The following is a 72089-nucleotide window of genomic DNA, read 5'->3' as shown; positions in this document are numbered from 1 at the left end:
AAACAGTATCATTTTATCTGATATATTTGAGTAGTGGCTTTTATTTTTCTTGTTCAGGTTGTAGATTTTCATTAAGGTAGAATGGTGGGTCCTCAAGTAAGAACAATTGAGAACCACTGTTTCTACCATACAAGGTTTTATGGAATACTACGGTCTTTGTGCAAAGATCATGCAAAGATTGATTAATCAATAAACGTTTGCCAAAATCAGAGTAGTGGCAGTGAGAGCATTGACACTTTATCACTAGACCACCAGTGGTACGGGTGGAATATGAAAAGTCATGACTGATTTGCATAGTGAATTTTGATGGATTGAACAGTCTCTCCACTTCTTTACAAACATATGTTAAAGAATGGAGAAAACAGAAAGCATTTTACCAAAACACCACACAAGCTCTTTTATGTACAGGGTTTCCTCCGGCAACTCCGGTTTCCTCCCACATTCCAAAGACATGCATTTCAGGTGAATTGGCCGGTCCAAATTGTCCCTAGGTGTGGCTGAGCGAGTGAGTTGTCTGTCCCTGTGTGCCCTGCAATTGGCTGGCAACCAGTTCAGGGTGTCCCCTGCCCACTGCCCGATAATTGCTGGGATGGGCTCCAGCACCCCCGCGACCCTACTGAGGATAAGCGGTACAGCTGATGAGATGAGATGAGACATATTAAACCGTCACGTTATTGACGCATAGGTAGAGAAGTGGAGAGACAGTTTTCTGTAGAATGCATTATGCAAACCATGGCTTTCTGGCACTGCAAGTAAAAATAGTGTCATAATGTGATAAGCCCGAATGCCTTGTTGTATGTCAGCTGTACCACTGGTGGTCTAACATTAATTGTTAGGTTCTCACTGCCACTACTAGGGTTTAATTCCTGTTGCATAGAATGTTTGGTTGGACATCTTACCATAGTCCTAGGTTTCACAGTTATATTAAACCATATGCAACAGTACTTCATTGTAATCGTGCATTTCCGATTTTATTTACAGGATTTCAGTCTATAAGGGTCACCGGATTATAAGATGCACTTTCGAATTCCTGGCAATTTTTGGTTTCTTAGTTGCGCCTTATAGTTTGGTACATATGGTATTTTGCCCTATAAATAAGGAGTTTAAACATTGTACATGACTAAAAACAAAACAAAAAACAAAACAAAAATGTTTCCATGTAAATATAATAACTTTTATTTTTTTGTGGGAAATCTAACATTTTATTTACATGTATTTTTAGTTTATTTTTCTGATGAATTGTAAAACGTATTTTCAATAACTTTTGTATTACTTTCTTCAATTTTACTACTAAAACATGTATAAATATATATAAAAATAGTTTTCAAAATTAGGGTCAAATTTTACATTAAAAATATTGAACATCCTTAATAATATCTAAATATTGGTGATTTAAAGTTGTTGTTTTGAATTACTTTGCTATATTTTCTTAATCATTAAGCACCAGATCATAAAGAAGGTTCGTTGGGGTGCTTGAAAGCCTTGAAAATTCATAGATGTTATTGTATTTTCAAGAATTTAAAAATTCTGGAATTTTAAGTGAAGTGCTCGTAAATGCTTGAAATTGTTGCCATGTTTTTCAACAAGTCTGATTAAAAATGATGCCGACACTGCTCTCTGGCGGCTTTGCATCGCCATTGCATTTTCCTCTCTCATTTATAACAGCAGCAGGCATTGGTTTGTACGGAATATCCCATGAAGTGCCATCGCCCTCTACGAGACAGGTGCATGTTACACCTTAACAGGGCACTATGAATTGTGTATTAGTGGAAGGATTATGTATTACTTATGCACATTTATATTGGGCATTCAAAAAAATTAAGATAGGATTTCCCAGTGGTAAATTGATACGGTAAGAACTTCCCGCAAATGAAAATCTAAGCTACATTTCTACCCTATACCTATATGAGGAGAGATTTGTCTCAAATATATTTAAACTTATAGTATATATTCACCATTTACTCAAGATCTAAAAATCATATTTCCTTAAAATCACACAGGCAAAATTAAAATCCACATACGTAGATCGTGCATATATTTCTGGCTCTGCAAAATATTCCATTCATACCGAATTTCTTTTAATGGTACTGCAGAAATTGGAAAACTGGCTTTAAAAGTCCTTAAAAAAGAGCTTGAATTTGGCCATGAAAATGGTGTGCAAACCGTGTATAAACCGCTCCAAATTCTGCTCCCAATAAAGCATTATTTTTTATGGATGTTGATTTTTTTTATTTCAGTGCTAACAAATAAACTAAGGCTGCACATCAGCTTTTCTCTTGTTTGACATTTACACAGTGGCCTAGTTGTGTTTCATTATGAGCTTACTGTACTCGCACGGATTTAACACCCTGTAAAACAGCCAGGGCCCGTGACATTGTACACTTTTACTGTAATGCAGCAGGGGAGAAGCGAAATATGATATGGAAACGGTGACATGATATCCCAATAAAGTCACCGCACTCCATCGTAAGGGAGACTATTACGAGCCAATGACTATTTTGATTTATGACGATTGGCACTTCCAGTTACTTAGGAGAAAATGTAATGACTTTTTATGTAAATGCTTTTGTGTGGTTATGCTTGTATTGAGATCGGAAGAAGTTGACACTGATGCCTTGCCGGTACTATTTAACAAGCTGCTAGTTGAAATACTATAAAGCTTCTATTTCTCAAACTAGAGACTCTAATGAACTTGTCTTCTTGCTTAGTCATGCCTCCCCTTTCTCTTTCTTCTCTCATTAGAGCCTTTTGTGCTGATCTCTGAAAGGAGTACTACATATCGTTGCAGGAAATCTTCAATTCGGGGGATTTTTTTTCCCACGTAATAGGCCTTCATTTAGTTCAAAGGGGTGTCTGCGGTTGACTTAAAGTAGGATTTAGCAATATTTAGTTGCATGACTCCAGTTTTTTAGAATTTGTGTGGCATAGGGTCAACCAACTTGTGGCACCTTTCAGTTGTTATTTCACTCCATGATTCCTTGACAACATTCCACAATTCATTTACATTTTTCAGTTTTGCTTTAGAAATAGCATTTTACTACCACCCCACAAGTTTGCATTGGATTGAGATCTGGGGATTGTGCTGGCCACTCCGCAACATTAATCTTATGACTTTACTCGTGTACTGGTGTGTTTTTGATTAATTGTCACCCATTTCAAGGGCGTGTCCTCTACAGCATAAGGCAACATAACCAGTTGAAGTATCTTGACATACAAAAACTGATCCATGATCCCTGGTATGCGATAAATGATCCCAACACCAGAGTAGAAACATGCCCAGACCATGATAGTTTGGGGGTCGTCTCAAACACGGTCTGTGGCCCCTGTACCCCAAAAGGATTTTACTTTCATCAGTCCACAAAATGTCCTTTTGTTTTTCTTTAGGCTAGTAGATATGTTCTTTGGCAAATTTTAACGTCTTCTGCACATGCCCTTTCTTTTAAAAATGGGGCTTTGCGTGGGATTCTTGAAAATAATTTGCTTCACACAGACATCTTCTAACTATCACAGCACTGCAGACTGGGTTTGATCGTCCTAGAGCTGATCTTTGGCTGAGCCTTATTCAGGACCAGAACGGAAACAGGACCCAATCGCGTTACGTTTCTCACAAGTTTTATTAAAGGAAAGAGGAAGGGCTGCGCCCACGATCCGGTCTTCGCTAGGCGCAGGAAGCAAGTCGCCCTCGTACTCAGATTGTGATCCGAATACGGAAGTGGATCTTCTGTAGCGAGCGATGGCGGTGTCAAGGAGGGGAAAACAGGTTGATAGCTGGGACAGGAGAGCAAAATCGGGGTCAGAAACGGGTCGTTAGTCGGGACGGGAGAGCAGACGTGGTCGGGATCAAAACGGGTCGTAGCCGGGGACAGCCGGGATCCAAAACAGGACAGGTGGGAGTCAGGGTCGAAAAAGGCTTGGCTTGTATACACTGAGGTTTGCAGACGGACTGACCACAGGGGACTGACAGGACAGCGTTCAAATAGTGAGAGGGAGCCAATCAAAACCCGCAGCTGTTGGCGCCAAATGAGCGGGCACAGGTAATCATGACAGCCTTTGCCATTCTAGTTATTCTCCGGTCCATTTTAATAACAGTCTTTCGTTTTCTTCTACGTGTTTCTGTTTTTTTCACCCACTTTAAGGCATTAGAGATCATTTTAGATGAAGAGCCAACCATTTTTGCACCTCTTTATAGGCTGTTCCCTCAACAATCAACTTTTTAATCAAATAACGTTCTTCGGAAGCAGTGTCTTGAATGACCCATTTTCCTCGAATGCATGTTCAACCTGTGCTGGCTTCATCATTCTTAAATAGGCACCACCCGAATCACACCTTATTCACACCTGTTTTTGTTTATTTTCTTTCCCAAAATTGATGAACTCAGAGATTGTTTGCCACACTGCTGTTTTTTTAATACACCTATTTGCCCAATCGCGCAGCCTTCGGAGCTTGCCTATTATAATTCCTGGGTCTTGTTTGTTTTCTGAGAGTCTACTGCACCTACTGGTAACTTGCCTGGCATGTAAGAATACTAAACTATACAAAAAACAGGGACATTATATAATAATGGTATATTGACTATGGTTAAAGGTGAAGGGGTTACGTCAATATTTAAGTCTTTTAAAGCAAAAAATATATTCCTTGATGACAAATGTTCTGTTTTGTTCTTGTTTTTGAGTATTTCACCTCAAGAATATCAGCGTATTGTGTTGGATTGAATCTCTCTTGAGGAGTGGAGTGAAGTGAATGTACTCCACGGCTAGTTAGGAGGGCAAATCAAGCACAACAGCACTTCCGCACCCCTCCCTCCCTAACGTCCCCCTAACCCCCTTTAAGTCTTTCACAAGGCCGGGAGTCCACACGCCGAGAAGCTTTTGTGCCGCTCGAGCCGAGTCGGCCACAAATGCTGCTCCTTTCAGGCAGAGAAGCTGCAGTAATGCCCCTGTAGGGGCCCGTCCTGGCCCAGGGCCCCCTCTACTCTCTTTTTGGAGTCCGAGGAGGGGGTCTCGAGGACGGATGCGGTCAGTCTGCAGGGACACAATGGAGGGTCGGCCAGCTGTCTGAGCTGACACAAAGGGACCAGTCTCCTGTTTAGGGTTAGTTTGTTTTGTACTGGTTGCTACGGCAACAGGATACCTGGACCGGCATTGAGATGTCTTCTTGAGACTTTTTGACTTCAAAAAGATGCATTTTTCACTTTGTTGTTACTGAAAATGCCAATTAATGTTTAATTTTTTCGGGTATTAAAACAATATGGTTTGTTCATTTATACTTAATCCGGAATTACTCTGAAAATGAAACACAATTTAATTATTTCCTTTTTCTAAAAGCAATATCCTTATTACCATAATTTTTTGTGTAAAGCACATACTCTTTAAGATTAACAAGTGTAGCAATGTGTAATACATGTAAAAGGTTGCTACAAATAAAATCTGCGATATCAACAAGTTATAAGATCCTGATTCATGCATAAACACACAAGTGTAATAAGTAAAAATAATTTAATGAGTTGCAACAAAATAATTTTAACCAGTAATTCTTTATATTGAAAATCACTACAATATCTTGTTTCAATGTGTCTCGGATTAAACTTTGTGGTTGGAAGCAACGGCTGGTGAAAGTGCCAAATCTTAACACTGTACCAACGTTGATATAGATGACATTCGAAAAGGCATTTGATTTTATCTCATTACAATTTTTAAGTCATGGTACCAGAGATAAATGCTAATTTCATTTTGCATCTCACATTCTATTCGATTCGATTCTATTCTTTTCGATTCTATTCGATTCTATTCGATTCTATTCGATTCTATTCGATTCTATTCGATTCTATTCGATTCTATTCGATTCTATTTTTAAGCATTGTAGGTGACATTTTGTTGAATAAAATTTTGTTTATCATGTGTTGCCATTATTAGGATTATTTATTGACAACATGAAATCAACAATGAATATATTTAATGTTTTTAAAGTCCGATTCATCATCAGATACACCAAAGCGTCTTCTCCCTTGTGGTTTTTTTTTCCGTTTATCTATATCTTTCATGATGACTTTCTGTTTTTTTCTCCACTCTCTAAAATTCATCTCTGGTACTATTGATAAAAATAGTGTGATTATTAGATCAAAACTAAAACCTTTTTACATGTTATCTATATCACTAATTGTCCAGTGGATGTGATTCAGCACCCTCACCTTCGTGATCCAGGTTTGATTTCTGTTACATCCAGTGTACAGCAGGAACATTTCTTGTATACTAAAGATTAGCGTTATGTATATGAATCAATGCGGTCATCAAATTTTTAGGTCAGATAACGAGCCGATTTTCAAATAAAATAGTTTTTGTAGTTATATCTGTGGTTACAATTTGCAGGGATGTTTTTTTTAGTTAAACAATATAATCTAACGTTGAAAGTAGGATATTTGTTTTTTCTGTTACATAGTGGTACCTCTTCTTACAAATGTCTCCAGAGCCTTTTTCTTCCCACCGCACCTATCTGTTTTTTACGTAATTTTAGCAAAGCTGTTTAAACTACGAAACATATTGGGTAGGAGGAAAGGAGGTTTGTGGAATTTGTCATTATATTTTTAAATACATTAATTTAATATCGAAGCCTTTATTATCTGGAAAGAATGTATCTTTTTTTGCATCTCATGGATATCCATCCAGTATCTGCACCGCTTATCCTCAGTAGCATCACAGGGATGCTGGAGCCCATCCCAGCTATCTTCAGGCAGTGGGCAGGGGACACCCGGAACTGGTTGCCAGACAGTCACAGGGCACACAGAGACGGACAACTTACTTACTCATTCACACCTTTACTGGCCAATTCACCTGAGATGCATGTTTATGGAATGTGGGAGGTAACTGAAGTGCTCAGAGGAAATCAATGCAAGCACAGGGAGAACATAGAAACTGCAATATTTGGACTTGAACCCTGAACCTCTGCGCCATTGGGCTGTGCACTAACCACCCATCCATCGTGCCGGCCTCTCATGGATATCCATCCATCCATTATCTGCACCACTTATCCTCAGTAGGGTTGCAAGGGAGCTTGAGCCCATCCCAGCTATCTTCGGGCAGTGGGCAGGGGACACCCTAAACTGGTTGCTAGCCAGTTGCAGGGCACACAGGGACAGACAATTCACTCGCTCATTCACTCCTAAGGACAATTTGTACCGGCCAATTAACCTGACATGCATGTTTTTGGAATGTGTGAGGTAACCGGAGTGCCTGGAGAAAACCCATGCAAGCACGGGGAGAACATGCAAACTACATACAGGAAGGTTCGATCTTATGACCTCAGAACTGTGCTGCACATGCGCTAACCACTGCGCTGCCGTGCGCCCTCTCATGGATATATCTATTTCAAATTAAAATGACTCTTCAAAAAGTGCAGTGAATAAAAAAGATAATAACAATTATCTCGTTTTTAAAGTAACAGTTTGTAAATTACCTTGTTCCGCTGACAGGTTATCTTTCCAATTTTAAACAATTTAATGTAATTTGTTTTACAGTTTTTTGGACAAATTGGGTAAAACAGGAAAAATCTAGACTAAAAGATAAATTATCTTTAATGTTTAATATTTATACTCCTTTTAAGTACATTTTCCTAGTTCTACGACAAAAACACAAATGTGTATGTACAAATGAAAAAAACAAACTAGATTATAATAATAATAATGATATAATAATAATGATATTATTACACTCAAAATATATAATTCATTAAAATAATATATTTAATGATATTTTTACATATATATTGAACAAAAGAAAATAAAAAATATAAAAGAAAAGATAATTAATAAAAAGAATCTAAGAATCTAAAAATATCCAAGATTAAAGAATAAAGAATAAAGTACTAAATTTTCAAATCATATGAAATCACACATGTATATATATACAGGGAGTGCAGAATTATTAGGCAAGTTGTATTTTTGAGGATTAATTTTATTATTGAACAACAACCATGTTCTTAATGAACCCAAAAGTCTCATTAATATCAAAGCAGAATATTTTGGAAGTTGGAGTGGGGCTTTTTTAGTTTTAGCTATTTTAGGAGGATATCTGTGTGTGCAGGTGACTATTACTGTGCATATTTATTACGCAACTTGACAAAAAACAAATGTATACCCATTTCAATTATTTATTTTCATCAGGGAAACCAATATAACAGCTCAACATTCACAAATATACATTTCTGACATTCAAAAACAAAACAAAAACAAATCAGTGACCAATATAGCCACCTTTCTTTGCAAGGACACTCAAAAGCCTGCCATCCATGGATTCTGTCAGTGCTTTGATCTGTTCACGATCAACATTGCGTGCAGCAGCAACCACAGCCTCCCAGACACTGTTCAGAGAGGTGTACTGTTTTCCCTCCTTGTAAATCTCACATTTGATGAGGGACCACAGGTTCTCTATGGGGTTCAGATCAGGCGAACAAGGAGGCCATGTCATTAGTTTTTCTTCTTTTAGACCCTTTCTTGCCAGATGCGTGTGATGGAGCGTTGTCCTGCATGAAAATCATGTTTTTCTTGAAGGATGCGGACTTCTTCCTGTACCACTGCTTGAAGAAGGTGTCTTCCAGAAACTGGCAGTAGGACTGGGAGTTGAGCTTGAGTCCATCCTCAACCCGAAAAGGCCCCACAAGCTCATCTTTGATGATACCAGCCCATACCAGTACCCCACCTCCACCTTGCTGGCGTCTGAGGCGGACTGGAGCTCTCTGCCCTTTACCGATCCAGCGACGGGCCCATCCATCTGGCCCATCAAGACTCACTCTCATTTCATCAGTCCATAAAACCTTAGAAAAATCCGTCTTGAGATTTTTCTTGGCCCAGTCTTGACGTTTCAGCTTGTGTGTCTTGTTCAGTGGTGGTCGTTTTTCAGCCTTTCTTACCTTGGCCATGTCTCTGAGTATTGCACACCTTGTGCTTTTGGGCACTCCAGTGATGTTGCAGCTCTGAAATATGGCAAAACTGGTGGCAAGTGGCATCTTGGCAGCTGTACGCTTGACTTTTCTCAGTTCACGGGCAGTTATTTTGCGCCTTGGTTTTACTACACGCTTCTTGCGACCCTGTTGACTATTTTGAATGTAACGCTTGATTGTTCGATGATCACGCTTCAGAAGCTTGGCAATTTTAAGAGTGCTGCATCCCTCTGCAAAATATCTCACTATTTTTGACTTTTCAGAGCCTGTCAAGTCCCTCTTATGACCCATTTTGCCAAAGGAAAGGAAGTTGCCTAATAATTTTGCACACCTGATATAGGGTGTTGATGTCATTAGACCACACCCCTTCTCATTACAGAGATGCACATCACCTGATATGCTTAATTGGTAGTAGGCTTTCGAGCCTATACAGCTTGGAGTAAGACAACATGCATAAAGAGGATGATGTGGTCAAAATACTCATTTGCCTAATAATTCTGCACTCCCTGTATATATATATATATATATATATATATATCTATATATATATATCTATATATATATATATATATATATATATATAAATATATATATATATATATATATATATATATATATATATATATATATATATATATATATATATATATATATATATATATATATATAGATAGATAGATATATATAGATATATATAGATATATATACACAAAATAGTTTACTCATGCAGATTTTCTGACAGATTTTACTGCACTCAAAGAAAAACAAATAACACATTATATTTGAACATTCAAAAAAAAAAGTCACTGTTGATTTAACTGAAGTGCAAGTTCAAGCACTTGGGGTATTTTCATTTTTTTGCAACACTGAAATTGCAGTCTACTCTTTCTCTTCTTGGTCTCCCCCCGTCCTTGGATGGATTCTCTTTGATCCTTTTAACTCAAAACCCCCACCCTTCTTGTTTTACCCCCCTTTGCCGCTTTTCCAGGGAATTCTTGTCATAGTCCATAGAAACGTGTCTTTTCCGCAGGGATATTGATGCTTTCTGCCTGGCAGGGGTTATGATATGGTGCATCACAATCAGACAATGCTGGCATTCACGCCTGGAGGGGTTAAAAAAGGGAGGGGGCTGATGTGTCATGTTCATATCCTTATTTTTCCAATGAATACAAATATTTATCCAGCCGGTCCAGTAACATCTGACGCTGGAAAAAAATGGTCAGCTCTTTTATTTGTCCACATGATCGTCTGGTTTCATCTCTTATCTTCATTTTTATTATTTGTTTTATCAATGCATTGTTTTATTTATTTTGAATATGTTTATTTTTATTTTTTTTTTATGTGTTTTTTTAAATAATTGGACTAGTTTTTGTTGCATTCCTAGCATTTTATATATTTGAAGTCCTTATTTTTATTACTCGTTTACTTTTTTTCCTCTAAATGCCATGTAAGTGTCATGATCAGAATGGAAACAGGACCCAATTGCGTTATGTTTCTCATAAGTTTTATTAGAGGAAAAGGAAAGGGCTGAGCCCACGATCCGGTGTTGGCTGGACGTGGGAAGCAAGTCGCTATTTTACTCGGATGGGGCTCCGAACGCAGAAGTGACACTTCCGTAGTGAGCGATGGCAGTGTCGGGGACGGAAAAAATTGGTCGGTAGCCGGGACTGGGAGAGCAAGGCATGGTCGGGGTAGGAAGCGAGTCGTAAGACAGAATAGGAGAGCAGACGTGGCGGGATCAAAACAGGTCATAGCCGGAGACAAACAGGAGCAAAAAGGGGACAGGCGGGAGTCAGGGTCGAAAAAGGCTTGCCTTGTACACGCAGAGGTTCGCAGACGGACTGACCACATGGGACTGACGGGACTGGGTTCAAATAGTGACAGGGAGCTAATCAGAACCCGCGGCGGTTGGCGCCAAATGAGTGGGCACAGCTGATTCACATCAGTCATCATGACAGTAAGAGCCATGTTTGTGTATGCAACAAAATCCTTTTAATTATTTTATCGGATAAAATATTTCATCTTTTAAAACGGAATCGTCACAAATGATTTTGTTTGCTAGTTGGCTCATTATATGCCTGTGAAAATTAACAAATTTTCTTGTACTTATCTCAAAAACCAAACATTTAAAAACTGTATCCCCCCACAACAATCCTTATGGATAAACTTAATCAATTCAATGATTAATTAATCAATGAATCAGATTAACTATTTTACTTTATAACCCTTTAAACAGCATGATTGTTAATAATTTTACTTAATAGTTGCCCCCCCCCCTCTGAAAAATATTAACCATTATTTCAAAATAAAAGCATCAAGCACCACAATCCCTTTAAATAAAAGCCCCAAAATGTTTTGTGTGTTGAAGCATTAAGATTGAATTAACGCACTGTAGGTTACGCTTTTTTTTTTAAACCCCGGGCTGACCTTTATTATGGATTTTTTAAAGGTTTATGACCTATTTTGATGTTGGTGTCCACACAAAAAAGTCAACACGAATATAATCTCTTTTGTATCATGAAAGACCACCAAAATTGTCAGATGTACCCGGCAGAGAAGATGAAATTCTAATCCAAACTGTGATTATTTTTTGTTTAATTGAACGCTTCATATCTTTTATTCAAATAATCACTTTGGGGTGGATCATAAACATCAACAAAATGTCACAGATATCTCCTGTTGAAAAGCTGAAATTGTAATCTTAAATGAGATTAAATAATGATCAATCAATTGCTTCTATTATTTTGATTAATGGATCGCTTTGGGATCATGGATTATCACAAAGAATTCCAGATATTTCCGGTTTTGAAACAAAATTCTTAACAGAATTCATAATTAACTAATGATGACTGAATAAACTGATTATTTTGATCAATTCATCTCTTTGAGATCAAGGACGTCAACAAAAATGTGCAGGTATTTCTTTTTGAAAGGCTAGAGTCCTTACTTGATCAATTTATGACAAATTAAATCGATTCGATCATTTTAATCGATTAATCCCTTCAAATCATAGATGACAACAAAAATTGCCCAATATTTCCCGTTGTCATAATCTTTGATTAATTAAACGCTTAATTTTTAAAAATTAATTACAAACCTTAGTTCATTGACAACAACAAAAATAATATATTTATTGTCAAGAAGCTAAAATATTAATCTAAAGTGCAATTAGTTTATGATTTGTTATTATCTTCAATTTTGTAATCAATTATTTGATTTAAATCATTGAGGACAACATATTTTGCCAGATATTTCCTGTTGAATATCCAAATTTCTCATCTAAATGTGATTAATTCATTATAAATGAATTACTTCAATCATTGTTTTCGTTAATTGATCGCTGTGGGATCATCGGCAACAAACATCTCCATATAATTATTGTAGAGAAACTGAAAGTTCAGTCTTAGGTGTGATAACATGATAATTAATTAATTGCTTCAAATCTTTTGATTAATTAATCGCTTTGGGATTATGTTTGACAACAAAAACTACGAAATGTTTCATGTTATGAAGTTAAAATTCTAATCTAAAGTTTGATTATTTATAGTTGATTAACTGCTTTGATTTTTGTATTTAATTAATCTCTTTGGAAGCAAAAAATGCCGTGAATTTCTTGTTGAGAAGCTGGAATTATTAGTCAAGTCAAGTCATGTTTATTTGTATACCTCTTATTCACAAGAAGTCCCAAAAGGCTGTTCACAGTGCGAATAATTATTGATTAATCATTTGCTTTAATCAATTGTTTTTATTAACTAATTAATCACTATGGGATTCTAAATGCCTCCGCGCAATTACATGTTTTTTTAGTTTAGGAATCAAACGGTTGTAGATTTTAATGAAATCAATTCACATTGTTTCCTGATGAATATGCTTGAGGGTCCTCTGATGAAATAATCTGGATCAGAAGTTGCTGGTGTCTGAAAAGAGAAGGAGATTCCGACGTCTCGCCGCGTGTCCTTATCCGAGACCAGACTGAGTAGACTTTGAAAAATTAGAGCTGGAGAGAAGCAATGCAGTTGAGGACATGTATTCAAACTTTCAAAATAAAGGTAAAATCAGAGTGCACTCCGGACCAACTGATGGAGACGCGTTCTCTCACAAAAAGTCATGCATAATCGTTCCAGACCCTCTCTTATAGTATAAACGTTGTACATGCAGCATTACAGTCACTCAAAATTCAGACCTCACATTACAGAGCAAAAAAAGCAAGAACTCCAGTACAAGATTAGTAGAGTCTTCAAGGTTATGTGATAGGGTCAGGGTTGGGTAGGGTTACTTTAACTTGATTACTTTCAATTACTTTTGGATTACTCCAATACCAAATATGCTAATAAAGACAAAGGAAACTAAATATGAATAAAATTATGACTCACAACATGTGGTAAGCTTTCTCTCCTGGCTTTGATCTCCGGCAAAACTAACATAAAATGCGACAGAAACAAAAATAAAATAAATCCATACAGCCTGCCCACATAATTTTTGCCGTTCCATGTATTCCGTTACTCCCTAAGCCTGCACAAAATGTAGTAATTGTATTCATATTTAGTTTATTTTGTCTTTTATTAGCATATTTGGTATTGGAGTATTTCAAAAGTAACTGAAAGTAATCAAGTTAAAGTAACCCTACCCAACCATGGATAGGGCCATTGCTAAGTACACTTATCAGCAAGTAAATACTTAACTAAAATATGTGGATGAATATGATATGCATTTACCACAACTAAAATGAATAATGTGATTATCAAAGTAATGATGTGATTAAATAATAAACTTAATATATCTAGAAAACTCTTGTGATTGTGGCAAAATTCTCAGTGACCGCAATGGAAAGCATTCTGGCATATACAGCCTCAACGTATGGTGTGCTGGGAGCACGGCACAGGCGGGGAAAAAAACATACTGAGAGTAATCAACACAGCCCAAAAGATCATCAACTGCTCACTTCCCAGTCTAGAAAACATTGCCGGCTTGCGATACTATAGCAGAGCCATTACCATTATAAAAGACAATTTCCACACCTGCCATTACCTAATGCCCACTGGTATGTGCTACAGGTCCCTCAAAACTAGGACAAACAGGCTCAGAGACAGATCCCTGTCCATTAAACCCCTAAACAAACACAGAAAACGTTCAAGACATATCTCACGACAATTTTGGGTTTACAGAGGCTGCCCCACTTACGAATGCTCTGGACGATTGTTCGTAAGATGAATTTATACGTAAGTTGCTTATGTGCTATATGTTGTATGTTTAAGGTTTATATAACTATGTTTAAGGCTTGTATAAGTAACCTGTATTGTTCTGTACTAAAAAATACACATTTCATAAAATAATATGCTCTATAAAGGTAAATAAAGTTAAGCTTAACTTCTGGAAAATGGGCTTCAAGAGTTAGGCTGCATCCTCCTTCATGGTAAATAGTTGCCAAAAAAAAGCAATCCAACCATTTTCTCAACCGCAACAAGCATTTCTTCTTCCGCTTTAATTTCAAATAAAACGGCTCGCCTCTTCTTTGCACTTTACACCGAGCATATTGAATGGATTCACGAGACATTAAACAGTAAAAATGTCAAAGTTCGTAGCGCGCTGGAGATACAGTAAAGAATGTTTAGACACGAACTAGGAAGAGGAAGCCCGATTTCTTCTTCGGGCTGGATGCTGGGTAAGCTCTCACAGTGCCACGCGGCGGAAAGAAGCACTACAGTGCTATCCTCTACTTGGAAAAGTTGCACACAATACAAAATCTAACTTAAATCAATGTCCGGATATTTTTCGACATCCCGATGTAAATGTTTGTATCTACCGTTTTTCGTAAGTTGAATGGTCGTAAGTCGGGGAGCGTCTAAATTCATCTTTTTGTTGTTGCCAAATAAAACTGAAAAATATAAACTGTTGCACGAAATTGTTAAAAATATACAGTATACACATATACTTTGGAAATTATATTGTTTTTTTAATTGCTGCGGCTAAAGTCGATTGGACTTTTATTCATTGCACTATAGTTACAATGCACTATTCTTCAATGCAGTAGTACAATTATAACTTAGGCCGTTTTTTCTAAGCACCATGTCTTTTTTATTTTGCAAGGGAGAAGTAGTATTCATCTTGATAGTCTTTAGTACCATGTTTTATCCTGGACTGTCATGTCTAATCTCATCTCATCTCATTAGCCGTACCGCTTATCCGCATTAGGGTCGCGGGGGGGCTGGAGCCAATCCCAGCCATCTCCGGGCAGTGGGCAGGGGACACCCCGAACTGGTTGCCAGCCAATCGCTGCATAGAATTTTTCACAACATTGATATCAACGACAAAAAAACAATTCTAATTCTAATTGTAATTCTTGAAAAAAAAAAAAGAAAAATACTAATAGCATCATGTCATAAACATGCTTTATGAGGAATAACTGGACTACGATCTTATTAGAACTTTGTTTTATTTTTTTAAAATGTAAAGAATACCAACCCATGGGGTCATTTTTGATGCCACTTGAGCATCTATGAGGGTTAATTGATTCTTGAAAGTGAAAAAAAAACCTTTTAGATTATAAGGGGAGAACCCCATTTCACATTACAGTGCAGATTCGGGTTGTTGGCTCATAAACTTCCTTCATCGTGGTCACCATAACGCTCGCTAATTTGACGGCTATAGACATCTACAATCAATGTTTACTTTTCCTGGATATTAAAATATTCAAGATCACAAAATCCGTCCGAATGCAAATACAATTGAACAGTGACATAGTGCACCCCCTCCCCATCTGAAAAAAAAGAGTTAATTTAATCTCTTCTTGCATTTACATTGCATTTAATCGGATTTAATTGACCTTGTTTTTATTTTAGAAGAGAAAAAAGTTCACCAACACGCGCCATAGTGGCTCGAAAAGGACGCGTGACGGTGGCGTACGTCCCCCTTACAAAAGACACAATTGTCATTGAGGAGGGGGGGCAAGATCATTGTTTTCAATGTGGAGGGGGCCACATTTACGGAAAAGGTCAAGTCCCCTTTCATTTCAAGTGTGCTGCTTTTCTATTCAACTCCACGCAACAACTTGCTGCAGCTCCTTGTTCTTGGGGAAGGCGCCCTCAAAACCTTTAAAGCAGGGGTCTCATACTCATTTGACTCGGGGCTGTCGAAGCTAGGTTCTAGATGAGGCTAAGCCATATTTTTGGGCTTTACACAAAAACGAAAAAAGCTTGGATTAAAATATTCCACTGTTCCTAAATATATTTTTTTATATTATGCCACACATCATACGATTTAAAAACAAGACAAACATTGATAAATGATATTAAAATAAAACAATCAGTAATAAATGAATCCATATTTTGTGTAGGCTGGACTAACATTAAAGGGACATTGTATATTATTTGACCACTAAATGTCCCTGTATTCTGTTGTGCATCTGAAAACCAAGGCTTAGAAGCACAGTGAAGACGACAAACCATGGAACGCGAAGTGACCAAAAAAGAAAAGGGGGGGAAAGAAAGTGGAAAAAAGGATAAAACAATTGAAAAATGGAGAAAGAAGAACGGGAAAAAATATAGAATAAGAACAAAAGGAAAAATAAATAAAAAACGAAAACTGAGAAAAAAAGGATGTGAATCACCTGTGCCCGCTCCTTTGGCGCCAACTGCCTCTGACTCACCCACTCCTATCTGTCCCCTTTTGTCAGTCCATCTGCTAACCTCAGTTAACACGAGGCAAGCCTTTTTTGACCCTGACTCCCACCTGTCCTGTTTTTTGCTCCCGTCTGTCCCCCGGCTTCGACCCGTTTTTGATCCCGACCACATCTACTCTCCTTTCCTGGCTTACAACTTGCTTCTACCCTGGCCACGTTTTTGCTCTCCTGTCCCCGACACCGCCATCGCTCGCCACGGACGATCCACTTCCGCTTTCAGAGTGACCTGCTTCCGGCGTCCAGCAATCACCGGATCGTGGGCGCAACCCTTTCTCTTTCTTCCAATAAAACTTGTGAGAAACGCAACGCAAGTGTGTCCTGTCTCGTTCTGGTCTTGACAGAAAACAAAATGAAAGTTAAAAAGGGAAACAAAGAGAAAATAATGGGGGAAAGTGACCAAAAACACCATTATTTTTTAAATTATTTGTTTTAATTTTTTTGAAAAGGTTTTGGGGGGTTACGAGTAGCAATAAGTTGGCCGACGATGATGTAAGGTGCCCCGAGTTGAGCCTCATGTAATGTCATATGTATCCAAATGTATCGACCTACAAGTATTAAAAAAATGCTCATTTAAATCACAGTTCTTGTATCTTTGCCTGTTTTCAAAATAAAATATTGTTTTAAATTAAACTGGGAGGTCCTAAATTTTACACATTGACCCTTTAAACTTTTGAATTAGGGCGGGGGGCCTCAAACTATCATCCGGCTGGCCGCAAATGACACCCGGGCTGCACGTTTTAGACCCCTGCGTTTGAGTAACCCCCCTATCAAGTAGTCACTCCTTCCTGTCAGAAAACATCCTCCGGCATCATAATGACAAAAGAAAGTAAAGCGCTTGTATGATTAGCGCAGTCGGTTGATTATTTGTTAGAGAGAATAAGGAGAGTTAATTGCACGGCAGGTATAACGAGGGGGTCTAAATCCTTGCCCCCTCCCCCCTTTAAACTCCCTTTATACCCTCCTCCCCGCCTGCTATTGACTCCTGGCGGTTTTAATGAGTCTCAGGTAGGAGCCGCTTCCGCTGAAATGGGCCGAACCCTCACTGTGCACAGGAAACAATTGATTTGGGGCATCAAATTAATGACCAGGAATTGGACAGAGCCCTGGACACTTTTTTTTCTTCCATGAACTTCTGCTAATTTTATTTTTATTATTTAAAATAATATGAACATGAATGGCTGTCATAATAAAATTGTAACGATATTAGAGGGCCTTTACTTTTTGCGCAAGTAAAACAGGTTATATGGGTAAGAATGTGCAAAAAGATGTTTTAAAAAAGGTTAAAAATTATAAATTATTAACAGTTTTAGTGTCATTGATATGACACTGAGCTAAACCACAGACTACGTGTAATTGAAGCTTTCATTCGCCTCTCCGGATGACGAAAACTGCAAAAGTACATTAAAAAGAATTGAGAGAATGTGCCAATAAGGTTACAAAAATAAAGTATATACATTTGACATCAGTCCAAACAAAGTAGAGTTGTCTGTATAACATATAATAACTTTTAGAAACGTATGGTATTGCTGTTTGAATTCTTCAACATGATGGATGAAGATAGACTGGACATGCAACTTTCCTGTCAGCCATTGTATGAGAATATCAATGACAACCACATCCGGAACCGGAAGTGGTGCAGAAAACCCAGAAGTAGTATTCAACTTAAAGCTCAGATAGATACAAAATATGTATGTAGAACACTTCTTACTGATTACATACATTTTTAGCCTTGCATTACGTTTTAATCACAGTAGCTTCTTTGTGTCATGATAGCTGATTCAGGGCACCCGTGACTGCCCAATTGGCGCCAACAGCCTTGAGCACTGATTGGTTCAAAGACTCTTTTCAAACCCCCGGCTTCCAAGAGGAAGCCGTCAGACCGTTTGCGAACGTATGCTCCCAGCTAGGCAAGCTTATACCTTCCGACATTTTCCTGCCCTGTTTTCTCCTGCCTGATACTTGTTGCCGACCTGTTTCTGGACCCGTTTCTGCTCTGCTCTTCCTTCCCGACCATCGACCTGTTTTGCCCTGTTTCCTGCTTGATACCTATTGCCGACCTCTTTTCTGGACTCGATACCAACCTTGCTCTCCTGTCCTGGCTAGTGACCAGTATCCCTGCTGCCTATGATTATCTTCGCTTGACACGGAAGTGCCACTTCCACGTTCCAGCCACCTGCCACCCGCGTCCGTCGATCATCGGATAGTGGAAGCAAGCACTGCTCTCTCTCTTTATCAATAAAACTGAGTAAACAAACGCCACTGTGTCCTGTCTCCGTTTCTAGCTTGTGACAGTTTGTTAAAGGAAACACAGTTGCATTGAGGGTATCACAGTGATAAATACTAAATATCTGCAGTTTGCTTGTATACAAATTCTAATTAATATTTTCAGTTTTGATTAGAAAAAAAAACACAAATGTACAAACAATCCACCATCTACTGGTGAAGACAATTTGTTTGAAGATGCGTTTTATTGTTTGTCAAAAAACAACGTTTGTCCATAAAAATTACTAAAACACTTGTTTGGAAACATTTTAAAGGTGGAATGTGTCGTTAAAGGTGTCCTTAAAAAGTTAAATGTTTTCTCTGTTATGTTTAAAAAACTTCTACTGAGTTCAAAGAGCCCTTTTGCGTTTTTTCCTACTGCGCCTGTCTGCTTTTATCTTACACTTAGCAGAGCAGAGGAGGAAGACTTAAGGTTCGAAAACAGTTAGAGTGCTGGAGAGTGACGCCACGCTTGTTATTTTGTTTGTATTATTTAGTTTAGCATAAAAACGGTAAGGTGACACATGGCCTGCTTCTGGAAGAGTCCAAATGCCAACCCAAACCCCCAAAAAGATGAAAAAAGAAGACTTTATTAGATATTTCTAAGAAATGCACATACATGCAGGAGCATCATGAGATGACTGAGGCTGCAATTATGTCTGAGCCAGGAGATGGCAGCAGAGAGTCACTAAGTTCCAAATTCTGTACCACTAATTTATGTAATAATTTCTGTTTAGCACCACACAGAGATATACATACTATACATAGTTCATTGTTTGTCAAGGTGGAAATTACCTAAATATGAATTAATTAGCTCAGTCCTCATCAAAAATTAGCTCAATTAACTCTTTTCACAAATAAACTCATTTGATTCATGTTAAGGTTTTATCCAATTCTTATTCAATGCTAAATAAATAAATTCTAATAATAATTGACTCAATTATCTATCATCAGAAATTAACTCAAATCTATAGAAACATGTATAACATTAATTCATTGCCAAGATTAGCTATTTTAATTATGATTATAAATGATTAACAGATTTATAACATTAATTGTCTCTATATCAATTATTGTCAGAAATTAATCAAATACATTTTCACCAGAGATGAACTAAATTTATTTATATCAAATTGTAACTAAATAATTTTTGTTGGAAAATGTATGATTGCCACGAACCAGAACAGGAAACAGGAAGCAAAACCCACTCGCGTAACGTTACTCACAGTTTATTGGGGAGAAGAGGAATGAGCACACACTCGATCCGGGGATCGTTGGTCGCTGGAAGTAGATTGATCGGAACGGGGAAGTGGTCAAAATCAAACAGATCAGGGTGAGAACAAAACTGTAGCAAAACACAGGCAAAACGGAGATTCACAGGGCTTGGAGCAGAAGAGCAGAGCAGAAAACACTGGCAAAAACCGGGATTCACGGGTTTGGCATAACAAGACCAAAAACACGGGCAAAAACGGGGATTCACAGGGCTTGACGTATCACAACAGAGTTTAGCAGGAGTTTTACAGACGCTTCGACCCCAGTCAACTCACAAGACAGCGTTTAAGTAGTCAGGAAGCAATCTGTCAACGCAATTCAGCTGGTGTCCATGGGCGGGGCCAATTGGGCACCGTGGCAACCGTGACACAACCTGGCGCCACACAGCGGGGACCATTTGGGCGCCATGGCAACCGTGACAATGATCAGAAGTTGACTTAATTTATTCTTATGAGAAATTAGATCTTAATGTATTTTAAAAACCTAATTCTTACTACAAAATAAATAACGTCAAAATTGATTTATTTATCAGAAATTAAATAAAAAAACATTTAAAAATGTTAACTCATAAAACAATTTTAGAAATTAATTTAACACATTCTTAATTGGAAATTGAGTGAATCAAAAATCACGGTAAATTAACTATTTTTTCCAGAAAATATCTAATTCGATTCAAATTCTTTTTTATTGATGAATCATTAATATAAATTAAATAAATACATTTTAAATCAGATATTGACTACATTAAATCGATGTAAACTAGAGACGTCATCGCATTAACTTATGATATGCTGTAGTGTTGTAAAACCTCCAATGACAGGGGATGAGTTAACTATGATCAGAAATTAATTCTTAGTAGAGTCTCCTGGAAGTTATCTCATAAAAATGTATCCTGGACTGGACCCTACATTTGCCTTACCTTGTAGACCAGGTTTCTCCAACGTGGTGCCCGCGGGGACCATGTAGCCCCTCAAGACTCCCCCCTGAAAAAATAAAATCATATATAAATAGAACAAATGTTCTACATATTGTGATTAAGATGACCTGGGCGATTAGGTGCACTCACAAAAATATGATTTGCCCTGCTATTAATTATTGTGTTTTTCTTTTAGTAAAGTGTAACCAAGTTATATTGAACCAAATGTTATTTGATCGTACTACTTAAATGCAAAGTGAATAAGGCTCTTTTTAAATAAATAGACTGTATGTGATGTATCAATTAGGCTCTATGCGTTTGGCTATTAGGGGTGGGGGCGGGCAGGGTTCGGCCATGATTAAGATGCAGTGACCCTTCGCCGAGGGAAGTCCATATGCTTTGGCCGTCAAAGTGACACTTGCTGTCTGCTCAATACCCCCACCCCCCTTTATGAAAGAGAAAACCATCTCCCTTCCATCACATTAGCAATCTTTTTGTTTTAATGTGATTGACGCGTCCCAACGGTTGATTATGCATCGGACAGTGAGCAATATGGAGATGACAGCTCCATTGTATAGTGTATATATATATATATATATATATATATATATATATATATATATATATATATATATATATATATATATATATATATATATATATATATATATATATATATATATATATATATATATATATATATATATATATATATATATATACAAAAATATATATGTATTATATATTATATATTATATCGTAAGCCCCACCCAAAGCAAGATTATTAAATATGTTTTTATCTCTGCAGGGTAATGGATGGCCAGCATTTGTGTCCCACGGCGGGGCCACCTCCAAGCAGGTGACGGGCGTTTGGTGCGTGGTAAGGGGGCAGCCAGCGGGGTCCTGCCGCCACTATAATAATAGTTAATCGAGCGCATTAACGCCGTCACGCACGTCTTCATTAGAGGCCGCCGTTTCATTTGCCTGTCAATTTGGAGGCGACGTAAAAAATATATAGAAAAAAGCCACCGTGCATTGACCGTAATGTTCTTTTTTCCTTGCAGGAGGTAACCAAATGACCCCTTAAATGGATGCATACATGTAAAGTGATGTTTTTCTTTATTATGGGCTGACGTGTGAAATCGTGTGCATAAAAAAGTGATTCATATTTCATAATGTTTGTGGCTTAATTGCCTATATGATCACTGTATCTTTTATTTTTATTTTTAGTAGTGATGGCTTCTTTTTTCTCTTTACTTTTCATTTCGTTCTTTACTGTACTTGTGGTCATTCCATTTTTATTTTTTTATTTTTTTGCATCGTGCCACATTTTTGACATTTTGGCCAGACTTTGTTGTCTAATAGCTTACTTTATCTCATTTATTTAGACCCCTGCAAACATTAAAGTATGTTTGCGCCTATATGTTTTTCATATGTTTTTTTTTTACTTTATTTTTTATTTTGCATAGTGCCCTTTTGTGCAATATGCCTCACTAAAACACACGTCTGTTCTCTAGCTTATTTCCTGTTGACAATATCTGTGTATTGTTTCTTATTGCAACATCCATTGCAGCCTGGTTATCCTGGTCGGGGATTACCTCAAGTGCAGTCCCTTCTCAAGGTTTCTTCATTTTCCTCATGTTAAGGTTTTGGAGTTTTTCCCTTGCCCTCATGTAGGTTTTAGATCAGGGGATGTTGTAATAATAGTTTGTAGTTTGCAATAATCTGTGGTCTGTGCAGCCCTTTAAGACTTCTTGTGATCTAGGGATATACAAATAAACATGACTTGATAAACATGACTAAAGCGTCATTTTTTTGTGCATTTAATTCATGCCACTGTATGTTTTTTTCTGCACTTTCTATTGCAAAGCGAGTTTTGGCCCGTCTTTTTTTGTATCTCATTTGCAAAATGCCGTTTTTATTTTATTCTTTTTGCTATTTTTTTGTGGTCAAGTTTTTTCGCCGAGTTTTTTTGGTGACTTTTATACATGCCATTATTTTCTGTTTATTTTGTTCCTTATATTATCTAACACGTTTTTTTCCTTTTTCTCTTTCAATTTATGTCTTATTTTGCATAGTGACATTTTCCCATCCAATTTTTGTGCGCTATTAGGGAATTTTTCTGCTTCACTTTTTGCCGTTTTTGATGCGTTATGCTCTTTTTTGCGCTTTTAATCGCCAAAAGAGGTTGGTTTTTTTCATCTCACTGTGCACGATGCTGTTTTTTTATCTTTTTTGTTTTTTATGTTTTGTATGTTTTTTTTTTTTTGCTGTGTTTTTTTTCCTTTTTTTGTTTAATACATGCAACTTTTTGCTGTTTTGGAGGACTTAGATTAAATGTTTTACGACTTGCTTCAGCCCGTTTTTATCCTTTCAATGCACACGTGTTTTTGCCTCACCTATTTGCCATTTTTGTCATTTTTTTGTCCAATTATTTGCATTTGTCCGCCTTATATTGTTTAACAAGTTTCTTTCGGTTTTTTTTTCATCGTGTGTCTTATTTTGCATGATGCATTTTTTAAATCCCGTTTTGATCCTCGCCACTACATGGCCCTTTTTTGCGCTTTATATCACCAGTTTTCTTGTTTTCCAGTTTTTTTTAATCGAGTTTATCGCGTCTTACTTTACTTAGTGCGTTGTCATCTCTTTTTCTGTGCATGTTTATACATGTCTTCTGCCCCACTTATTTTTTTTTACCATTTTTGGTGCGTTCTATACATGCCATTACATTGGGTGTTTTGTGATTTACATTGCATGTTTTTTTATGTAATTTATATATTTTGCATCAGGTTATTTTTAATCCTGTTTAATGCGTTATACTTATATTTTTGCTGTTCCTTCATCTTATTCCACATACATGTCTTTTGTGATGTTTTTGAGCCATACATCTGAAAAAAATCCATTTTTTTCCTTCGACTTATTTTTCAACATGCCATTTTTCTCATTTTTGATGGGATGTTATTTTTTTGCATTTGTCTGCCTCCTTTTTCTATACACATGCTTTTTTTTTTTGCTGTTTTATGTGACTTGCTTTGCATATTTTATGTTAATCGTATATTTCGCATCATGTCATTTTTATGATTTGGGGGACATTATTTTACACGTGTTTTTTCATTTTTGTGTTTTTCTAGTCTCACTAATCATTAATTTTTTGAAGTTATTTACCGTGTTATACTGCATATTTTTCATGTTTTTTTTTGCATTTTATTTTACACCATGCTGATTGTATCTTTTTTTCTTCGTCAACATGTCATATTTTGCAGTTTTTTTTGCACCTATACATTCGATGGACTTTTTTTTACGGTTGGGGTCTCATTTTTGATCATTACATTTTATCTCCATACTTGTTGTTGTTGTCGTTTATGTATTCTGAATATGCATCACAAGCAGTGCAAGGCTTCTTGATCATTGTCAAAAAAATGGGAAATAAAAACATATAATAATGGAAGCTATATAAACCACAAAGCGAAGTTTTTTTATAAATATATACATGTTTTTTGCCTTTATTTTGCTTTAATTTATAAACAATCCTCCCTTTTTTGCATCTTGAATTTCCCAAGAAATGTTGGATTTGATATGTCTGCATATTGTAGCGGTGTATGGTCTGTGCAGTCTTTTAAGACTTTTGTAAATGAGGGCTATACAAATAAACAGGACTTGACTTATCCGTTTTGTAATTTACTATGCATCATTACGTTTTCATTTTATTTGTGTATTTTATTTTTTACGCCTTCATGCATTTTGCCGTTTCTTATCTCTTGCATTTGCATTAAGTCGTTTTTATCCGGGTTTCTTGTGCCTTCTTGCAACTTATTGCTGTTTTCAAGCAAAGGAGGCAGTACAAGAAGTCACACACGTGAAAAGGAACACACAGCAAACTTTCGTTTACATTTTGAAAATGGTCCCGACTTCATGCGGTCAGCTAAAAGCGCATGCGTGGTTATGCGTGACGGGGTGTCGGGTTGCGGGATTCCGCTTTCATACGCGCCTGCCATCCACTTCATCATCTTGTAAAAGTGCCCGTAAATCTTTATAGCGGTTGCCGATAACATCACGAGAGTGGAATCTCGCCAATCACGTCATTACTGTGCGACTGCATCCTTACGATTCAAACAGAAATATACTTAATTCAATATATTAATTTTCTTAAAACAAATTCAGTTTAAATGAGAATATTTCTTATTTCTTATTTAGGCATATTACACAAAAACAACATCAATTATTGCACATTAACAGCTGTATAGTGCAATTGTACATTCATAAAGATGTGCCTACCCCTATATTCGATGTTTTTCAACGAACATTACATTCAAAATCAAAACAATTGAACACAACTTTACCCTACAAAATTAGGAAAATAAAATTCTTAAACTTGCGATAGTATCATTAGTGACTCATATCACATATAAAATGCAAAGAAACTTGATATATTAACATTATTTAGTGTGTTTGTAAATCATATGAATCGTCATTCATTTATCATGATTTATTCTCAATTTTTTTCAATTATTTTAAGTCACTTTGGGTTTCTAAGTTCTTGAAGTTACATATATATATATATATATATATATATATATATATATATATATATATATATATATATATATATATATATATATATATATATATATATATATATATATATATATATATATATATATATATATATATATAATAATAATATATATATATATATATTTATAATTATCGAAAAATATGGCATTTTTATTCAGAATTAGTGTATTTTATTCGTTTATTTGTTTGTATTTCTATTCTTGTAATACATTTCATGGTTTATTAAACATATCTAGCTTTTTTGTCTAAAATAATCTGAAATGTGTATATGAAAAAAATAATTAGTCATATTTGTTTGTATTTTTGTTGATATAATATGTTTAATCATCTTTCTTCGTCTTGTAATCTACATTTACTTAAAATATGTATCTCCATTAGATTTATTTAGAATATTGTACATTTCTCTGACAAAATTTGTTTTTATAAATAATTAGTGCTTCTTATTGATCTTTATTTTGTATTTTTATTTATGTGTAGAGTGGTTATTATTTAGATCTTGCTTTTTTCTTGTCTGGTTGTATCTAAGTTTGTGTCTGATTTACTCAGAATACCGTAAATTTACCTAAAATATGCATTTGCATTTATATTTATTTACGTACAAAACATTTTAAGCGGATATTTAACATTCTTGTGAACTTCGAAGTTCCAAAGACGCAACGTTTCAAAATAAAATTTGCCTTTTTCATTCAATTCATTGCACCTGTCGACGCTTTTCTTTTTGAAATGCTTTATAATTATTAACCTGTTCGAAGTGATGATGGGCGTGACCTTAGGGGAGGGGCCTTTTTTTCTCTTTTCTCACTCTTTTTTTAACTCCTTGCCCTGCTAATCCCCATTAAAAAGGCTTTTGTTCAATAACACTGGACAGTTTCCGGAAGTGGGATTAGCGTCTATTATTTTGCAAAAAAAAAAAAAAAAAAAGACCGGCATTTCCTTATGTACACCTGCACACCACTTTAGAATTTATAATAAGATATTTAATAAACAGACTGTACAAAAGTATATATTTTTAGGGTAAAACCTCACGGAATGTATCATATTTGACGCTTCATATTTTGTCATAAATCTATTACGACCCTCGAGGGACATGTAATACACAATAAAAAAATGAAAAGGCCCCTTGATAGCGAAAAAAGGTCCCCCACCCCTGCTGTTTATATTATAAGCGTATAGACAGATGCTTGACGGGAAATATTTAACAAAAAGATTTCGAATTGGTCGTATTGTGACTATATTCTATAAAGTGGGGTAGGAAAACGGGGTTCCGCGGGCCACATGTGGCCCGCCAAGCTTTTTCATTCGGCCGCCAAACAGAAATGATCAAAGTCCCATGACAATACGTAAAAAAAGGACTACTGATTAAACATGTTTTTCGGAGTTACTTTTTTTTCCATTGTCCCTTTTTGTGTTTAGAACAAAAATACTACGACAGCAATACGACAAACTTACTAAATAACCAAATATCACATGTATTGCTTTAAAAACGAGGAGCTAATATATTATTTTGATTTCATTCTGAAAAGAAAAAGGAATACTATAAAATACTACAAAATAATTATTTTGTAATTGTATAACAAGAAAATACCATTAGAGAAATATTACACAATAAATACTACAAACATACAATTAGAGTAAGATTTTTAAAAATACAACAGAGATACTACAGAAATACTACAGAAATAAGTAATATAATAATTTAAATAAACTACTAAATAAATATTACAGCATAAATATTACGACAGAAATACTATAAAAATACTCCTACAGAAATACTGCAGAAAAACAGTTTCATTAATGTTACAAAAATACTATAGATATACTTCCAAGATTCCGCTATGGAAATTACACAAAATACTACTATGGATATAGTTCAAAAATACTTCTACAGGGATTCTACAAAAGTACCACTGCAGTAAAAGGATAGTCCAAAAATACTACAAAAACAGTAATAGTACTACCAAAGTACTACACTTGTGCTAAGAAAATTCTAGCATATAATTGCTACAAAAATACTACAGAAATACCACCCCAAAAAATTATATGGAAATACTACAAAAATACTACAGATATACAACAAAAATCGGACTGCAGAAGTACTACAAAATTACTAAAAAAATTACTATAGTAATACTAAAAAACTATATATCAAATTAAGTGCTTAACTCATGGACGTGATCTATGATGTTGCTTTAACCTCAAAACCAATTTGTTGATGTGGCCTGCAAGTATATAGTAAATATAGTATAAAGTATTACTTTATAGTATATAGTATATTGACGATATTTTCTTTTTCGGGTGAGGTTATGTCACAGCGCAACGACACCTTCGACTTACGACGCTGAAAAAAAACATGTTTCTTCTGTGCGTTTCGAATTAAGAGAAGTTTTCAAAGGAGAAAAAAAAGAAGGGGGGTAAAGATTGCCGTATCGAATTGACACGGCGTGTTCCCAACTCCCCAAGTTGACAAGTGGAACTAAAAGGATTTTTTTTGTACGCTTAAATAATAGAGCACAAAAGAGGTTTCTTTTCTCCTTTTCTGCCTTTTCGTATGAAGTCGAATCTTCAAAAGAGACTTTTCAATTGAGATCCAACTATTATCGAGTATGTGAAAGAGAAAATAAAGTATCTGTGTTGTTTGCTCGCTGCACAAAAGCCAAGACTGTGTTTTGCACAAAAAAACTCCTTCATGCGTTTTAAAAAGAAGAAAAAAAGTTCACTTTGAACACTGAAGCTAAAATATGAGCGTATAGGTGCACAATGGTGAGTGAGAGGGAGAGAAAAAAACGGATTTCTTCTTTTCTAGCCCCACATAAAAGACTTGTATTAGCGTTTCCGACCCCATGGGGAAAAAGAATATTACATTCTTTGCAAGAGACGCCTTTAAGTCGCCCCCTCCCCTTTTTTTCTTGAAAAAAGGCCTTATCATTGCAGTTTGACTCGGCCATTGCCATAGAAATCTTAACGCACCGTCAAAACAACACAAAAAGGAGGAAAAGAGTGCTTCTTTTGTGCCTTCGTGCACTTTGAAACGGTTTGTGTTGCCGCTAACGACGAGTTAACGCTTAACACGCACGCATGCGCACAAAACAAAAATTGAAACAAAACATTCAATTATTTAGAAAAATGAAATAATTATTAATGCATTATTATTGTTTTCATTCATAAGCATCGCACTATTATTATAAAATATATAACAGTCATCACCACCCTTAAAAAGTGCCCAAAACTGTGAAAATATGTCTTGCTACTTATATATTTGATTTTTTTAGGTGTTGCTAAATGTTTTTGCACACAACTGTGAAAATAAATACCTGCTTTACACTGCATTATTGTTACAATGCAGTAGTTTTCATTGCACTATTATTATAACTTAAGACTGCCTCTAAACACTACATTGTAAATAAGTCTTGCCTATATACCCTGACAGTGACCCTGAAGTGCCATGTCTAATCTTGTTGCATATGTTATTTTAACATTGATATCAGTGGCAATCAAGACAATGCGATCCATTTGTATTCAATAATACATTTTCTAAACGTGGGATTTATACAATTCGGGGGGGAGGTGGGGCACACAATAAAACACAGGCAAGACGCACTTTTTTGTGGAAATAAATACATTTATCAAAAATTACATTAGAAAAAATAAGACACTAAAAGAGTCATTTTGCAACAACAAAAAACACAATATAAGCATTCATTTAAAAAACAGTCAAAATATGTTATTTAAATAGGACATTCTTTTTGTAAAAAGAAATCAGTGCGAGATACAAAAAACAAGTCAGCAAAACGACAGAAAAAGTACAAGAAAATGTGAATTATTTTCCCTTTTCTCAAAATGCTTTTAGCAGAAAAGTAACACAAAACAGTTACATTTGGCAAGGCAGATCGGTACAAGTTTCTTCTTTTTTTTAATTGCTCCAAACTGAGAAGGGGGAATGGTTGAAACACCACAAAAACATGTTCAGACGATTAGAGTATTAAAAGAAGAACCTCAACAAGTACAAAACAAACTTGGACCGGTTTTGCAAAATGTACATTTTTCAGAAACTTTGGTTTTTGGGTTAAAAAAGAGGTCCAAAAAGAAATTAGGGAATACCAATTATATCAACAATTAAAGGAAAAATCAGTGCACCAAAAAACATGAAAAGTGGAGGGTGGGCAAATTATTTCTATGTTTTTAAAACAATTTGAATAAATTAAATTCGAAATATAATTTAAAAAAAAAATACTCGTTACGATGTCCAGTGGATGTAAACCGACTGAGAAAGTATTTTCTCTTAAAGGGAGAGTGTGTATTATTTAAACACTAAATGATACAATGTAATTGTATGCAAACCAAAACTAATGCTAAAAAGCACAAGGAATTATACAAACTAAAGCCTCAAAATGACCAGAATGCACTACGTTATGTCTCATTTTTTAAATGCTCATTTGTATGGTTGTTAATGCATGTTTGCCCATTTAAATCAATGGTGCTCAACTGCTGGAGTACAAATCAAGAAAAAAATCCACTTCTTAAATGTATTGAATACAATGAATGTGCAGTTTGAAGCAGAAATAGCCTAATGTATTCTCTTTTTTTCTTAACAAAAAAAGACCAGCAAAACCAACACCTTTATTCCTCAATTTCTTGCAAATTGAATGAAATCCAAAACATTTGTCTTCAAGATAACAAAAATCATATCTATTTCAATTTAAACTAATCCAAACTACTTCACAGACCCCGATTTGTAAGTTTTGTGTTTGTTTGTATGTGATTTATAGGCCCTGAAACGGCTGAACCAATTTTTGTGAACATGTACTCAGTTGTACTTGAGGCCACTACGGGTGTCATCAGCCAGGTTTTGTGTCAAGGCAACCCCAATAAAAACCAACAAAATCAATAAACATCTGCTTTTGTGGGTTCTCTAACACCCTATTGTGGCCAAATTAGATACTGTAGCTCCCAGCCACCGACCACTCCAAGCAGCCAAATCCAATCTTCTTTCGGCCCAGCAATGCCGGGCAATATGTCTGATATATTTTCAGTGTTATCCGTGTTTGGCCATACCTTAGATGTTAAAAAACGTTAACTGTCTTTTTTTCTGTGTGTTAAAGATTTGTTACAAGTCACACTTGCAGGAAATTGTCTACTATTAAAGAATTTAAGTTATATTTTTATCTTCTTAGCACAATTTTGCCATGGCACTAAAAGCAGGTCCGTGACCAACAAGTTGAGAAACCATGATTTAAATCAAGATCTTCTTTTGCAATGAATGCTTTCTCACCACTAGGATGAGCTAAATATCATACCAGACTTCTACTACCCCTTTTAAGCTGAGAGCTATACTTTTTGTTACTACACAGGGCTCTTATTGGTATGCATTTTTGTAATAACAACTTATCATGTTATTGCTAAGTTGTTACTATGTAACTTTCAAGTAATTATTGGAAGTATGGTTAAATAGACTCAGTCAACCCTTTAAATATCTCACAATGACCAAGCACTGGTGAGGTATTTTCAGAACAGGTTCGAGGGCTCCTCAGCTGTCCTCAGGGGGCACCTAATCCTAACTTTAACCCATACCTTAAGCCTACCACATACGCTAACCCTAACCCCGTTTGAGACACCCCTGTATTACACACTGTCCCTTTAAAGAAAAATATTTCAAGCGTTACAAAATGATAGTTCACTGTGACCAAAGAACTCGTTTGCACACCCCCACCCTACCACAAGGCCCACAAATGATTTGAACACGACTTGCTCCATAAAACGAACCTTGTTTTATAGAAATAGCTTAAAAGTTGTCCCTCAAATCTCTGTTCCTGTACGGGGGCTCGTCGTCCTCGGTGGCAGAGTCCGGAGTGGAGGCCCCACTCTGGCCCCTGCTGGCCCCTGAGCTGTGGCACACGTACCATTCGCTCAGGTTGGCCCCTTGCGAGGGGGGCGGTGGATTGGAGGGGCCTCCGTGTAGATGTTGGGGCTGAGGATCGCGGCCTGCATCCGAAGAAGGCGACACGAGAGACGGCGTGGAAGAGTCGTATCCGGAGCTGGGGGGTGGAGGAGATTTGCAATGCACCTTCATGTGTTTTCGGAGGGAGCTGGGATGCGTGTAGGACTTGTCGCAACCGCGCACTTTGCAGTTGTACGGTTTGTCGGATGTGTGAACATGAGAATGCTTTTTGCGGTCGCTGCTGTTGGCGAAGCGACGCTCGCAGCCGGAAAACTCGCACTTGAACGGCTTCTCACCTGCACAGACAAAGTTCATGACGGTTTCTTTTCTGCATGATTCAAACAACAAAAACAGGAAAATGCCATTTTAATTCAGGGGAGTGACGTGACGACTATAGGGCCCCTTACCTGCCTAGGCATGCCAAGTTATTGTGCTCATTTTTTGTCTAAACAACATTGCATTTTTATGATGAGCCACTAGTGTCAAATCATTTTTTATGAATAAATAACACCAGAAAAATATTATAAACGTTTTAAAAGTCGAAATAAGTACTGTAAACGATTATCTTTAATACTTTGCAACAAAAAAACGTATTATAGCATTTAAGTAAGAGGTTACATGTGTGTACCACCAAATAGAGATCCCACTTCATTGTTTTGACTTAAATGTAATATTTCTGAAGACATAAAGTGAAGCAAATGATTCAAAATGTTATAATTTACGAGTTGCAAAGGAAAATACACAAATAATATTTAATAATTGCTTAAAAAATGTAATAAAAATGTGCCTAACCCATTTTGCACTGATATTTTGGGAGACGGACAACTATTTTTATCCTGATTAATACTTTTATGATTCTGAGTCTTTATTAAGTTTTTATTTTATTTTAATCTTATTTTCTTTAATTGCAAGTTTATCCATGGCTAACAACAATCTGGTGTACAAGGATCACATTGTACCCATGCACATGTTAACCACTACTAAGTCCAATACTAGGATTTGTTTTCCAAAATCAATATGAATCATATATTCTTAATGCAAATGATTACATTTATATATATGCATATACATGTTAGCCACCATGAGTACAATAGGGGGAACAAACAATTCAACACATTACAGATTCGATTGTCAAATTTGAGTAAACAAAACACTCAGTCAATGTCTTTTAAAATAAATAAATACATAATTTGTCAAAATGTAAACTACATTTTGGGAAAATATGCAATTTATGTTTAATGTGTATCCCAGCACTGCGACTCGCCGGCAACATTTTCAGGGTTTTCCCGCACTCTGCCCAAAGATAGCTGGAATGGGCTCCAGGACCCTCAGGGACCCTACTGAGAATAAGCGGTGCAGATAATTGATGGATGGATATCTCCTGGCAGTGATGATCACACTTTGCAATAAATAGATGAATAAAAAAAGGATGCATCTAAAAATATTCTAATTCAGCATGTGTGTGTTTGGTAACATACTTTAAAGCCATTTTTGTTTACGTTTGGTAAGGCCAACTACTGTACAGTACATTCTTGAACAGATTCACACATCAAATATGAATAAATTATGCAAGAAAATCAACTCGTGCTTCTCCACTAAGGCTTTGTGAGCACATGTAATTGGGCCTGTCTAATTACACTTGCTCTTTTTTTGAATATCAATTTGACCTTCAGCTGTTGGGTTGAGAGGAGCCAATCAAGGATATTAGTGTAGTACAAGAAAGCGTGCAGGAGCAGGCAAGACCCCAGGGGCCCACTGCCGCACCCCCCACCCCCCCCTTCAATAATAACCACACTTTTGAATCTTAAACATGATACACTAAAAATGAAGGAACAGGCCGGGCCCCTCGGGAGTCAAAATTATTTAATGGATTTGTACTTGGGTCATGTGAGCGGATGCTATGAATAATGCAGAAGGTTGACTTGACGTTTTCAAGCAGTAACAAAAGCATGTTTCCAGCCTTGAGTTGATTTTGCTCAAGGGACCACAATGATTGCAATATGGGGTCCAGGTGTGGCCCCTAAGCCACAGGTTGAAAACCATACACCAGGAACAAAGTTATGTTTTGGGTTAAGAATTATTTAAGGACACCTACTATTATTTTTCAGCAATGAAAAGCCATTATTGTGTACAATTTCAAACGTGTGTATGAAATAATACATAACTTAATACATACTCATATATATGTAGGAGCATTGTTTTTGTTGTTTTAAAACCAACACTTACCAGGATAGGGAAAAAATGACGTATAAATATAAGCAAATTAAATGAAATGATAAAATATACGATATTTGATTCATATTTATTTTTGAGAATTTATGTTTTTACTATACAGCTATTTACCTCATATTGAATTTGTAAAAATGGTAATGTTATTAAAACCAAATTTACCAAAGTTGGAAATAAAATAAGAAATATATGATCTATCTACACTCATTTCATTCAGGAAAATTTATATTTTCATAGAAATGAATCAAACTTAATAGATGAAACAATAACAAAACTGGTAATAATTGTAATATCATAAGTAAATTTTGGGGCATTGTTGTTTTTATAAAACTATTTTTTAAATATAGGTCGATATCCAAGCATAGATTTGAAAGATTTGGGAAAAAAGGAAAATATATATTCATCAAAGAGAATGATAGTTTTGTTAACATGAAAATGTATTGACATTTTCATATCAAGAGAAAATATTTTGTTTTTATATTTAGTAAGGTAAAAAAATATATATTTTCATTACTTTTAATATATAAGCTATAGTTGTAAATTAAATAATGTGTGTTGTTTTTATTTCCTTCTTTTATGAGCATATTTTTAAGCAGGCAACCTTTGTGGCCACCTATGCAAGAAGCCCTTCGCAACTTATTTGATTATATTTGTTTTCCTATTATTAGGCTTTCAATTTGGGATTATTCCTTTCAAAATCAGTTCTAGAAAATACATTAGTTGTATTTTTCATAATACATCTGGATAAAATATCACATTGTAGTTAAAAGTCAAATATTTAGGCCCATTCAGGACCCACGCACCACAAGGTGCAAATCTCTGTGTTTTTTGTATATGTTACCCACATATATTATACCACATTAAATAACTAGCAGTGGTGGGACCATTTTTCCTTCATCAATTGCCCACATGAAAACTGAAGTTTTAATATTTATTATTTATATATATATATATATATATTAATCCAGCAATAAATTAAGTTTGAGTTTTTTCATGTTAAAAAATGCATTTAATGTTGACACTTTGAGTAATTGAGATGTGAATGACATGTACTCGATTTTGAATTATTAATTGCCCTCAAGCCATACGTTGAACACCCTTGAATATATTCGGTGAGGGGAAGAGGGTGGCTAATACCAATATTTTTAAAAAATCTGTGACTGTTTATGCTCTTGTTAAGTAAAGAAAATGTTCCATCTCCCTTCTGAAAAAAATATTTTTAAAAAAATCAGTTAATAAATGAGTGTGTTGTGGGGGCCCCTGGCGCAACAGGTTGCCCACGGGGGACATACCCTTTAGAGCAGTGCTCTCAAACTTGCAGCAGCTACGGGATGATAGTTCGAGGCCCCTGCCTTAAAGTGATACCTTAGAGCAAGTGAAGCCGATTTTTACTAATTAATTGTTGTATTGTCATGTTAATCGTTTTTATTGTATTTTTTTGCAGAAAATTTACTGAATTGCTTACTTATTTGCTGAATTGTATTAATTTATTACTGACTTATCTTGAATTACTTTATTTTTATAACCTGATTCGTGTAAGGGAAAGAACATATATAGTAATCCCTCGCTATAACGAGGTTTACCTTTCACAGGTTTTGCTACTTCATTGATTTTCATGATGCGTTGTTTCTGCATTCTGATTGGTTAAACAGTCCCAACAATAGTAGACATTGGTGAAAAAAAATACATATTTACACTATATATGTTTTAAACAAATACTCGAACCCGTAAAATGCTTTTGTTCTTTGATTTCAATGTATTGTAGAGTAGTTGTAGTTATTAAAAGTATAAATGTTTCTACGTCACTGGTTCGTTTTTGGAGTTTAAACAGGAGATTGCCATATAGTAGAATAGTGGAACATTTTTTGTTGGAAATGTGCTTTTGGAAAACCAAATGTAGCCCCACATCACCAAGACCCGAGTTCTAGCGGTCCCCCCAAAAAATAAGTTTGAGACCCCTGCTTTGGAGTTTTGAGTGGCACTGCAATATAGCAACAAGTGGGCTTGACAGCGGCTATAATAAGTATTGTGTAGGTGGGGGATGGGGTGGGGGTCTTTCGTAAGACGTTCCATTACTTGTGTGTTGTATTTTCCTCAAGTTGGGCGTTTTTTAGTTTTCTCCTTGCCTGCATGCAGGCATCCGATCAAGTGATTTTGTGGCCTGTGAAGTCCTTTGAGACTTTTTGTGATGAAGGGCTTTACAAAAAATATGACTTGACTTGACGTGTGACATGATATTACTTCGTTGTAAACACGCTAGATATACTGCATGGCACGAGTGCACAACAATAACGGAGGAAAGAAAACACGCAGCCAAAAAAAAACTCACCCGTGTGCGTCCTTTTGTGGATTTTGAGGTTTTCAGAGCGCGCGAAGACCTTTCCGCACCCAGGGAAAGGGCAGGGGAAGGGTTTTTCTCCTGTGTGAACGCGGATGTGGTTGACCAGCTTGTACTTGGCCTTGAAGGGTTTCCCCTCGCGTGGACACTCGTCCCAAAAACACACATGGTTGGCTTGCTCGGGCCCGCCAACGTGCTCCACGGTGACGTGCGTAACCAGTTCGTGCATAGTGCCGTACGTGCGCGCACAACGCTTCTCTCCTGGTTCGATCCACTTGCAGATGAGCTCCTGCTTGATGGGTTGACGCATGTAGCGGAAAAATCCGCTGCCGGTTCCGTGAGACGGATGGTGCTGCTGATGAGGGTGGAGATTAGGATGTGCACCGTGGAGATTTAGATAAAAAGCATCGGTGCGGTGCTCCGAGCGCATGTACACATCCGCAGCGAGTCCTAAGCGGAGCTGCGCGCTACCGGGAGTTTCCGAGTGGATCCCGGAGAAGAGCGCATGGTTGGCAGTGTCAGTGTAGTGAGCGGGGTAGCTACCTGTTGTGGAGGGGAAAATTCCGTGGTGAGAGGCGGTGCTCCAATGCTTCCCGTCCGACGAGTCCCTACCTGCAGCCAGAGCTTGGTGCGTCATCCCCGAGTACCCAAATGCTGGCGTCGGACCGGAGACCATTTGACTGTGGCCTGCCATGTGAGGATTGTGCGTCAACTGCTGGTGCTGGTGATAATGATGGGCTGGGCTGATTTTGAGGGCCGCCGAGTGCCCCATGTGTTCTGGCCCGAATGGACTCGGCCCCAGGCGGGGTTCCGCAGTCATCTCCCCGGGGTGCGTGTGAGCCATTGAGTGTGGATGGCTTCCGAACCCCGGGAAGCCTGTTACGCTCGGAGGGGCAGGATGGCGGCGCTGCTGCTGCTGCTTTTGCTGCTGTTGATGATGATGATAATGATGATGATGGTGGTGGTCGAGTTGGTAGCGACCCCCCCTCAAGTCAACTAATCTCAGCGCCGTGTTGCGTTTGGAAAAAGGAGCGTCCATTGCAGGGTTTCGCAACGCCTCGACGCTCATTACGCGCCGTTTTTTTGACAGCGGGCAAAACAATAATAATGACAAATGTGTTTTAATCGCAATGCAAACACACAAAAAAGGAGGAAAAAACTTTGTAAAAGTTGCGTGAGGCGGTGGGGCTACATTCGCCGGGCAGCAGGGCGCATTTGATGGAGAATAGTGCATCGCAGTGGGCGCTCGAGCCCAACAATCGGGCAGCGTTGTAATTGGTCAGAAGCGGCTGATTGACGTCACTGGTGACACTTTTCCAAGCAGAAAGAGAAATGGCAAGAGAGGGGCGCGCATGCGCAGAAAGAAGGCGAGAAAGGGTTGTGAGCGTGCATGTGCGCGTGTGTGCGCGTGTGTGCGTGTGTGCACGGGCTCACGCGTGTGTGTGCGCGTGTTGCGTGCCTACGTGTGTGTTGTGCAAAGTGTTAGTGTATCATTAAAAAGGGGGCTGGGGGTTAATCCGGATACATCGCGGATTCTCCTTTTGTGCTGCGACACAAAAAACTCGGAGGTCCCACAACTTTATTTTCACGGGATTAAAAAAATAATAAGGTCCAATTTCTGTCTTCATGAATAAAAGAATAATACTTTACAACAGCGAAATTGCCATTAAAAGGCATGACTGCCAACAGTTTTACGTATACGTGTTAGACAGGGTTCTCATGCCTTTTAGTAAATTTAGAGCTCCTTTTTGTTACAAATTAGCGCAGATGGCACCCAGTTTGATATGCATTTCCAACATAAAAACGTGGCATGTTTTTACTACGTTTTTACAATGTCATTACCAAGTTAATATTTGGAAATAGGGTTAAGTAGACTCAATCAATCACACACATTCAAAACAATACTAGAAAATCACAATGACTCTGCACTGTGAACTTTATTTCTGAACAGGTCTGCGGGCACCTAAGCAGTCCTTAGGGAGCAGGCAGGTGCTGTATGACACCACGTTGGAGATCCCTATTATAACATGATAACTATAATACTGAAGTTTCTTCTCTTGCGCAATAATTTGAAAATAATGCCAATAATGCAAATAAAGTGTCAATTGTTTCTCATTGGCTCTGTTGCCACGCATAGTGACTAGGATGAACATGTTTTTTGTTCAGGAACAGTAACATGTATACATTTTGGGTTGTAGAGAGTGTTCTCAGCAGGGTTAGACTATACCTCTTTACATCCTTTGATAAAAAAAACTACAATTAACAACATCTTTACCTAGGACTAATATTTTAGTCGACAGATGCTTTATTTTCAAACAGAACTATGTCTCTGTGCGCGAATAAACTGCCTCATCGATCAGATTGGATTTCCATTTTGGGAAAGGTTTGCCACTCCCAATTTTAAACAAGCACATGTTGTTTGTTTGTCTTTAACATTTTGATAAGTATTGTGTTTAGCACGTAAAATCAGACTGTGCAATAAAATCCAGTTTTTTTTAATTTCATAAGGCTGGTATGTATACGGAAAGGTTGAGAACAGACTAACTCTTTGAGAGTGTATAATACGCTCCAACGATCATATTAGATATCTGTTTTGGTAGAAATTTACCACTACCGGTTTTAAACAGGTTACGTGTAGTTTGTTCTTATTATTCTGAAGACAAATTACGTTTATGTGTGTAAAATGAAGTGCATGATAAAATCTACCGCGTTTTAAAGTCATTTTTTTGGCATGTATGAAACGTCAGGTAAAAATGCATGAAATCCACGCATTTTTCATTGCATTTTCCCAGTCATCGCCCTTGAAATATGCTCCAAAACACGTCAGAGCCACGACCTGTTGTGCACGACCCGAACCGCGGTTTTTCGGAGGCTCGGAGCCGAAGCGACGACAGTCAGCAGATGGTTGCCAGAGGAGGTAGCGCCTGCACGAGCAAGGCTGCTCCCGCATGCACAGGCGCATGAGTGTGGGGGATGGGGGGTTGTGGGAGCAATGTTCCAAAACAAAAACCAAGTCACCCAATGAAAAATGCTGAGCTTGTTCATAGCTTTTTACGTTATACTAAACAGGCTATTTTTGAGCAAGTTACACTGTTTTGAAAGGTAAAAAGTTATCTTTCAAAGCAACGAGTCCCATCAACCTGCATGGACGTAAGCAGCAATTGTGCTATATAAAGTCAAAATATGGAATAAAATGCACGGGTGGCCGACCCTATTATAGAATACACACTGCAAATAGAGTCCACGTTCCCGTTTTGAATTTCACACTTACGCGCGCGCCAAAACAGCTTGATAAACAATTTTGGGAGCCATCCCCTCTATAAATATTGACTCACTTTTTAAGTGCAGGCTCCGAACTGTCAGCCAACACATTTGACGTTTTCATTTACTAAAACAGGAAGAGATCAAATATTACTATATTCGCGCGGAAGTTGATCTTTTTTGTTTTGTTTTTGCATTTCAAAATAAATAGTTGGATCCTACTTATCTATGTATAACATGAAATTGACTTAGTTTCTATGGAGAGCATACAACTTAAAAGTGAAAAGTGAGCGTGTGCAGATTCTGTTTTTTAATGGCTGGCATCCCCCACCCCTCAAAAAAATGGCCTGCATGTGGATTTTTGAACTCCGGGCAGCCGCAGGATCCTGCCACAAATCCCACTTGATAAATTCGACAACCCACAAGGTTTTAAAACACACTCATGCACGCAGGGACACACAAAATTTATAGGGCAACTGGGTTGGCCTATTGCTAGGAGTCCAGGTGGAAGGCGGGATGCTTGAAAATGCACTTTTGGGTCTGCTTTCCTTCAAGTTTGACTTGGGGGAGAATGGTCTTAGGGAAGTAGTAATTTGGAATATTTTCCCATGATATAATGGAAGATACAAATGACTAAAATGTTTGGTATGATTGATTATTTCAAAGAAAAGGGGCATGTGAAACGTTTTATCAAGTCAGGTTTATTTACATAGCCCTTAATCACAAAAAGTCTCAAAGGGCTGCACACACCACCATTACAACACCCCTCGACGTTGTTCATAAACAAGCCCGAACAACATAAAAATATCAAACACAAACGAAATAATATAAATGGTGCCCCAAAAAATAAATTCAGTTGGCATATTTTTTTTAATATATTTTTCTGAGGGGGTACACAACAATTGTTACAAGATCGAAAAATCAGGAAAGTGTCAAGGAAAAATACGGCACACACACATTTTGGGAATATGTGGGGAGGAACTTTCTTTTTTGTTAGAGGGTGGGGTGCAGGGTCACTAATTTATCATAAAAAAAGTGATATGCTTTGGGAAACAGATGAGGGAGGGGGCTAGGCGAGGTGAAGACATAAAAACAGTTTGGTTGGGGCACTCCATAAAACGGAGTTTTTGGTTACAAACAAAGTTGGGGAAAACAGATGTGGAGTTAATTTTGAAAATCGGGGGAGTATTTGTGTCTTAGGGAAGTAATGGTATTGAAATAAACTCTAAGATTGGGAAAATAAGATGGGAATTATGCATTTTGGGGAGATGTGTGTGTGCAGAAATCTGCAGATTTGTAGAATAAGTTCAACTTTAGGTTTGATAAAAGTCAAGTCATGTTTATATGTAGCAGTTAGTCAGAAATAGTTTCGAAGCGCTGCATAAAGCACCATAAAACCATCCCCTGATCTAAAACGTTCATGGTGGCAAGGGCAAACCAAACACCTGGGGATGAATGCAATGAAGTCAAGAGGCTGCACATGCTGTTCGTCTTTAGTTAAGACTCAAAAATGCGTTTTTGTAGTAATAACATACATACAAATTAATTGTGCAAAATGTACCTTCCTAACCCTGCCAAAAAGCTTGCAGTCGAGCCTTAAAATAAATAAAGAAATAAAAATCCTCTGAGGATTGATGATGTAAAGAGGCCAATCGTCTTGCAACGTGGATTGTTATTTGGTGGGTGGAAGGTTTGGGGCTTACAGACGCCGACCAATCAGGGTCCGTGCAGGGAGCTCACGTGACAACCCCTTTGCCTCCCTCCCTTACCATTCATCAGGGTTGGATCTTGTTGTCTTTGCAATTCATTTATCTGCAGGAATGATTTCGACGATCAGTCTGCAGCTCAGCGCCCGAGCGAGGAGGTGAGAGTCGCGCTGCAGGGACGTGGAGGGTAGCTTAGGGTAGCGAGAAACAAAACACGAGAGACAATAGCGCGTGTTTCCCCCCCTTTTCATACGGGGTGTATGCGCGTAAAATGCGCGCGAGAGGGGCACCCTAGAAAGTAAACAAGACTTTCGGAAAAAGTGTAAGTGGGTGGGTGGTTGTGGGGGGCGTGGGTTTTTCGAATATCTGCACTCGTTTTTTTCCCTCGTGTCCTCAGTCGCGCGCAACAGACCGAGTGGGCGAAGATGCTTCTGGACGCCGGACCGCAGTACCCCGCCATCGGAGTGCATACTTTCGGCTCCACGCGGCACCACTCACCGGGTGATGTGGCGGAACGTGAAGTGGCTCTGGGTTTGAATCCCTTCGCAGACAGCATGGGTGCCTTTAAGATCAACCATGGCTCCCACGAACAGACGGCCTTCTCCGCGCAAGCACCCGCCGGTTACGCAGCGGCTGCTGCGCTGGGTCACCACCATCATCACCACCACCACCACCCGGGCCATGTCGGTTCCTACTCCACGGCGGCCTTCAACTCCACGCGGGACTTTTTGTTTAGGAACCGGGGGTTTGGAGAAGCGGCGGGCGCGCAACATAGTCTATTTGCATCAGCGGGTGGATTCGCAGCGGGGCCTCACGGACATTCAGAAGCAGCGGGCCATCTTCTGTTCCCGGGGTTGCACGAGCAAGCCACCGGCCATGCTTCCTCCAACGCCGGCCAGATGCGCTTGGGTTTCGGCGGTGATGTGTACGGCCGAGCGGCTGCAGAGCAGTACAGCCATGTAACGAGCCCCCGTTCCGATTACGCGTCCACGCAATTGCACGGCTACGGCCCCATGAACATGAACATGGCCGCGCACCACGGCGCCGGCGCTTTCTTCCGATACATGCGCCAACCTATCAAGCAAGAACTCATCTGCAAGTGGATCGAACCCGAGCAGCTTGCCAGCCCCAAAAAGTCGTGCAACAAGACGTTTAGCACCATGCACGAGTTGGTTACGCACCTGACCGTGGAGCACGTGGGGGGGCCCGAACAAACCAACCACATCTGCTTTTGGGAGGAGTGCTCGCGAGAGGGCAAGCCCTTCAAGGCCAAGTATAAGCTGGTGAACCACATCCGAGTGCACACGGGAGAGAAGCCCTTCCCGTGCCCTTTTCCCGGGTGCGGAAAAGTCTTTGCGCGCTCGGAAAATCTCAAAATTCACAAACGCACACACACGGGTAAGTCATCAAATTGGAGGGGAATGCAAAACAACATGCAGAATTAAAGTGGTACAAATTGCACAGGCGCACACTAATAAGCGTGTGTGTGTGTTTTTTTTTGTGATGCAATCCAGGTGAGAAGCCGTTCAAATGCGAGTTCGACGGATGCGACCGGCGCTTCGCCAACAGCAGCGACCGCAAGAAACACATGCACGTTCACACGTCCGACAAGCCCTATTTGTGCAAAATGTGCGACAAGTCCTACACGCACCCTAGCTCGCTGCGAAAACACATGAAGGTACTAAAAAGTGCATGAAATTACATTCAAAATTCCCTGTGCATTTTTCCTCACCCTGTTTATTTTTGTTTGCACGCCAGGTCCACGAATCGAGCAATCCGGGCTCGCAGCCCTCTCCGGCAGCCAGCTCTGGCTACGAATCCTCCACACCACCCACTATCGTGTCCCCTTCGGCGGAGAACCAGAGCAATGGAAGTTCTATATCTCCGAACGTCCCTGGGGGGATCCAACAGCACCACAGCGGTACGAACAACACGACGGCAGCGGCGGGCAGCCACAGCAGCGCGCTTACGTCCAATTTCAATGAATGGTATGTGTAAATAAAATAAAATACATGTAAAAAAATCTGAGGGGGGTTAATTAATAAATGGGGACGGGAAAACGCTTTTTTGGACTGCAAAGACTTTTATTTTGGAGCGTGGACTGAAAGAATGCATGGACCAAAAAAAGAAGGAGCCAACTTTTTATTTTTACTGGACTGCTCCAAAATTCGCATACATAGGGGGATGTTTTTTGTATATAACACAACCTAGATGAAAAAAAACTGTCATATTTTATTTTGTAAATATCAATGAAGGAAAAGGGGAGGTTGTGAAGAAAAAAATGTGCTCCCTTGCTTATATGGACAATAGACGCCACTGAAAAAAAATGTCGTGTATAATGTGAATGATCCCAAGTATTACGAGGTCGAGCTTCTTAGTATTCAATGTGCTTTTTATTTTATTATTATTCGTTTTTGCCATCCTGTATAGCCCACGGGCAGAATTCTCGTCCCCAAAACGGTCCAGTTGGAGTAGCACACTTTTTAATCCTTGTTGTTATTTAAATGTCATGTCGACGAAATCGTCTCTAATAGTGGAAACAGAAAAAAAGAAGCCTGAACAATTCCGTGTTAACATGTTTATTATGTATACGTGATAAATATACACTCAAAGGTTACCTGTGTTGTCTGAAAGGAAGTATTATTATTATTGTATAACTAGCTCAATTTTCCATATTTATCCGCATGTTTTTTAGAAGTGGTATTTATGGAGAAATGCGCTCGTATGTCGAAAATTTTAGTTTGGACACGAAGAGACAATTGTTTGAATACATTTTTTTCGTACTATATTAAACGATTAAAAAATGCTACCCGAAAAATGAAAAATGCGTTGAGCTTGATTGAAGGAAGACACAGAACAAAACAAAATATTGATAATAAACCACGGATAGTCAATTATTTATCTATTTTTAGGGAGATCGCTGGATTGATTTTCTTGCGTTTGTGTCAATAAAAAGTGTCCTCACACACACACGCACACACTCACAGTAAGACACTCACTCCCCATTTTTTCCTGTTTATCCAAATTAAAATCCCGCACTCTTGCCCCGCAGTAATGTGCAAATTAAATCGATTAATCACGCCAGTTGTTCCTCTTGTGTATTCCCCCCCAGTACCCCCACCCCAAAAAAAAAAATAAGTTGGCCTTACTTAATTGTTGGGGAATCTCATTTTGCTAATTTATTTCCGGATCGTGCGTGGATTTATGGAGAAGGAGGTGGGGGTGCAGTAATGCATGGATAGTGACCCCCACCCATTCTATTCACCCCCCACTTTTTTTTTAAAGTCATTGTACGTCTGCAGCTTGCCTGAGCGGCCCATTAAGCAGCTACAGATCAAGTCGTGATCGACGTTTGCAGAAAAAAAGAAAAGTGTGTGCGCTCGCAGCCTATCAGAAATGTATTGAAATGTATTCATATTTTCCTTTTTCATGGGTTATTACGTCCGACAAAATGACTTTTTCGACTCTATTGAACGAGGCAGAGGTTCATTGCTCTATTTTCTTTACACACACATTTATAAAAAGAAAAGAGAGAAAGGAAAACAAGCCAGAGCTCATTATACGAGAAAAATACACAAGATAAACCGCTTTATTTCTGTTTTTAATTTTGCCATATTTGGGTAATGGAGTGGAACAAGTTCCCGGTGTGGAAACCACAACAATCAGCGTCGTCTTCGAATAACACAATAGAATAAGAAAAAAAAATACGTTTAAATAACAAATGTATTTGAACATATTAAAAAAAATAATATATAAATATGTGCGTGTATTGTTGCAATAACAATAAATCATATGGAATCATATTTCATTTTAAACATACTGTTGGTTATTCAGGAAAAACGAGAAACGGTTAAATTGTTTTGGGAAAAAATAAGACGCATAATAAGATAAACAATAAGATATTTAAATTAACTTTTTTTAAAATTTATTTTTAGCCTAACATATTAAAGAAATGCATTTTTCAATCAGAGCATATCTATATTTTGCAGTGTATATTCTATTTTCGAAATACATTATCGAATACTTTAAATATATAGACATGTTTAACAATCTAAACGATATGACCTCTCACAAGGCTCATTTTGAACCCTTTACCTTGGTTATAATACATTGCATTCATATAATACTTTATTTTTTATGCAGTTCCTTTATTCATTATTTTAATTATGTAAATATATTTACAGATTTAGAAATCACGAGAAGAAAAAAATACACAAAATGTAAACAATATAATTACCGCCAAGGCAAATGTGAACCCTCGATTTCGTGTCGATAATGATCGCAGCCCCCTAAAACATAATCTATATACGTATTTTTCCTTTTTCACCATTACGTTAATTATGTAAATATATTCACCCATTCAAAAGTCACACGAAGAAATAATACACAAATTTGAAACGGTATGACTTCCCCCATGCAAGACACATTCAAACTCTCAACTTCTTGGCTGTGGTTTATCGCAGCCCACATTTCTATATTTTCCCAAATAATTTCTAATATTTCCAGACATTTATAATTTGGATAATTATATAAATATAGTTAGACATTTAAACGTCAAAAGGTACATATTATGCACATAATCTTATCTTGTTGTTTTAATGTATCACAAACCATAAATCAAATTTTCTCTATTTTTAGCCTCGTAATACCTAATTTATGTAGACATAAACTGTTGCTTTAATTAAATAAATATAATAACATATTTTTAAGAAAAAAATGTCACAGAATCCTAACGTCACAATCCCGACCCATTTGTTTTTTGAACTACACACTTTGTGGCTATAATTATTGTGGCTTAGTATTTAATGTATTTCTTCATGTCGCTTTGAATTGACATAGAAAATATTTATGATTTTGACTATATAAATATATTTACATATTTTGAAGTAACAAGAAGAAGCAAAACATAAGAAAATTCCACCAAGGCACATTCTTGTCCCTCATCTTGTCACCATAATTATCGAAGCCTAAAAATTGATTTATCTCAATATGCTTTGTCATCATTCACACACGCATATATATATATATATATATATATATATATATATATATATATATATATATATATATATATATATATATATATATATATATATATATATATATATATATATATATATATATATATATATATATATATATATATATATATATATATATATATATATATATATATACATATACATTTACATGTTAGTAAACTTGCCCGATGAGACAAGGTCCAAGTCAACAGTGCGTTAAAATTAACGAGCTGCCATCATCCTTTCGTGCGTGACGAGTGTCAAGCCAGCTCAGATATGTTTTCTATGGCCCGTGCGTGGAAAAAAAATGTCCACGAAGAAACCTTTGAAACTTTTGGTTTTTTTTTTCCTCTGCTTTTTTTTAAATCATGAAAATGTAGTGCATTTTATGTAGTGTATTATTTCATTTTCTTAGGTTCGTAATTTGTTTCAAGGTCTACAACGCGTGGGTGCAGAAAAAATCGAAATAGTGCCAGTCGGAAAAAAAATGAATGAAACATTCTGATAAGGAAGAAAAAAACAGACTGGAACAAACAAACTGCCACTTTGTTGGTTACAGAAACATATGAAACATTTGTCAGATTTTCAGAATAATTCAACTTGATTAACGAAAGATAAAGAATATATGTCAAATACGTCATAGTTTTAGCATTCAAATTGTATAAAAACAAACAAACAAACAAACAAACAAACAAACATAAACATAATTGAAATAAAATACTATGTACTCTGTTTTAATCATTTAAGATTGGTGATTAAGAGATTGGTGAATCTTTAACAGAACAGAATAGAATAGAATGGATTAGAATAGAATAGAATAGAATAGAATAGAATAGAACAGAACAGAATCGAATCGAATCGAATCGAATAGAATAGAATAGAATATAACAGAATAGAATAGAATAGAATAGAATAGAATGAAATAGAATAGAATATAATGGAATAGAATAGAACAGAATAGAATAGAATAGAATCGTTTTTATTGTCATGTATGTGAAAACTATTATTTTCTGAGCATTTTATGCTACGAGATTAGAGATGTTATTCTAGGGTAAACATGTAATCCATACTCTAAAGAGAAAATAAGATAAAAGACCGTCAGAATATATAGGCAAAATATATTGACATCCGGGCAGCACGGCAGCGCAGTGGTTAGCGCTTGTGCGGCACAGTTCATGTCATGGGAACCTGTCATGGGTTCAAATCCAGCTCCAGACTTCCTGTGCGGAGTTTGTATGTTCTCCCCGTGCTTGCGTGGGTTTCCCCCGGGCACTCCGGTTTCCTCCCACGTACCAAAAACATGCATTTCAGGTGAATTGGCCGGTCCAAATTGTCCCTAGGTTTGAATGAGCGAACAAGTTGTCTGTCCCTGTGTGCCCTGCGATTGGCTGGCAACCAGTTCAGGGTGTCCCCTGCCCACTGCCCGGAGATGGCTGGGATGGGCTCCAGCCCCCCCGCGACCCTAATGAGGAAAAGCGGTACGGCTGATGAGATGAGATGAGATATTGACATCCTAGTGCAAAGAGACTGGCCCAAGTTATAATGATAGCCCAATGAAGAAAATAGTGAATAGTAACAATAGTCCAATGAAAGGTAGGTCAATTACATTAGCAGCAACAAAATTATCCCAAAGGTAAATATTTTTGTGGCAATTTTGTGCGCTCCTTTAGGGTTATGATAGCCCTGTAGAAGAAGATGTCTCTGAGCCTGTTTGCCCTTATCATAAGGGACTTGCAATGCCTAACAAAGGGGAACAGGTCAAAGAGGTGGTGGCCTGGGTGGAAAGATTATTTTATAGTATTGATGGCTCTGCTGCGGTATTGCAAGCTGACATTGTTCTCCAGACTGGGCAGAGAGCAGTTGGTGATCCTCTGGGCAGTGTTGATTACTCTCTGAATTTCTTTCCTGCCCTCTGGCGTGCTCTGCTTCGTGACACCGTATGCTAGATATTCGTAAAAACGTAATTTGTGAAAGTGCACCTCATTTGGTGGATGGAATGAGACGTTGTAAGAGTATAATTTGGGTCAGTGTTTCTCAACTGATGGGTCGGGACCAAAAAGAGGGTTGGGGACCTGTTAATTTTTGAGTTGCTGGTCTTTGCCCTGGCAAAATAATACTAAAAAGAAGAAGCCCGGAGCGTCAATTACACAGTAGACAGCGATAATTCCCTGCTTGATCTTTTCTTCCTGTTCAGTCAATCGGTATTGTCCCAACTGCGTTTAAGAGGGACAACATTTCATTTTATTGTGATTTTGTTTGTTTTATTTCCTTTTTCTGCCCATAATACTGGGTCCTAAGAAAGTTAGTGATAAGGGAAAGGAAACGTGGAAAACAGCGGCAACGATTCAGTCGAGGAAGGAAGTTATTGCGAAATACAAAAACATTGTAATAGTGTCTGCTATTGAAGCACGGCTGGTCTTTGCCCTGGCAAAATAATACTAAGAAGAAGACGCCCGGCGCGTCAATTACACAGTAGATAGTGATGATGCCCTGCTTGATCTTTTCTTCCTGTTCAGTCAATCGGTATTGTCCCAACTGCATTTGAAAGGGACCACATCTCATTTTATCGTGATTTTGTTTGTTTTATTTCCTTTTTCCGCCCATAATACTGGGGCCTAAGAAAGTTAGTGATAAGGGAAAGGAAACGTGGAAAACAGCGGCAACGACTGAGTCAAGGAAGGAAGTTATGGCGAAATACAAAAACATTGTAATAGTGTCTACCATTGAAGCACGGCTGGTCTTTGCCCTGGCAAAATAATACTAAGGAGAAGAAGCCCGGAGCGTCAATTACACAGTAGATAGCGATGATGCCCTGCTTGATCTTTTCTTCCTGTTCAGTCAATCTGTATTGTCCCAACTGCATTTGAAAGGGACCACATCTCATTTTATCGTGATTTTGTTTGTTTTATTTCCTTTTTCCGCCCATAATACTGGGGCCTAAGAAAGTTAGTGATAAGGGAAAGGAAACGTGGAAAACAGCGGCAACGACTGAGTCAAGGAAGGAAGTTATTGCGAAATACAAAAACATTGTAATAGTGTCTACCATTGAAGCACGGCTGGTCTTTGCCCTGGCAAAATAATACTAAGGAGAAGAAGCCCGGAGCGTCAATTACACAGTAGATAGCGATGATGCCTTGCTTGATCTTTTCTTCCCGTTCAGTCAATCGGTATCATCTCAACTGCGTTTGAGAGGGACCACATCTCATTTTATTGTGATTTTGTTTGTTTTATTTCATTTTTCTGCCCATAATACTGGGTCCTAAGAAAGTTAATGATAAGGGAAAAGAAACGTGGAAAACAATGGCAACGATTGAGTCTAGAAAGGAAGGAAGTTATTGCGAAATACAAAAACATTGTAATAATGTCTGCCATTGAAGCACGGCTTGAAGGTATAGTATGGTTTAAAAATGTTCTTCTTTTAGCTTTTTCAACCAGCATATTGAGCTTCATGATTTACACGATTACGTTTTTATTGGGGCTTTTGTAATATTTTGCATGTGAAGTGAACTTTTAGTACTTTTAGTATGTGGTTATTTTAAAGCAGTTTTAGGGGTCCGCTTATATGCAATGTAGGACTATATGCGTATATATACAGTACTTAAAGTCGTTTTGGTGTTGCTGGTCATTGTGTTTTTGTAACAACGTAAATGTATTCTACTATTTCTGCTTAAAACTGCACAGTCCTTTGGATACATTTGAAAAGCGGAATGTTTTTCTTGATTTGGGTCGCAGCTTGTCATTAGGGTGGAGTGGTAGGTCCTCAAACCAGACCAGTTGAGAACCAATGATTTTGATTTCGCTATTTTGGATTATAGAGTCGGATTAAAACAATGGAAATGTAAAAGATAGAATATATAGATACATTGCATAACGCACACATCTGATTGGCCCCTTCTTCAGTGTGTGTTCGTTATGGTGACGCATGGATGTTGACATGTTACTCCTGTGCTGTCTGACACACTATTAGGTGGCTGTGGGAGATTTGTGGGGACCCCAAGTGATGTGGCCCGCACCCTTCAAGGCCATCACCCCCCCATTTTTTTTTCTACGACTCCACGACCCCCCCACTTCCCACCTCCCCACCTATTTTTTTTCATCTCCTTCTCCAAATGTGTGGCTAAATGAGGCCAGTCCAATTAGCTCCCTGCTGCAAGCTGGGGTGCAGAGGGTCCCGTAAGCTTGAGCTGGGGGTCTTGCAACCGAGGGGATAGGAAAGTGACTGGCTCTAGGGCCTTCCCATTAAATACAATTGAAAGAGGGAGGGGGAAAAAACTTTTTTGAGAACACAACAATAAAAATTGTTGATTTGCTTTGATTCCCCGGCATATTTTGGGGGCATTTTGAGAACAAACAGGGTTCCAATGTAGACATTTTTTAAGGGGGAAAGGGTGGTTGATAGGACCTCCTTGCTCTAAGCTTATCAACAAAATCCTTCAAAAAACATTTCAAACCCAAGGCTCAGATGGTTATAGCTTAATTATCAGATTGAAGAAGATTTAAACGATCAATTAATATAATTCATATTTGTAATCGCCCTGTTCCAAAAAACAAATAACAACTATTTACCGGTTTCTTTTTGAACAAATTGTATTGTGTCTTATTTATATGTATTCATAGTTTTCATTCCCACTCTTGATGTTATAATTGGGCAAATTTTCAAATTGAAGAGTATTAAAATGGCCAAATAATCCAAATAATCTTTTGGTTTTATGATCTGGCAAATTTTCAGATTGGCAATTACTAAAATGATTTATTAATTGACTTAATCAGATTAATTTAACATTATTCATGTTTATCTATAGTTTTTTTTCATCACTCAATTTCACAATTTACTAAATTATTACGTTGAGGATTTTTTCAAAGATCAATCAATTGAAATTAATCTGAATAATTGCTCAGTCCCAAAAGAACAGGTAATTCTTTAAACTTTTTTGCAAAATTTCACATAAAAGTACTGTAAATTATTTATATATCTCTTTGTTCCTATCTTTGATTGTATGATCTAGCATATTTTCAGATTTTGGTTAAATGAAATGATCAACTGATCAAATTCATCGCCCAGTCTAAAAAAGACTGCAGTAAATACGATAAAAACATTCTCAGAGGAAAAAAACCCAACACATTTTATACATATTTTGACGTGTGTATCATTTTTTTATTCTTACCTTCAATTTTAGGCTTTCAGATTGATTATTAAAATGACCACCATTCCCAAAAACAGTAAGTACTACAAAAATTGTAAAAATGAATTAAAAATGAATTCTTTATATGCATCGTAAAACCATTCCTGATTTAAAAACAACAATGAATAAAAATGGAAAAATAATAATAATAATAATAATAACAGATGTTGAATCCAATGCAAGAGAAAAATTGGATTAAACGAGTTATTTGACCGATTTAAACTTTTTCTTAGCTTAGTGGTTTTTTTTTGTCAATACATTTTTTTGACCATTAAATTCTTTTTTTTTTCAGATTTTAGTGTTCTCATTTAGTATTAGAATTCTAGTGTTTCATATTATGTTTTTAGAATTATACTCTTTCATATAATTCTGTGATAGAAACGAAACAAAATCTGCAAAAAACAAGGAAAATAAAGAATAAATAATTATTACTTTGAGGATTTAATGCAGAAATATACTGTGTCTTGTGATAGTATCAATGCAGAACTGATTAATCGGGTAAAATTTCGATGAATCAGATTTCAGTCAAAGGCATCAACAAAATATAAAGAAAACAACCACCGTCAAGGGTCTATGATCCGACTATATAAAATGGCTGACAGGCCATTAACTAAACATCAGCATACACGGCGACTACTAAAAAGAACAAAAAAAGAAAAAAGAAATTCCTCGATTCCTCCCAGACGCAACCATGTGACGCTCGGCCACAAAGGACGAAAAACAAACACTCACAAAAAAAGGAAAACATTTCAATCTTCCAACCAACGTCCAATTTTCCCCCCATCAAAGCTGGCCACTAGAACTCGTTGCTCGATTTGTGTGTGTGTGTGTGTGCGTGAACGATTCTTCTTGTGCAATAGATTCAAATTGCTTCACTCTGCTGACGGGACAAAAAATGAAAAGAAAGACAGAAAAAATGATTTGAATTGAATTGTCTTTATTGCCATTGATATCAACTTCGTGAAACATTGTAGTCAACGATATTGGACATGGCACTTCAGGGTAGACATGCTAATAAAGACTTCAAAGAGAAAAAAATATTTCATACTAAAAGGCAGAAAACATATTTTCAAGTTAGTATTTAGAGACTGGAATTTGTTGTTATAATAGTTCAATGTTTCTGAATGAGAAATGATAATACATGGTAACAATATTGCAATGAAAATAAGTATAATAACAAAAATTCAAATAAGTCACAAGGTCTATATTTTCACAGTTTGGTGCAAGAAAGAGTTTCCTTTTCATGTGCAGTGGCCACAATACTAAGTTGGCTACAAATGTTAACTCTCAGTATCAACATTTTTGATGTCGTAGTTTGAGGGATGTTTGTCGAACCAGTGAGGGGGTGAGGTGGGGGCCAGGGGAGTAACTTGAGTGCCAAATGGCAAAGAAAATTGGGTGGTCAGCTAGCTAGCAGCATGAAAACTTGGCACACCGACTTTCGCCAGGTGGATGGGAGATACGAACGCCCACCGGTGCCAGCATGGGACGGTAACACTCACAAACAGGAAGCTGGAATGGAGGGATTATATAGTTTTACATTACATTACATTATACTGTTTATGTATGTACATATAGGAAGCGAGGAACGCTGTATGAAATGATATGATATGATAAAATATGATATGATATGACATTATGTTATATTATATTATATTATATTATGTTATATTACAAATGGTGAATGGTAAATGGTCTGCATTTATATAGCGCTTTTCAAGTCAATGAAGACCTCCCAAAGCGCTTGACAATGTGCTTCACACTTACCCATTCACACACACACACACACACTCACACACTAATAGGGAGTCAGCCATGCAAGGCACCCACCTGCTTATTGGGGGCATTAGGGATTCAGTGTCTTGCCCAAGGACACTTCAACATATAACACGGAGGAGCCAGGAATTGAACGTGCAACCCCTTAAACCCAAGACGCGCACCCTATCTCCTGAGCTAATAGATTAGAATGGAATATAATCGAATGGTATAGAATAGAATGTGAGATACGAAATGAAATTAGCATTCATCTCTGGTACCATGACTAAAAAAGTGTAATGAGATAAAATCAAATGCCTTTTCAAATGTCATCTATATCACTGGTGGTACCGTGTTAAGATTCGGCACTTTTTAAACAAAACCAAACTTATTTTGTTTTTCAGATATATCGATTTTTGAAATAAACGTTCATTGCACCACCACCTGAGATATTCATGATAGATCAAGAAAATTCATTTTGTAATAAAATAGGACAAAATATTTTTTTGGTTGTACGATTAATTGACATGTATTTTGGTATTTTAAATTACCGTAGTTTTCAGCCCTGCATGAAATTGAAATCAACACAAACTTGTTTTTGTTTATCCAATTAATCGACTTATACGTGTATATATATATATATATATATATATATATATATATATATATATATATATATATATATATATATATATATATATATATATATATATATATATATATATATATATATATATACATACACGTTTTGCAACCCTACGTGCAATCTTCAGCTAAATAATTCCTATCGATTTATAGGAGGTCATTTTTACCTTTTTTTGTGTTAACCTGGAACAAATTCGTTTTTTGTTTATCTGATTGATCGACATATATTGGTTTGTAAAATTATTATTTGTCCCAGCTCAACATGAGATTTTCTACGAAATCCATCATGTCATTTCAAAGCAGGACAATCATATGAGTTTGAAATGGGACCCAAGCTACCTTTTGGACTCGAACACGCCTCAAATGGATTTATTTGATGCAACTTTTTTAAAGCATGACATTCTAACAGATTAAAAAAAAAAATCAAACTATGACAAACTATTTTTTTTCCGGTTCGACCGATTAATCGAAGGATATATCGGTAGCTCAAATAATTGTTTTTTCAAGCTCTACGTGAGAGCTTAAGCAAAATGGATTGAATCATTCGAAAGCAGGACATTCTTACAGTTTTTTTTCTAATGAACTAAAACAAACTTGTTTTTTGTTTATCCGATTAATCGAGATGTATATCGGTTGTTAAACTTATCGGTTGTTGCAGGCCCTCATCGGATTTTCACAAACTATTCTAACAGTTATTTTGTATCAAAACACACTATTTTGTTTATCCGATTAATCGACAGTTATAACGGATGTCAAAAAAACTATTTGTTGCTATCACTTCACAGCAGGACATTCTTATTTTTTCTAGCAAACTGAAATAAAGCAGTTGTTTTGTTCATCCGATTAATCGACAGATATACCGGTTGTTGAAATAATCGTTCGTCGCAGCCCTACATGAGATTTTCTACAGAATCTATTCTATCATTTCAAAGGAGGACATGCTTATCAGTTCGAAACGAGACCTGAGGTTTTTTTCTGACTCGCACGGCGTCTTAAACGAATGTCGGCGCTAGCGATAACAACGCCAGATGTGTCTTATCGTTCCTTGACACAAATACGATTCTTGGACTAAAAAATCGTTTGGCCGACGTGCTAGCTTGCGAGATTGTTGCGGGCGCGGCGCGGCGCCAAGTATTGGGGTCGGTGGGGGACGACACGGGATGGAGGCAGATAAAACCGGACTCCCTTCATCTCTTCGGCCGCCGACAGACGTAAGTCAATTTTGCTCTCGGTGGGAGGGGAGGGTAGGGAGGGGGGTGGGGTTTGTACGGACCAAGTTTAGAGCAAAATCCAATCAACTGCCAGGCGGGATGGACGCCCAGCCGACTACTTTTCGGGAAAGGCGTATTGCTTCTAATAAGTCTAATTTGAAATTTTTAGGTATTCCTAAATGTCAATCATTACGTCGGGTTCGGGCTCTGTCGCTGACTTTAAAAAAAAAATCTACCCGTCATTTGTTTTCCTTATTTTTTTTTGTCGAGGATCCGCGCAGCACAGCATGCACGCTCCTCGGCGGTCAGGGGGCTAGAAGGGTGAGGGTGGCTCGGCCCAAATAACCCTTCCTTCCTCCTCCCGAGTGCTCACACATAAAGTAGGAAAAGTTGGGTTTGCTTTGGGCTCGGCCCTTTAAATCAAGTATATTGTTTATAGTTATGGTTTGAGCTTTTATACCGGCAGGGAAGGTCGGGACAGATTTTTCAGGCCCGTTTTCACATCTAGTTCCTCTCTACAATCTTGTTATATCGTTGTAAAAGGTTCCACGCACAGGGGGACTTGCGAAATTTCGTCTCAAAGTTGACAAATTTGGCTTGTTTGCCGTAGAGCTTTGACATCATTGAAGGAACAGAACACTTTCAAAATGGATAATATCATTAACACAACACAGGAGGCCAGTTTTGAAACAGACAGAAATCGCAGTGAATAAAGTTTCTCTGACCCCAATTTTATGGCCGATTATGACAAAAGAATGTCCCTGACAGATATGTCTAGACAGAGGTTGACAACCCAAAATGCTGAATGGGCCATATTTGATTAAAAACATATGCAAAATCCCTTGGCTATCATGATTAGTGGGGACCACAGCTAGCATCGGTTATCCTCGTAGTGAGCCAGGTCTCCATAGTGGTTTAAATCAACTGTCCCGAATCTGGCGGTTTCCCACAAATTGTAGTTCCATGACATCCGTTTCATGGGTATTGGATCTGGCATTGGTGAAATGCAGGGTCTGTTGGGTTGGCTTGTAAGAGTTGTTATTTAGTCTAGCCGCAGAATGCCAAAAGGTTGCTATTGCCTTCTCTCTCCACGCCACCTTAGTCTCTTCCCGGACCAGATAACCATTCACGAAGCACCCGCTGACGATCACCATTTCTTTTTAATGTAAAGAGCCGCTAAAGCTACTAGTTAATGTGTGCATTTTGTCTGGAACCATTGAGTTGTGCATCCACCCTACTGTTTAACTGACAACATACCCCAGCCTATCACAGACGTGCACACAGACAGTCACGCCCACCCAACACACACCCCCCCAATTTGCCCCTGTTATAGCATTTGGCTGTGTGCGGTCGGCTGGAGAACACATAGCACGATACGTTGATATAAATGACAATAAAGACCATTCAATTAGATTCAAAGTCCGTGAAGTAGTGAACCAGCGATAACCAAGGCATCTCTGTAAAGATGTTATACCAAAATCATGTACTATTTCCTCACATTTTTCACATTGAATAATTTTGGATTATCTTTATGTTAATAATGGGGAGGGGGGTTCCAGGGAATTGGTGGGCGATGACTCTTGGACTAGCGTAGCAACCTTGCGTGAAATCGCTCCCTCTGCCAGGTGCGAGTTCCCAAATCATTCTCCCTTCGAAACACCCATCTACCGACCTGACAGGCAAGAACCCGATTCCCCCCAGCCCCCTTTGTTAAATATTTTTTTCTATTGGCTCCATTCCATCATTCCTCATTATCCGGCACCATTATCCCCAGGAATATTCCACTGGAGGACTGCCAGGACCCTGGAAGCACTTCAGGTTTCTCGAACCGGATCTGGAGTCACATGGTACTTGTTTCAAGGTCATCTGGTACAAGTTGCCCCCGTTCCCCCCAAAAAAGAAGGATGTCGATTTTGACTTGAATTAGTGATGCGACTTTGCTCACATCGAGTGGAAAAGTTCACTACTCTACGCATCTGGTTCAGTTTTTTTTGATGACAGAGTCCACCATATGGATTCTGGGAGGAGTGGACCGACCCAAAACTGCATCGGGGAAAAAAATAGGGAATCTGTTTCCAGAAAATTCTGAGAGAAACAGAATAAAAATATTTCAATTGGACTGTTGGCACTTTCTCTAGACCTATTAATGCAGGGGTGGCGAACAAGTTTGACACAAAGAGTCGGAATTTTTAACTGTGAGAGTCAAAGAGCCACACCCCGCACTGACTTGCCATGACGGACAGACACACACAAACACACACAATTAAAAACATATTATTTCCCATAACATACTCCTCTCCTTACAAAACAGTATTGTTCTTTTGTTGATTTCAAGGAAAGTGTCCACCCTCAATACACACAAAAAAAAACTAAACATGAAACAAGGTAAAGAGCCACAGTATATAAAAAGTATGATGAGGCAAAGAGCCGCATTCTTATTGACCAAGAACCACATGCGGCTCTGGAGCCACGTATTTGCCACCCCAGTATTAATGTCAAAGGCTGCACCCTATTTCCACAAATTAGGACAAAATATATTATTACAAAATTCTGATTTATCAGCAAAGTACTTTAACAGTACTTGATAAAATATTTTTAAGTGGTACAAAAGTACTTCTACTCACAATTGTATTTATTTCTTAGGGTACCGTAACCTGAAAACCTAATAAGTAGAGATGCATTTTGAATGTAAATGCACTCATCTGTTCCATCCCTGCAAAAGTACAGTATGATACTGACCAGAATATAAAACACATTTTAAAATTAGACTATTGCAAAGTAAACGAGAGGCATTTAATGTACAAAGACTAAAATTAAGATATATCTTTTAGCTTCGCTTTTCTTGAAATTCGGATCCATTGTCGTCTGCTTTTGCCAGCTTTGACAATCCGTCGGAAATGCACAAGGCAGACATCATGATGAGAGATAGCCCGACTTGTCAACACTTTTTCCGAAGGATTCGTTTCCATAAATTCCGTGACCTCATGGAATTGTGCTAAAATATCTTTAATTTTGGCTGATTGAATGACAGCTGCGTCTTCCATCTTGCCGGAACCGCTCCTCCTTCTGGTCTCTGAACTCTGAACTGTGACAGGGACGCGAAGAGCATGCTAGGGTGCACGCAACCAGTTTGCTTACTTTCGGGAAACTCTGGGAGCAACTACTAGCTGTATTATGTACTTTGTATCCTAAAACGCCTTTGTAACAAGAGGCAACATTTTTCCGTTCAGATAATTTGTAACCTGAATCTTTCGTATGTAGAGACATTCATAAGTAGAGGTACCACTGTATACGTGCTTCATTGGCTAAAAACAATTGAGAAATATCACTAGGGAAATCGTTGTTATGGACAGGTTGTCGTCAAATGCAATTTTACTTAAATGTTTTCTAAGAAATAACCTGAATTATCGATACATAATAAGCAGAACACTACAGAAAATCTAAGAATGCTGACATATTCAAAAATCTGATTTTCTTGTGACAAAACTGAGTCACTATTCAGTCCTTTAATTGAATTGTACAAAACGCGACTCTCTAGCTAAATAAAGCAGTTTAGCGGCTTGGCAAGGATGAGCAATGGCCCCGGTGGGGGGCCCCGGGCCCTTGAATACGAGCGCTGATGAATATGCTGCAAAATAACAACAGACCTAAGCATTTTTACAAAGCACTTTTTTTTTATCCACGCCATAAATTTCGGCTGTATGGGAACTTTATGTTTTGTTTTACCGCCCGAATAGCAAATGAATATTACAACGCCGGAGATAAGGAGCATGAGAGCTTCGTTTTTTTAAACTTTAATTCTGAAGGGTTCGGTCTATTTGTTATTTTGATAGCTAATCTGCAGTGTGTAAATTGTATTGAAGCACAAACAGAATACAAATACAATTATTGTTTGTGAGTACATTGAAATGTGAGTGCTCCTTAACGGATATGTATTCTAGTATATGGATAAGAATAAACGTATCAAAGATTCTTTTGTTCATTTAAATTGTATGATTTAGCAAAAAAGGCAAAAATTACGGTGACGGAATTGGAACTTTCTATTGTACTATAATACTTGTCATGATTATCGATATGCATCACCTGTTCCCGCCCCTTTGGCGCCAACTGCCTCGGACTCTGATTGGCTCTCTTTCCCTATTTAAACCCACTCCTATCTGTCCCCTGTGGTCAGTCCGTCTGTTTTTGCTCTGTCCCCGGCTTCGACCCCTGTTTGATCCTGACCACGTCTACTCTCCCGTCCCGGTTTCGACCCGTTTTTCATCCTGACCACGTCTACTCTCCCGTCCCGGTTTTCGACCTCTTTTGTCCCCGACCACGTCTACTCTCCTCTTCTGGCTTACGACTCGCTTACGACCCCGACCACGTTTTTGCTCCCCTGTACCGGCTACTGACCTGTTTTTCTGTTCCCGACACCGCCATCGCTCGTCACGGAAGATCCACTTCCGCGTTCAGAGCGACCTGCTTCCCACGTCCAACAACCACCAGATCGTGGGTGCAACCCTTTCTCTTTCATCCAATAAAACTTGTGAGAAACGCAACGCAAGTGGGTCCTGTCTCTGTTCTGGTCTTCACAATATGAATTCATAAAATCATTTAATATCAAGTTCAAAAGCTAATTCAAAGGTTAATTTTCTGCCACTTGACTGCCTTAGTGTTTCCTGTTGGATATTTATGACAGAAAAATCATATGACCCATTTTTTGATCACATACATTAACGTTGACAAAACAAAGCAACAGGAGGACGTAAGGCAGGAACATCATTTGCAATCAGATAAATAAAAAAATGATAGAACACGAAGAAAAATGAGGACCCATTGCCACCCAGAAACAAGACCTTGCTAAAGATGTTTTGAGGATTTTGTAGAGCACAATATGATGTGGATCGGTCCAATGACGGAAGGTGAACATTCGTACAGGCTTTTCTCATTCTGTTGAATTAAGTCAATAGACAAATTTACGAAATAGATTTGGTTTCAGTTCATGTTCTGCAACTTCACACCATTATTTTTCATCGTAGACATTTGTAGCTGGAACATATGCTGTATTACTCATTATTAAATCATAGCATTGGAAATTTAGAACACAAAGCAACACTTAGACTAAAACTAAGACAAAAGAAAGATTTCAGTCTGTGCCATAGACTCTTTGGACAGTTTTATTCTATTATGTTCTTTAAGACTTTTTGGGGAAAAAAAACACGGAACAAAGAAGGAGGTAAACATTGGTTAAAGGTACCGACTAATGAGTTCCATTGAAAGGTTAAAGTTTATAAATTTATTTAACACATATGTGAAAAACAAGTCCATTTTCTACCACTATACTGTATTCATTTTTCATGTTGGACATTTGTAGTAGGAACGGTATACTATACTGTATATCCCATTTTCAAATCATAGCAATCGAAATTTGGAATACAAATCAAGTTTTGGACTCTAATCCACTAAGACAAAAAAATCCATGTTTTTTTCTCTGTTATAGAATTATTTTGATATTTGTCATCCAACAGGTTATGTTCTACAATATTTTTCTGACAACAAACACGAATAAAAGAGAGGTAACACTTTAAGAGTACCTGCTAATGAATTTACCACTTGACTGCATCCATGTTTAATGTTTAATGTCATATGTGAAAGGAACATTTTCAAAACAGAGCAATTTGAATTTGGAAAATGAAGCAACTTGTAGACTCAAGTCCACTCAGAGACCCAAAATGAACACAAAGATCAAATTTTCAGTCTTTGCTATAGAATTTCAGACTTACAGACTTACAGACCTAGAGAAAATGTATTGTCATTGTCAAAGTACAACGAAACTTCGTTTGGACCATCCCGCCATCCATTCCCAATTAAAGGAAAATACAAAGATCCACAATTTTTTATAATAAATATATATTGAAAACCCAATACCCAAAGATTACCCAATATATTGTTCCATTGTATTTTTTCAATGTTCTTTAAGAGAACATGGACAAAAGAAGGTAAACACTGGTTAAGGGTACTGACCAATGAATGTAATTCACTCGTTGAAATATAAAAGCATTACTAAACAGATTTGTGTTAGGGTTATTTGGACCACTTGACTCTATTCATGTTTAATGTTGGACATGTGACAGGAACATTTTTATAACAGAGTCATTTAAATTTAAAAAATGAAACAACTTGTGGACTCAAGTCCACCCAGAGATTTTTAAATTAACCCCAAGATCAATATTTTAGACTGTGTCAGGAGACCTAACAATCTGACCTATGCCTCAGACGCTAAATTAAAACCCAAGCTAGCTTTTGTGCCATGGTGTCAAACCCGAGTCCCACTCCTCCATGTAACATGGTTATATCGCCACAATGGTCCTAACAGCTCCCCGGAGAGACTCAGTGATTGCACTTCAAGTCCACGAGGTGATATTATCCTTTAATGTGTTGTTTTACTCCTCCGGGGCTTCTTCCCCACCCGACATCTGGTGCGCTTTTAATTCTACAAAGGCAGTTCCGCTACATCGAAATATATCGACTTGAGTAGAAATCGTCAGTTCGGGGTGTCGGTACAATGGTGCTGTTGCTAGGCGATGCGCAGCTTCTCAGGTAATCCGGCGGCAGTTCGAAACGCTGGGCGGTAAAAGGGTAAAAGTCCCCGCCAGAAAGTGGGTGTGATTTGTTGGCTGAGGGCAGTGGGGGCCGAGCGTCAATGGGAGCAAGACAATAGGCCATCACTAATCAAAGACCTCAAGGTTGCCATGAGGTTAATTGTAATGCAGGTGGCGCTAGGGGAGGAGGCAAATAAGAAGCACGGACCTTTTCCTAAATAAAGCCGCCTTTACGGCCGCTCTGGCCATTGTGCTCCCACGTGAAACCCTGAGGCAAGGATTTGGCTTTCTACCCACCCTCCCAAGCCTTTACCTTTTAATTTCTTATTATCCGCTGATTCCCCATTCAGGCTCGACGAGTTCAAGAAAACCTCTCGCCATGCGCCGAAAGGAAATGTTAATATCGGGACTGTTGTGATGCGCGGCCGGCCCCATTGTGGACGCTCGGCTGGCGACCCAACCAAGCCGTCCTTTTGCGGCATTGTCGTTTGCGTCAAACCACAAGAACAGAAGATCTCGCTCGGCTTTGTGTCAGACCCGAAGACCCTCGTCATGAATACACAATAGGACAGTCTCTTTACAACGGCGTTTGTTTTAGGGCTATTGTGGCAAGTAGTGGTTTACTTTTCAGGTCCACTGGACCGCGGTATATTAACTGTCGAGGAACGCGCAGTTAAGAGTAATACCAGCTCATACGGAAGTCAATTATCTATTTTCTAGGACCGGTAACCCCTTAACGATGTAACTCCCGGATTAATCTACAATGTTGTCTCAGTAACATTGTTTTCTGTAGGGCTATTGTGGGAAGTCACTGGACTGAAATATATTTACTCGTAAACAATGTTGAGTTGAGTGGAATGCCAACTTATAAGGAAGCGAGTTATCATGTTATCAGACCGGGAGCAACTGGTTTACCATTAACGATCCAACTCACAGATTTTGTGATATCGTGTCATCACAATGGCACCTTGTTTTAGGGCCGATGTGGCGTGTCAAGGTTTACTTTTCAGGTCCAGTGGACCGAGATATTCTTTACTAGCAATGATGGTGGAGTTAAGCTGAACACCAGCTTGTAAGGAACTCAATTATTATGTTTATCTAGGACCAAAACAATTTGCTTTACCCATAACAACCCATGACAATCGAACTACCAAATGTCTAAACAGTGTTGTGATGGTGAAAAATTCAGAAAATACTCATATCGAATCTTATTCTTTAATCTTCTGACACTAAATCTTCTTGGAACATCTAGAGTCAGACATTCTTAATCGCAATGACTTTTGTAAAACAGGTGTATCCCAAATGATATAACTACCAGATTTCTATACAATGTTCTTTACAATGTTGTATGTATTGTAGTCAATCACAGTTTTCATTTTAGGTCCACTGCACCCAGATATATTTATTAGTGATACGCATGGAGATAGTGGAACACCAGCTTGTAAAGAAGCCAATTACGATTTTCTTTAGGACTGGGAAAATTTGGTTTACCCTTGACAATCTAACAACCAAATATATTTAGTGTTGTGACACATTCAGATAATACCTACCGTATTTTCCACACTATAGGGCGCACCGGGTTAAAGGGCGCACCCCCAAAAAATAGTTTTTGGTCCTATATCTTCCATACAAAAGGCGTACCGGATTACAAGGCGCTACAATGGGAACGTCGACAAAACAGTCAGATGATTCAGTCAAACTGATTACCCCCTTAACATTCCCAAAGCTTGCAAAGAAGCAAATACGTGTCGTAGACACGTGCGGATGCGGTGTCCGTACGATGTCACTCAAATGCATCATTTTAAATATCATTCGGAAGGTTAAAGTCCTGGGACTCAAGAAATGCCAACCATTCCTCAGTTTCTATTTTCTTTTTCGCTCGCAACTTTACTGTGCATATGAAAATAAACACTCGGAATTGAGTTTAATTCACTCAACTCATCACAGCAACATCAAGACCGTTCTAAAACAAGATACCGGGAAAATATAAAGCCGCATAGCTCACCTAAGTTTTCACGTTCAATAATGAAACGCAGTCATGGTCTTCTTAATGGATAATGAATAACGAAGATAGATCAATAACCCTTAAAAACCCCAAAACCCCCCCCGTGAGTGTAGTAAATCCAGGAGAGTAAAATATTTACAAATACAGACTAATGAAACATGTTTCTTTATGGCGTACTTTAGCAAGCTTGCTATTCAGTCATCTTTTTCGGCCAATTGCAGGGTTTGTTTCGGCCCTCTAGCCAATCCGAGGCTCCGAAAAACTTCAGCTAATAGCGATCGATTTAACGGATGATTGACACATCTTTTTCGGCCAATTGCAGGGTTTGTTTTGGCCCGCTAGCCAATCCGAGGCTCCGAATAACTTTAGCCAATAGCGATCGATTCAAATGATGATTGACACATTGGTTAGCCAATGAAACGCCGGTATATAAATCCCAGCATACACCGCGGACTACTCCACGTTTGGGGGAAAATCGAGTCAGCGGCTGTTGCGTAAGTTGCGAGACCTTGCGATTTAATATTGAGCCATATATAAGGCGCACTGTATTATAAGGCGCATGGTCAGCTTTTGAAAAAAAACTAAGACTTTTAGGTGCGCCTTATAGTGCGGAAAATAAGGTACATTGAATCTTCTTTAAACCTCTGAAGTCAGACATTCCAAATCCCAATGATTTCACAACAATCTAACTCACAGATTTCTTTGCAATGCTGTCTTTCTTTGGCGTTCGTTTCAATGTCTTTGTGGTCTACTTTTTAGGTCTGCAAACCCAAATATAGTTATTATTTGTTTCTTTCTTCATAGTTGTTTATTTCTTTTCGGGTAAGACGCAACAAAAAACATACCACAAAATTAACAAATCACCAGGAAAAAAAAACAACACAGTCCATAAAACCTAGGTCAAATAGGCATTTTCACATTCAAGAGATGCCAAGTGATACAACCAAACTACGATCGGAAAAAATGTGTTACTCCTAATGACGCTCAGATTTCCATACAATGCTGTCTTTACAATGGTATTTGTCTTAAGGCCTTTGTTGTATATGTTTCAGGATCTCAGGACCAAGATATAATTTCTAGTGAGGAACATGCATTCAAGTAAAATATCAGCTCATAAGGAAACAAGTTAGAATGCTCTCTTGGATCGGGAAAAAACGTTTTAACCTTAACGATCTTACCACCAGATTTCTTTACAATGTTGTCATAACAAGGCACGGTTTACGATTGAGATCCACTGGATATATTTACTAGCCAGGAAGACCAACTCCTAAGTAAGTTAATTATTGTGTCCCAGAAAGTGGAAAAAATAGGTTGCTCCTTAATGATTCACACACTACATTTGTTTTTAGTGTTGTGACAAATTCAGACGGTACTTACAATGAATCTTCTTTTTAAATATTCTGCTGATATTAAATTTTCCTGGAACTTCTAGAGTCAGACGTTTCTAATCCCAATGCTCGTCTGTAGCAACATGTTGACTGGCTTCACATAAAACCTCGAAAATGTAAATCTTTACTTTGAAATACGACAAACTGAACTTCCCAGAGTGTGAGAGGTAGCAAAACCATTTCCATGATCTTGTTGGGTTTGCATTATAAATGTAAACATGTATAATTGATTGAAATTTCATGATGAAAGACCTTAGATTAAGCTACACAAAATTGCTATCATAATTTTCCAACAATAGATTGCTCTCCATTGCCAATCCCAGCGACCACAAAAGATATATATAGGTCACACTGGAGTATAAGTCTCTTGTGAAATTATATTTTGATAATAGTGTGTTTTACACGTAAGTCGCTCTGGAGTATAAGTCGCACCCCTGGCCAAACCATGAAGAAATACATGACTTAAAAATGCTGTAATAATGTTTCTTTTTCCTTTTTTATACTGTTTTTGTTGTGACCTCATACAATACTATCGACCAGTGCTGCTTTGTGTCCACGGTCACATCTGCATACATACGATCTATTATTCATGAACAGTCACCAGATACACCGCCACTTCTCTTATTAAAAGCATTTATTGCATTTTTTGTGGTCGGGTGGTTGGGATAAAACTAATATGCTGCAGCAGACAAATGATCAAAGATTTACAAATAAAATAAAGAACTGTACTATGGTATAATTTATACGAGGAGAGTAAAAGAGGACCTCTTCAGATTTTTGTACACCCTGCCACTGAACATGGTTACAACGACCACAAAAAATCTATTTTCTATTAGCAGAATTGCTAGCAAATACAAAGTAGTAGACCCGATTTTAACAGTCGATAAAGCTCTAATTGTTATTATTCTCCAATTACACGAACACAAAAGCTATTGACCGACGGCAGTGGTGCTAAAACTTGTCTGCCGTTGCCCAAAATGCTAATTAGCCTAAAAGCAGTTGCTTTTTTCCCGTTAAGTCTCCCTTGCAAAATCATTCATTTCAGTTCCTTTTTTTAAAATTCCTAACTCGCAGCCTTCTAATAGTATTAAACCGGTGATTAGGGCGCTAGCGTTTGCATAACCGTGCACACCTTTCATCTCGATGTGACCAGCACCTTGGCCTGACAAAAGCAGATTAAAAAAAAAAGGCTGATATTTACCGCATTTATCCGGATATGTGACATCAAGAGGGACAAGCAGAACCGGCGCAACGATTAAGGGATCCAATATCTACTGTGCCTTGCACGCGTGCCAACGACTTTGAAATCAACGGGGATTTATTTCACGAGAAAATTCTAGCTTTATAGCACGTTCATGCACATTTGACGTCAATACCCGTCGATGGCAGTCAATGGGAAAAAACAAACACATTTTAAGACAACCAAGGTCCGAAAGGGAGATGACACATTTCTAAGCTGTACAGTTTAAGATCACACCACATGCGTCGTTAGCAAATCAAGATAGCTGCTACATCAGTTTGCAAAAACGTTCCCCAGTCAGAATCACTTGTCGTGAAAAGTGAATTAACTTGACGCTAGACAGTTTTTGGCCTTCAAAGCGCTAAAAAAGAATTTGAACGAAAATACAAAAATTAGATTTTAGTGCTCTGGTTTAAGATGACTATAATTATTTGTCTAACCTATATTTTTTGTTTAACCTATATTTTTTGTTGACAATATCTCTGTACTATTTGTACACAAACAACTCTTTTTTTCCAGCACTGTTTCGACAAGGTTTGACCTATGCACTCTTCCGTACCCAAGTTCTGAATCGTAAGCAAGCTGTATAAGCGGCTTACTTTGGAGAACAATAACCAAAAGAAATATGAAAAATATTGGGGGGGTTGCCATAAAATATAAAAAGCTGAAATTACTATACCCCAACAAAGATTGTTTTCAAACAACTTTGAAAAAAAAAGTTGAATGAAAATCAACTTCAATAATGTTTTCTTGCCTATAATTCGAAATGTATAAAAAGGTAAGGTTAAATTATTCTTGGAAAAAGACCAATCAATACTTAAAAACTGTATTGAAAATAAGTAGGAAATAAACATTAGAAATTGTACATTGCAAACTATGTTTCGGGCAGTACGGCGGTAACAGTGGTTAGTGTGTGGCACATTTCTGAGGTCGTAGGAACCTCCTGCGTGGGTTCAAATCCAGCTACCGGCCTTACTGTGCGGAGTTTTTAATTTCTCCCCGTGCTTGCGTGAGTTTCCTCCGGGCACTCCGGTTTCCTCCCACATTCCAAATACATGCATTTCAGGTGGATTGGCCGGTCCCAAATGGTCCCTAGGTGTGACTGAGCGAGTGAGTTGTCTGTCCACGTGTGCCCTGCGATTGGCTGGCAACCAGTTCAAGGTGTTCCCTGCCCACTGCCCGGAGATGGCTGGGATCGGCTCCAGCCCCCCGCGACCCTAATGAAGATGCAGCTAATGAGATGAGATGAGAAACTTTGTTTCTAAAACAACAAACTGAAAGACTGCTTTAAAAAGCAATACAAACAGAACATTATGCAAGTAAAAATAAAATGCAATAAAATATTTTCAAAGGGATAGTGTGTGATATTTAGTGTCTCCTAGTGGTTTTAAAAACTTGCATTCAGTAAAAGAAACTGGTTTTGATAATAGGCATAATATACCAATATAAAAAAATTCATAGGTCACGAAATTTGCTTTTACATGAAGGAACCCTACCTAAGGTTGCCACCATGTTTGTCTAGAATTAGACAATACAGTGCCATCCATTGCTCAAATATTACACACTGTGGCTTTAAATATTGTTTCACAAAATTTAAAAAGCTAAAGTTAGGGTACTCTGTAAGAAAGTAAAACTAAAAAATGAGACTGGAAAAAAAATTATAAAAAAATATTAAGAACTAAAACAATCATAATAGATGAAAATAAACTTTAAAAAAAAAATCCTTTCTGATATCTCTTTCTCCTAACATACAAATCTACAGTTTCTAAACCGTAATTTTTGTTCTTGACGAACTATTCCGACTAAATGAAAATAAATGTACAATCATCAACGTTCTACAAAGACCAAGTCCCCACTTGAGAATCTAATAGTGTGACGAATCTTTAAAAAAAAAAAGTGATTACTCCAAAGTGCCAGCACTTGTCTCCGGTGTCGCACCTGACTGGGAGGTGTAGACCTTCTTAGGCTGCTGTGAAATCCTTTTAGGACTCTCTGATGGTGAATATGACACGCGGCTTTTCCTGTTTCTTGGCCTGACAGCGGTGAGAAGCATTAAAAAAAGTGAAGCATCTTGTTTCGAGGATGTTAACTCATTTTAATGTGAAATGTTTGCACATACACAGTAGTAGTGTAAGTTACTGAAAAACAGTCATTAGTTACCGTTATAAGTAACTTATTTTCAAAAACAACAGCGTTACTCCCCTATATTACTGACACCCAAACGTACCACGTTACTCTAAATGTCCATCCATCAATTATCTGCACCTCTTATTCTCAGTAGGGTCACGGGGGTGCTGGGGCCCATCCCAGCTATCTTCGGGCAGTGGGCAGGGGACACCCTGATCTGGTTGCCAGCCAGTCACAGGGCACACAGAGACAGACAACTCACTCACTCATTCACACATAGGGAGAATTTGGACTGGCCAATTCAAATGACATGCATGTTTTTGGAATGTGGGAGGTAACCGGAGTAAACCCATGCAAGCAAGTGGAGAACATGCAAACTCCGCACAGGATGTTCGATCTCATACCATTCATATTTCTCAGTTCATGCAATCTTGAGAGCATGCAAACAAACACTTTGTATCCATTTTGTCTCGGGGCTTCAAGGCACTCGAAGATCTTCTTCTCCAATTCTGGGTGCTGTTAAAGGTGTTTTCTTTTTTTCAGGCATGATGTATTGCTGAATAATTTTACAATTTAAATACCAAAATTCAGAACACTTTTACTATAATTTCTGTGATCACATTTGCTCAATCCCGTTAATGTTGATGTTAGGTTTTAGGGGTGATGAACCCATGTGGTAGAATTAGGAACTGGAGGCAGGGGTGCTTGAAAAGAGGGATTGTATTTTAAAACAAAATTGAGTTACAAACTGACAAACAAACAATGATTCACAGAACATCAAAATGTCCAAACAAAACCAAACCTGAAAAAGTCCAAACCAAAAACAAAGAATGTGCGTAAATGAAAAATCCAAGGAGAAAAGTAACAAAGGAAACCAGAAAAAAACAAACCTGCTAGGTAGATGAAATGAAAAAAACCCGACTACCCAAGGACTCGCGGAGATGCTTTCACATCTCCTTCTCAGGCAGCGACTTTTGGTTTCCTGTCTTGGTGGTAAGGAGAAAGGCCCTCGGCTGTGCCTGGTTTCCTGTCCTGCCAGCGAGAAGAGTGCCTGTCTGCCGCGCACTGTTACGCCATGCCCCTGCAAGGATCCCGGTTCCTCTTCTTTACTCATGCGCTAGCTTTCTCGTAAACCAAATCAGTTGATCCTATATAAGTCATGCCCCCCTCCCCTCGCGCTGCCTATCATTCGCCGCTGGTCACACGCAACAAAATATGCACATATCAGCTGACCCCCTGAATTTACTATTTTATATTAAAGTTGTAAATTCAGCTTAAATGCGAGTGTATACAATGGAGAGAATATCTCCATGAGGAGAAATTCAATGTTCTCATACTCAAATCTGGAGACAGCTCCATCATAACTGTATTCGGTTAAACTTAATAGGTCGGTGTACACACTCACCCATTGATACTGGCTGATCACATGTCTTATGTGACAATTTGAGTTATGTAGAATTAGGAAACAGTCAGAAAACATCACATTTCATTTTCTGCATGGAAGGAGTATCACAGTAAAGCTCCATGTACATTCATAAATTGTATCGATAACTTGTTTGAGTACTCGTTAACTGAGAAAAGTAATTGCGTTCCTGTAACGGGTTACATTGTAACGCTTCAGCCCCAACACTGTTTATAAGTGTGAGTTTCACGTACTCGGGCAATAAATACGCGCCATTGTTATATTAGCGCTTTAATGTCGACTATAAGTGCTTTGCATTTACTTTGCGTCCAATTTCCCTGGAAATGCACTAGGGAGTCTTTAAGTGCTGTTTATGTGTCTATTTGTTTTCACATACATTATTACTATGGTAAAGCCAATTGAGCTGGTAGTTAATGATATTCACAGGCTTGAACGCAGCTCGGTCCTTGTTACGACTATAGGACATGTGAATATAGTATTCCTTGCCATTTGGTGGATTGTTTTCTTTAATAGTTAAGTTGACACTTTAAAAATAAGGAGACATCAATGAATTTTGAACTTTTAAGAAGAAAAGGGTAGACCAAAACCTAATAAAAATAAATTCCAACTGTTCTAAAATCTCTTTTCGGGGCCCTTTGTTTTTTTAAGTTACAAAAGCAGATCTGCCCTAAAAGGTGTGGGAATCAAAGAAAAGCAACACCATTAGTTGATGGTGACAATAATGTTAACAGTGCATAATAGTCAAAACAACTAACAACAGTAAGGTCAATTAATCAAATTAACAAAATGGCGAGTGATGCTAGAAGTTAAACAAAATTGGACTCCAAAATGGTGCTATCGGCCAATGTGGCTAGTAGCAGCATTAGAAGCAATTTTTGCATCAGTAGTTAATTTGTTTGCAGGGTTACTTTTAGATTACTCCAATACCAAATATGCTAATAAAAGACAAAAGAAACTAAATATGAATAAAATTATGACTCACAACACGTGGTGCGCTTTCTCTCCTGGCTTTGATCTCTTTCATCTCCTGCAAAACGAACATAAAATGCGACAGAAACAAAATGAAAATAAATGCAAACAGCTTGCTAGCATCATTTTTGCCGTTCCATGTGTTCTGGTACTCCCCAAGCCTTGAAAAAATTTTGTAATTTTATTCATATTTAGTTTCTTTTGTTTTTTATTAGCATATTTTGTATTGGAGTAATCCAAAAGTAATTGAAAGTAATCAAGTTAAAGTAACCCTACCCTGTTTGTTTGACACTGACTTCAGCTGTTAAAGTGAAGATGGACACCAAAGTGATGCTACTTGCTAATGCAACTAGATGGTACAGTAGAAGTTAAGGTTTGTGACACTCTTTCAGCTCATACATTATCGAGTATTAACTGATAAATGATGCTAGCTAAAGCAAAACGAGCAATCAAAGCAATACTGGTCAGCAATGTGACTGGATGTTGCAATGGCAGTGGTGTTTACAATGCTAACATTAGTAAGGAAGGTACGTGACACTGACATTAGCTCCTAAATTTTTAAGAATTAACTGTTAAAATGATGCAAGAAGTTAAAATGAAAGTAACTTCCTAAGTAATGATTTTTGCACATGCGGCTAGCAGCTAGCAGCATTTTCCTTTGTAACAGTTAAGGTTTTTGACACTGGCATTCGCTGCTGAATTACTACACAAGAACTGCTGAAGAGATTCCAATTGTTAAAGAAAAGCTAGCCATTAGCTAGTCCACCCTAAGCGATGCTGCAGCTAGCGACTACGTTAACAAAATTATAAGCTTACTAAGTAGGGACTGTAATAGGCCTCGGAGACAATCTTTTGTAACAATCACAATCTTGTTTAACTTCTTCACGTTCTACTTCAAAAGTCTCTTGGAAGGTAGCCTAATTAATCTCGCGCTATAAATCAAGCGTCGCAATTCTACCTCAACCTAATTGAAAAGTCCTTTTTTAATAGATGACATGGGACGGTGATGGATGTGTAATCGGGCACAAACAGTTTGAACCACTCAGGCCGTGATTGATCAGCCCGCTCCAGGACATTGGGTGGATTTCCCTCCCCCCTTTTTGGAGCCTCCAAAATAAAAGCCTTAATAACCTCGTGGTTCTGCACGTTGACGATTGTGCATTCTATTACCGTAACCATAGCACAACCCTCACCCTCAATCCTATTATAAATCTAAAAACCTAAACCCTAAATGCTACACTTACCATAGCCTAACCCTTTGACCTTGCTCCTACTCTAACCCAAAACCCTAACCTCAACACCAACCCTGCCTTAACCCTAACCCCTTAATACTAAAACTGTCCCTATCCTGACACTAACCTAAAACTCTGACCATAACATTAACCATACCTTAACCCAAACAACCTTCACTAAAACTTTTCCGTACACAACACAA

General features: G+C 37.8%; 2 protein-coding genes across 3 annotated transcripts; one reads left to right on the top strand and one right to left on the bottom strand.

Moving 5' to 3' along the window:
* Positions 1-29232: 29232 nt before the first annotated feature.
* On the bottom strand, positions 29233-37205 carry zic4 (zic family member 4). 2 transcript variants are annotated; one of them, XM_088322200.1, is made up of 3 exons: positions 36749-37205; positions 36128-36679; positions 29233-31865 (listed from the first exon to the last, which is right to left on the bottom strand). In XM_088322200.1, the coding sequence occupies exons 1-3, from the start codon at positions 37203-37205 to the stop codon at positions 31414-31416; spliced, it is 1461 nt and encodes a 486-aa protein (XP_088178326.1). In that variant the 3' UTR covers positions 29233-31413. The 2 variants fall into 2 exon arrangements, with proteins under 2 accessions (XP_088178326.1, XP_088178325.1); XM_088322199.1 differs by having other exon boundaries at positions 36128-37205.
* Positions 37206-41197: 3992 nt separating this feature from the next.
* LOC148348354 (zinc finger protein ZIC 1-like) lies at positions 41198-43928 on the top strand. Its single transcript, XM_088322376.1, has 3 exons — positions 41198-42501; positions 42618-42781; positions 42862-43928. The coding sequence occupies exons 1-3, from the start codon at positions 41529-41531 to the stop codon at positions 43099-43101; spliced, it is 1377 nt and encodes a 458-aa protein (XP_088178502.1). The 5' UTR covers positions 41198-41528; the 3' UTR covers positions 43102-43928.
* Positions 43929-72089: the final 28161 nt, after the last annotated feature.

This window comes from Urocampus carinirostris, chromosome 18, assembly GCF_059441175.1.
Source record: "Urocampus carinirostris isolate Australia breed hairy pipefish chromosome 18, RoL_Ucar_1.0, whole genome shotgun sequence".
NCBI classification, from domain to species: Eukaryota; Metazoa; Chordata; class Actinopteri; order Syngnathiformes; family Syngnathidae; genus Urocampus; species Urocampus carinirostris.
Note: the sequence above shows the minus strand (reverse complement) of the source record. Positions and strands in the feature narration are given on the sequence as shown.

Bases quoted from the DNA above. Each gene is read 5' to 3' on its own strand.
- zic4 (XM_088322199.1), bottom strand. From the start codon at position 37,205: ATGAGCGTCGAGGCGTTGCGAAACCCTGCAATGGACGCTCCTTTTTCC. The intron at 31,866-36,127 runs GTGAGTTTTTTT...TTGTCTGTGCAG, and splicing joins CCACAAAAGGACGCACACGG to GTGAGAAGCCGTTCAAGTGC.
- LOC148348354 (XM_088322376.1), top strand. From the start codon at position 41,529: ATGCTTCTGGACGCCGGACCGCAGTACCCCGCCATCGGAGTGCATACT. The intron at 42,502-42,617 runs GTAAGTCATCAA...GATGCAATCCAG, and splicing joins TCACAAACGCACACACACGG to GTGAGAAGCCGTTCAAATGC. The intron at 42,782-42,861 runs GTACTAAAAAGT...TTTGCACGCCAG, and splicing joins CGCTGCGAAAACACATGAAG to GTCCACGAATCGAGCAATCC.